We start from the raw sequence: 71882 nt of genomic DNA, 5'->3' as shown, positions 1-71882 counted from the left end.
ACACACACTCCACTGCCTGGTTATTAGATAACCCTGTCTTGTACATTATTTTGCTGGTATACGATCAGCCACCTTTACCCAAACCATCATACTAAGGAACATTATAGATCCACCAGATCTATCTATTATTTGGATGTAAGGGTGTCATCACCACACATGGTAACATGACATCATGTCTGGGTCTGTGCCGTGAACGTTCCATCACCCAAAAAATATATTGTTGACGTAATAACTATAAAGTGAACACAAGGTCTGTACACCTTATTAAAAGGTGTTAAATCATTTCTAAAATAAAAGACTGGACTTTCGAAACAAACACAAACAGAAATCCACTCACCTTCACCGACACCATCTTCACTTTCCTACAAGGGGTTGGAAACCACAGTTAGACACAGGTCCAACTCTGACAAACCACCAGCAAACATTCAACACAATCGATTGCAAGCTTTCAAGAACCTTAAAAAAAAATCAGTCTTGTATAATCACCCTCGCTACATCGTGTTTTTAAACCTTTCTCTAATCAATGAACAAAATAATACAAGTAATAATAAAGAAGGAACAAATCAACCATAGAGTGAGATACTGATATCAGGGCCACGGCAGACAGAAATGATGAACAAGGATCAGAACAACTACCTTCAAAACAGACTCACAATAGGGTGTATTGTATACATTTTACACTGTGAACGTGTGTGATGTGAAGTGTGTGCATTCTAGTCAACAGATTAAGAAGACAGACGAATTAAAAAGCAGACATTTTTAACAGTTTAACTCTGTTAAGGATTAATAATTCATTCATTGATGTCCGAAGTATCGAAGGCCTAACTATAAGGACTTCAAGTGAGGTCAATTCATATCCGAAGCAAATGAAGAGAACACTTTAGTGTACACCTATACTGTAAACAAGAGAAAATGTGAGTCGTCTACCTTCAAAATACGACTCCATAACTCTTCAAGTTCTCTGTGGGATTTTTACAAAACTGAAAGGTTTGACCCTGTATCTCGTGTTGGAAAATAGATGTTAAACTCCATCTAACGCTCATTTCCATCGCCTTGCTAAAGCTTTAGCACAGAACAAACGGCTAGAATGATGAGGACTTTACTGATGACTGAGGTGGTGGCGGATAAAGTGTCTTAATGAGACCAGAAGGAAATGATTCCAGAAAATTCCTACAATGTTTCCAACAAGCCAAAATTGCTCTATACGTTGGTTAACGTTTTAAAATCCCGAAGAATGCGTACAAGGAAGCTGATAGGATTATTTTCCGTCTGTATAGAAGTAGTCTTACTTGCTAGCAGTTTCGTGGCTAAAGTGGTAGCAAGCTGAGACACTCACACACTCAGATTCGACGTCGTTTTTCGTGACAACGCGTCCGACTGGAGATTCCCCCGGCTCGGGGATTCTAGGGCGAGTCTTCCCGCTAGGGGAAGCTGATCTTCCTCTCTCCGACCCGGACGCAGATTCGTCCTCATCTTCGCTGTCCTGAGACGCGCGCCTCCTTCGTCGTCGCCGGTCCGCCATCTTAGCACACAAGGAAGGGAAACCGGAAGTACGTGAGGAAGTGTGGGCGGCAATAAAGTCGTAATTTCCTCCCACCGCCACGTCATTTGAGGGGATATTCACGCAGTCTACATAGCTGTTATAAAGCCATAATAACGTCTGTAAATTCAACACGAGGATTTTATGAGAAACTTCATTCAGAACAAAAGTTATTGTATTGTAATTAACATATTTGCTCCGAGACCTTTGAGGTTTTTTTTAATATATAAAATCCTCGAAAATCAAAGTCAAAGATTAAAAAATAGCGTCAAAATAATATCGTCTTTATATCTCTGCGTTGTAGAAATGAAGTTTCAGCGTTTACACCGCGGTTTGGTGATGAGTGAAAGCAGGTGGGCGCCAATTCGAGGTCCCTCAAAAACCCACCGCTACTCAGGACCAAGTGGTTTTTACCCCCATGAGCAGATCTGGTGTGTAATATTCGCGCTCTAAAGGGCTTTTGTGTGTGAATAAATTATTGACCCCCACCCCGATAATGGACCATTATAATCATGACACCCTAAAGGAGTTCAGTTCCAGGCTGCAAGGCACTATAAATTAAACCATATGATAAAATGATCAAACTAATGTGTTAAAAGATATCATTTAACAGCATATTTTATAAACACTACATATAAACCAGCTATATGTACTTTAAATGATTAAGATCTGAAACACAAATATAACTTGAAGGTACTTTTTTAGGTGCATTAGGTTTTTTTTTTCATTTTATCCATCAACACTATGTTACAAGATGTTACACTATATTGTTAACTATTCACAATGAACAGAAAGGCAAAAACACAGATTAAATAACATTCTCTGTTAAACTGCATTCGATTATGATTTGAGGTTTGGTCCATACCGCAACTGTAAATTTTAACTTGCGTGGGAAAATACCAAAGCAACCAGAATACAGCAACGTCACATTTTGCAGTGCAACAATGAGTATGAACTTTTGACATCTCGGCTTTCATTCATCTTGCAGCTTGTGCGCTATTCAGGGTGCCAAATGGGCTTATGTGAGGAGCAGTCTTTTGAAGATTGATGGTGACTTCAGGGCAATCAACTATGTATTATGTTGAAAAGATGATTCTGTAGCACAGAATACATCACAGGACAGTCAAACTGATTCAGCCCCTTAACACGGGTGAAATCACTCGAGGAGGACTGCTTCACTTCCGGCAGGTCCGATGGGGCGTCTTCTTCTTAGACACTTCTTGTCGGCTTCGGCTACGCTCATCTAACCACGGTATTTCAAAATTTCTGTAAATGGCACGCATACATTTAGGGGATGTGGTTTAAACTGACTATAATAACAGCAAACATGGTAATTTTTATGGCTTTACAAAACTTACTGTTGTGTGAGGTTAGGTAGAGGCCTGCCAAATGCAACCACTGGCAGGAAAGGTGTGATCATTACAGAATCCACTACAAGAACAAAATAAACAAACATGTTAAGTTGTCAGTTAATGGTCACCAACCATTTTTTTACCATTATAAATGAGCTGTAGCAATGCAAGTGACATACCATCCTCAGCTTCAGGATAAAAGGACAGCAGCTCTGGTTCACTCTCCTGAATCACCTTCTGCTTGTTCATCCTCTGCTGGAGGCGCTGGAACATCCGCTGCTCCCGAATACGCTGAATATCCCACCTGAAAGACAAAAGGCATTTAAAAAAAATTTAAGGAAATCATGCAAGTTTAAAAAGTGCCTCAAAGAAGTTATCAACTACCTTTTTCGTCTCTTCTCATCAAGCTCTAGTTTCGAATGTCGCTTCAGAAAAACGTTGTCATCCAAACTCTAATTGGAAAAATTGTAATTAGTATTATATTTTTTGGGTTCAAGATTACACTAATATTTAATTGTTTCAGTTGGATTCAAGACACAAATAAAAAATGTAAAATTCAGCTCTCCTGCTGCATCACAAATTAAATTTGTAAGCAACAACTAACACCAAAGAACAATAATTGGAGATCCAGCAATTAGTTGTGAATTTGTTACAATTTGTGTGGCAAATACTTTTTTTAATCTGTCTTTTACCTCCATTTCATTTGCCTTTTCATCATCCAGTGGTTCCACAATACTCTCTCGCCAGGAAGGGACTAAAATTGGGATAAAAGGAACACATGCGTTACAAAATATTTTTTTCTGTTATACTTTTACTTGAGTGCAGTTTGCTGGATTTTGGGCATCATTGCAATTACATGTTAGGCAGGACATGGATGGACTATGGATGATAACGGACTAAGGATTACATAAATAATAATCTGGAAAAAAATAATCAAACAAGTTGCGATAACTTGTCATTTGTGTTAACTAAGTTTAAAGTGTGCTCACCAGCAACTGTGTCCTCCTTAACAGGAGAATGATCTCGCCATGGTGAAGGTGGAGTCTGGTGCCAGCAGCAGAGGTACATCTCAGTGGTCGCCATGTAAGGCAGCTCTTCTGATTCGTCCAGGGATGAACCTGGTGACCTTACCTCAGGCTCCAACTCTTCCTGGGACTCCTCCTCCAAAGCTTGGCTTTCTTTTGGAGGGGGGGGTTTTGGATGCCCACGTCTAGACCTTGACATCCTGGATTCTTGAAAAAGGAATCTCCTAAAGAGATTAAAGCATAAACCAAATATTTTAGACAATTATATAGAACCGTATATTTTTAGTTAATACTTTTTTATACAAAAGTGGAAAGTATTAACAAGATGTAAAATCAATACCGTTTCAGGTTCCTGCCACTTTTTTCAAAATTCGTTTGTCGCGGGGTATGACATTGACCCTCAGACTGCCCAGTGCTTTCTGATGGGACAGCATCTAGAAACTCCCTGCGACGAGGAGTGGGACGACCATCAACGCTATCTTTCTTCACCATCTGTAACCGCCGCTCCATACGCTCAATCCGTGCCGCCAACTAAACAAAAATAATTGCATTATGGGCAAAATGCCATTAGTACTTCCATAGTCATAAGATCATAAATTATAAAGTTTCTTGCTTAATTAACTAACTATGGTTGTGTGTTTAAGCAAAAATAGGAAACTTCTATAGGAAACAAATATAATCCTAACATATTTAAATTAGCCTGGCCTTAAACCAGGGCATCTGTTTTTAAAAATCCAAATATTTTGGTTTTTTTCCGTAAGAGACAAATTACATTTTGGGGAAAAAAGTCTAATTGTGTAAGAATAAGGTCAATAAAATTATGCATCTTAATACCATCTCCTTTTCAGCTTTGAGATCATCTATCTCCTTGTTCTTGTTCTGCAGTTGCTGTTGTTGCTGTTCTATCAGTTCTAGCTGCAGTAGCAGGATCTGACGAATGCAGCCAGTCTGGTTGGTGGTGTGGCTTGTGCCCTTCATCACATTCCGCCGTTTTCCATCAGAACCATGTTCTGGTGAGGGGACCCCTGCCACTGCCACGCCTCCTCCTGCCTTCCTAGGCTGCTTGCTGCCATTGGATGCCACTGGATCCATCTTGCCCATGTGGTTATGACTGGTGTGTCCAAATAGCGACTTACTTTTGCCAGGGGTACCCTCAGCCCCCATCTGCTTGGTCAGCGGAAGAGTCAAAGCCCCCAGGTTCACCCAGTTCTCTTCCTGTCCCCTCCTTGCTACCGATGACAGAACAGGTCTGCCTGCACTGCTCTGGCTGGTAGAAAGGGTTTTGCTGTGAAAATGCTGCTCAGTGCTATTGTAAATGTTGCTCAGGATTCCAGGAACTCGCGCAAAACCCTCAGCAGCCTCCTTCTTTATGCTGGTCTGAAATTCTTGTTTTTTAGCTTGGTCACCGTTGTCCGTGTCCAGCTTGGTTCCTCCACTCTTGAACACAGCGGTTCGCATAGTCATGGCAAGTCAAAGGCACTCGCCAAAACCCACTACTCTGATTAAAGGGGGAGTAGTGACTGTTTACCATGTGCCCAGCCCACGTCCATCCTGATGCCTACAGCAAAAGTAAAAGTAGATATATGAGCATGATGTATTTACATTGTAAAAGACCAGTGTGTATGTAACTAAAACAAACTCAAGGTATACAGGTGGCTGGAACTTGTGTCCTTCAGTTTTACTTAAACATTTAACAGCTATCAGAACATGCTCTGTAAGAAATTCTCCAGAAATACATTCTGTTTATTTATCTATTAATGTTTACATGAGTTAGCACGCTTTCTAGCACGTTAGCTTTAACTTACAAAACAATGCAGGTGTTTAACGTTAGCTAGCTGCTAACAGGTTCATAGAAAAATGTGGATAACTTTCATACAAACTAAAGGGTTTTACACGTCCGTAGGTCTTATGTCTCTAATGCTCTCAAACAGCAAGACAATAATTACTTGGAACATCAACACAGCGACATGTTAGCTTGCTTGCAGCTACTATGCAGCACTGTCCACCATTTTAGTCTCAGCAAAAACAATGACAGTCACTTAAAGCAGCGTTCTGACTGCATGGATACGCAATGACGCCATTTTAAACCCAATAACACACGACATGAGTTTTCAGCATATATACTGACTTACTACTTGTCACTCATTTCCATTAAGAGTGAATTTTAAAGCACTCATCCACGCCCAAACGTAGCTTCCCACCAACTACTCACCCGAGCTTCTCAAGTGCTTATAAAATACAAAAAGCGCGCATGCGTTGAAGTCATCGAGTGCGAAATGTGATTGGACGCCGATCCTGAACCTATATTTGGGTCGCGACATCACGTAGCACCGCCTAGCGGCTAACAGGAAATACGATTTGAAATGAGATTGAAATCTTAAAAACAAATTGTCAATGCGATTTCATTATTATTTTAATCTGTGCAGTGATATTTTGCTTATTTATTGTTTCTATGTAGCTGCATATATATATATATATATATGCATATATATATGCATATATATATGCATATATATATATATATGCATATATATATATATATAAATATGGAACATATATATATATATATGTGTGTGTTCCTTTGATGAAACAACTTTTTATCTATTATTATTAGTTAGAATGTTATAAATTATTATTATTATTATTATTATTATTATTATTATTATTATTATTATTATTATTATTATTATTATTATTATTGCATTTTACCTTTGACTCAAGAAACACAAATAGGTGGATAAGGTACACGTTGTGTCATTCACTAAAATGTCCACTAGAGGGAACTATTGGCTTTGAATTGAATTGGCAGAGATTTTAGTTCACAATTTAGTATAGCCACACACACTAGGAAATCAAGGCAGCTAAGGCATTGAAATGTTTTTATTCTAATATGAAATGGCAGAATAAAATTAGAAAAGCACAGTATAAATGATGTTTTTACTGGGATATACATAGCCTTCAGTCAAAGCAAACAATGATCTTAGCTCGTAATTTACCTTAACACTTGTTCTATTATTATTATTATTATTATTATTATTATTATTATTATTATTATTATTATTATTATTATTACTTTATTGCTTTTGTTGTATTTTTAAACTCTTAAGGCAAATCAGAAGAGGGCTTACAAATATTCACAACAGACCTACATAAGCAACTCTGGCATTTCATTCACTCATTCCTTCTGCTTTTCCTGTTGTTGTGGTGGCAGCAGGTAAAGAAGTGCACTCAGATTTTTATATCCACAACTACAGATTCCAGCTGCCTCTTTTGAACCCCAGACAGTTATGAGATCAAATCTCTCCAGTTTTTTCCCTTCTGCTGTTCCTCTTTCTCCTATTTACCTTCCATGATGAAGGAAGCATTCAGGTCGGTCTGATCAATATCAACTGCACAAATACAGACAGAGCCAGTCCAACTGGTATAAACACCCTCTTTACCAAATTGGTTTATTAAATACTGCTATTAATGTTGCTATGAGGAAATGTGTTGTTTAGTTGTCTCCTTAGAGTATCTGCTATACCTTATATACTATACTAAAATTATTATACGAGCTTTAGTGGATTGGGGAGTGATTTCACTCATGATTTCTTCCTCATACTTTATTTGAGAGTTGGTATTTTTTGCCCAAAAAAAGTCCCATAATATCAGTTGAGGCTGTCACTTAAATGGAGTTTAAAAGAAATATTTGTTTATAGTGTTTACATGCATGACTGCAAGCACTGGCTTGTGCTTTTGGCCAAAACATCACCGCCGTCCTCAGTGAGTGTGCAGTAGTTCAGTCACGTGGCAGAGCCTAGTGAGTGCGCGCGCAGACGCAGATCAGCGTGACGCTACTTTTCAGGCTCGGACACGCGCACAGCTGTTTTCGTAGCTCACATGGCGCACGAGGAGCTGCGACAAAAGCAAAGAGGACAAACAAAAAACGGGCGACAGTTAATGTTTTATCTCCTAATTGCTGGAGGCATCTGCATAGTAGCATAACAGTTATATTTACGGTGATTTATTTCGTCTTCGTTGAAGACATTTTGTCGCATTGTTCGAGAAAGTGATACCGTATAACGTGTTTTAACCATTTTTTTTATGCATCTGGGGAAAAGAAATGGAAACGCAAGCACGCAAAAGAGATGCGTTTAAGTTACATTAGAAACAACCTAATGACAACCTGGTGTATGGTGCAAAACTCGAGATTAGACGGTGTTTTAATGGAGCCTCATTGCACAGTAGGTTGTGATGTTATGGCTGATTACAGAGACAAATTGCTGTCTGTATTTTTGTATTGTAAAGTACCAATTTTGCTGTGTTTTTGATATTCATAATGGAGAACCGTTAAAACGTTAAATAAAACGTTGCATAGTTCCATTTATCCCACTACACTTTGGAACACAGGAGCACAATAGAGAACATTAGACCTAATGATCACTCCAGGCTCGTGGAGTTTCCTTCCCTCCTCACGAGGACTGGCACGTGCGTGTGTCATCTAATGGAATAGGTCATAGCTGAGTTTGCATAATTTCCTATGAAACATCACAGACCTGGTGTGTGGGTGTGTAGGGGCATATATTTATATCTTGGCTGAATATATAAACAAGTCAAGTCAAGAAGTTTTTATTGTCATATCAACCATATATAGCTATTGCAGTACACAGTGAAACGAGACAACGTTTCTCCAGGATCATGATGCTACAAAGTTACCTGTAATTAAAAAAGAGGGTTGTGGATATAGCATTAGCTGCATTAATAATCATGTTAGTGGAAGGTCACATGGATAGTGGGAGAAATGTGTGTATAGATACAGAGTACACCACACATGATGATGATGATGATGAAGATTTTCATTGTTCATTTCTGTTTCCTTCTGTACAAAGTGGGAAATGCTACAAGTGTAGTCTATTTATTAAAGTGATTCAGATGCTATGCTGTATTAAAGTAGGGATTTCCCAGAAAAGCAGGCTAAATCCTGTATTATGTGTCTATTTTCTATTTTGTCTATTTTTTTTTTGCACGTCTTGCTGGATGTAATCATATAATGTGTCTGAAACTGTGAGGAGACATATAGCACTTACTCTTAATGTACCCCCTCCACACACACACACACACACACACACACACACACACACACACACACAGAGAGAGAAAAAACAGCTTGTGTGTTGTCACAGAATGATTTAAATTAGACTTTTTCATTAAACCTCTGATAGTGATTTCAAATATACATTGCAGTGAAAGTTATATGTTGTATCTGACCGTATATGTGAAATACAAACAGGAATCTTGAATATGCTCACATCAATACGTATGCCTGTGCTTTTGAAGAATCTCTTTCTAGGGAAAAAACATAAACACATGCAGTGTGACTGCAGTGGATTTAATATTAACTGCTGATGAGTTAATATTAACCAAGCTAATGACATGGTTCAACAAACATTTGTGTTCAGAAAATGCAGAACATTCCCAGGAATGATTAAACTGATTGTGTACTTGTGTAACCTGTAAGCCAACCTGTGTTAAGGTTTTCTGCAAATGTCAATAACAAGCACATAAAATACTTCTTGATAATGAAGTTCATGTGTTTGATGATCTAATTAAATTTAGTTCAGTTTTATTTGTGCTTTTACCAACATAAATTATTACAAAACCTTAGGTACAAATCTACAGTACAGTATCTAGATAAAATTATCCACGGAAGAAAAGGACAAACTTGTAAGAAGAACTTATAAGTCACATGTGATGCACAGTTGACTGGTTCAATGCAAGAAAACACTGCTGATCTCCTAAGATTTGCAGATACAATAGTCTCTAGAGTTTTCATAGAATGATGCAAATATCAAAAACATTGATGTGTTTTTTAAACACAAATAAAAATGAATGTTATTTTCTGGTATTAAATAGACATTTTTGAAAGCTTACATTTCTGACAATTTAGTACTTATTTTTTCTGTTTTGTTTGTGGTCTCAGGCAATTAACATTTACAGACATTTTGCTGCAAGGCCAGCTTTTTTTTTTGAAGAAGGACAGTTCCTGGACATATGCTAATGCCAAAAAGAGGACAACAGCAGTGAACACAGTGAGGCAGTCTTAGTAGACACTGCTATTTAGGGCATATGCTCAGTGGGACGTTATTTTAGGAAGAAAGCCTACATCATATTAAGCTAAGCTGAATGTAACTGATTGTACCCTGTACTGGTTGTACCTCTCAAGCAACAATGAGAGTATATTTACAACCTAAACTTTACAGACAGCATTCATAACTGCAAAAAGATATTTAAATTGAATAAAATTACATAGACTAAAAGTAAAAAGCTTGAATTGGACAATACTTGTGGACAATATATTTGGAAATTTTTATAGGCTATGTTTCAATCTACTTCTGTATTTACATGATTTTATCTTAGGAAAAGCCCGAAAGAAACCTGAATGAAAGAGCATCTAGCCTCCATTGCCACTAGCCTGAATTATACGACCTGAAAAATTTGCACAGATTTAGCTATACCTTACTGGAAACATGGCTATATGAGGAAATTATGTGTTGATCCTCTGCTTCTACTAGTTATTTGTCAGTAATAAAATTCATATGAATAATATAATATAGTAGTAGTGCATTCAGTCCAGCTATCAACATTACTGTTGACATAAACTGTCCAGTAATAAAGAGAAAAGGACTATTAACACAAACTAGGCATGCAAAAAATAGCTCCAGTCTTCAAAATGGCCAGCAAAATTGCAACACATAATAGGTTAGAGAAGAGTTAATGTACTTCTATAATACGTTTACATGCCAATTTTAATGTGTACCAGTGCCACACTCACTGCCATAATTGTGTCACTGCTGTACTAAATCATACATTTGCACATAATTTACATTGTCCATAACCTGAACACAGTCATACCTAACAATTTTTCTCTCTCTCTGTCGAGATATATACGGCACTCTGGAGCTCCCAGTGTTCCGAGTTCCTAGACTGATCGTTTCTTCTTACTGAGCGACTTCGTCAATCCAGATGTTCTACTGCTGGCTAGAGTCTGGTCGTCCGATTGTCACCCTGCCAGAGATTGATCTGCATGGTCAGCCAGTGTCTCATGGGATTGTTGTGAATGAAGCCAACCCAGAGACTGCATGCCCTCTTTTGAACCAATGTGGTGTCAGTCAGCTGTTTGGTCTGGTCTTTATCAGCAAGCAGGTCTGTGCTGAATTCAGAATTTATAGGATCGGGATAGATATATAGTATTTTCAATTTTAAGTTCATCTTTTTTATTTTAATTAAATTTAAACTTTAATTGTATATATGCACTTATCTTGTTGTTGTTGTTGTTGTTATTATTATTATTATTATTATTATTATTATTATTATTATTATTATTATTATTATTATTATTATTATTATTATTCTCTTTCTTCTGTTTCCATACTTCTGTAAAGCTGATTTGAGACAATGGGAAATTGTTAAAAAGCACTATACAAATAAATTGAATTGAATTCAATTAAATATGGTCCAAGTATCTGGACATAGGTGATACTTTTGTCCTCAAAATCGATTGATGTATGGGGTCCATCAATTGTATACATTTTGCTTAGGAATAATCTGCTGTTCAAAGCTGTCTTCATGGTTTCAAAGTGGTACAATCCACAGTATGTGTAATCATTAAATATAGAATTAAATGATCAGTGAGTCAGTGCATTCTGCTTAGGTATTTGGATATACCCAAAAAGTAGAAATCCCTCAGCTAAAGACTCAAGGACTTTTGTTAAGTGCTTTGAAAGTGTGTCACTGGGGCACGAGGCTCTTCATCTGGTCACATGGACACATTTCGCGCCTCGTGCGGCGTAGGTGCACCAGCATCAGCAAAACCGGGCGTCCTCACGGAGCGCTTCATAGCGACACACCGCGAGAGAGTGTCAGCACAGGCACACTTCAGCCTCTCAAGCTGACAACAAACCGGTCTCAACATCTAAAACAGAATCTAAATGGACATTTCTGTCGGCTAAAACAACCGACAGTGTGCGTTTTTCCCGTTTTCCTGAAGAATACAGTTTGTTTAGATTTCACTGTTCATTTCCACACCTGTATGACTGAAGCACAGAGTGACTACAATGGACTCGAACAACAACAACAACACCGGTAAGAAATACTGTAAGCTTTATCGTACTGTTAATGAATGTGTGTTTAGACGCATTTCTATTCGTGTTTACTAGACGTTATAATGGAAATAATTATTTTATGACCAGAGTTGAGCCATTGATCACAACCGGACATCCGGATTTGTTGATGATATATTATTAATATACTAGACAGTGAGATGAGATGAAAGTCTTCTCTTAATGTTTGGTTTAATACATAAAGAGCTTAAATCTCCGACTCCTGAACCCCAATCGATTCAGTGCGGAATGATAAGTGGGGAAACTGTCTAGAGATTATTCATTTTGTGGATTAATGCTTATTGGCAGTAAAAAAAAAAAAAAAAAAAAAAAAACAACGTCAACAGCGGTAAGGCAATGTTCTCATCACGCGGTAAGACAGTGTGGGGAAATAGGTCAGGACAGAGAAGTCAGGTGTACAGACGTCGTTGCGGTGCAGGCAGCATCGCGTGTCAGGGCGTGTTCACATGGAGCGCCATGTGCGCTTTGTTTTCAGTCCAGCCTTCCTGCTTCAACCATTGGCGCGCTCTCGCTCATTACATAATGTTTCCGACGAGCCTACTGTGAAGTGGCCACGTGAGCCACGCGCGCGCTGTAATTGGGCATTTCCAGACATAATTAACACAGCGATGCGGATTTGCACCTCAAAACTCACGTTAGTTTTAAAAGTAGGACGTGGTAACGATCCCATCTTTTTTTCTCCAAACCTTGATTTGACATGGATTCATATATAACAAACACTGGTCGATGGGTATTTTAGTTATAACATTTTGAAAATCACGACATGCCACTCTTTATATAGATCTTGATGGGGTTTTTTTGTAACATACACAGAATTTTATAAAACAGAATTTATTCCTTTTGTTATTTCTAAAAAATTATATTTCATGTTGCGCCTTTTCTTTTTCTTTTTTTTATAACACACTTATTAAGCCAAATAATATCTACTGCATCTGAGATTTTGAGAAGGTAGTGATTAGTAATTTAATGAATAGAGCTAGAATGACAGCACTCAGGGTATCATATGGAAGGCGGATCCACACAAGATGATTCAGTCTCGTGGAGCCGTGTGTTGGAGAGGCGCACGTGGCGCGCCAGCGTGCTCGGATGATGCGCTCGGCACATTACACGCATGCGCGTTGCAGTTATGAGTTTTACCTGAAGTGGCGCTCCGTCAAGGTTTTGTAATTTCACGATGTTTTTATTTAGTTATTTCTCGTGTTTGACGCCATAAATAGCGATGCTGTACAAGTTAAGAGAGTAAACAGATTGGAGGATTTGGTCTGGCACATGTGACTGCACGTGTTGCTGATGTTTTCCACCTGACATCGTGACCCTTTGACCTTTTGTTCTGGTGCACAATGGTTATGTAATTTTTAGTTATTTGGCGTTTCGAAGAGAATACTGTATCCGTGTCATACCCAGGTTAAACAGGGTTAAATATTCTTTGTAAGTTTTCATTGCATAGAAAAAGAAACATTATATAAATCCCAAATGAATAATTAAGACTGATTAAGAAGAGGAGTGGAGAGTTGGAGGAAGAACAAGTCAATCACACACTTTTAAATGTGTTCACATGAAATAGAAAACTGCCATTAGAGGATCCTTCTGTGTAAAGCTGGTCACTGGAATTTACCCGGCCTCACAAATAAAAGACAAAATGATGCTAGAGGAAATGTATTTGTTAATATGTTTAATGGGATTTACTTACTTGCACCATGTTAAGAGTATACTAACTTCTGCTGTCATCATAATGCAGAAATGTAATTACAGACAGATCTGCAATTGAATAACAGCTTGGAATAAATCAGCAGTGCAGTCGAGCTGCAGTCACATACATAACCCTTATACAACATATTACTGCACATAATTATTGTATGTTCTTAGCCTTCTTTGTTAGCATAGCTCTTAAATGTATTTTCAATTTTCCATTGACTAGGAGGGGTAATCTCTTACATCGGTTCATGTGGAGGCTCTCCTAACCGCATCAGCCCAGTATCCATGTACTGCGAGAATTCCAACAGCAGTCTGCAGTCACTGACACAGCCGTGCTTGGGATCCTCTTTCCCACCTTCACCTAATGGTTCCCATGATTCTTCACGTATGTACACCAGCAGCAGTAGCTCCAGCAGTTCAGCATTTGGTGATGATGGGAGCTCATCAAGCTCAGGAGGTTCCCCAAGGAGGCGTGATGAAAGCAGCATCACATACAACTCACCCAACAAATCAGTTGCTACTCTTACAAGTGAGTAACATAGCCTCGTGTTTATCAGCACACTTGGTGATTCATTCATAATTGAGACTGATATCATTCTGATTTTAATCAACCTATCATTTTTTTAAGAGCTAAATGGAATGGTGCTACTCTGCAAAGTCTGTGGAGATGTGGCATCAGGCTTTCATTATGGTGTCCATGCCTGTGAAGGCTGCAAGGTGAGAATGTTGTTATTGTGACTTTCCACTTGGAAGATTACATTCAGATTTAAATTTCAAAAACAGAAACATTATTCTTTTCACATTTGGCAGGGGTTCTTCCGTCGGAGCATCCAGCAGAATATCCAGTACAAAAAGTGCCTGAAGAATGAAACATGTACTATTATGAGGATTAACCGAAATCGTTGTCAGCAGTGCCGTTTCAAGAAGTGTTTGTCTGTTGGCATGTCTCGTGATGGTGAGTTTCACTGAAAATAAAAAAAATAAAAAGTAAAAAAATAAAATATAAAAAATACAAGCCTATATAAACTTTCTGTTTTCTTACAATCATAGCTGTCCGTTTTGGTCGCATCCCGAAACGTGAAAAACAGCGCATGCTAGCTGAGATGCAGAGCGCTATGAACAACATGGTGAACAACCAGCTGCAGAATGAATTCCAACTGGCTTCTCTTAAAACCAGCACTTCATTCACTTCATCATCCTCGTCATCTTCATCTCCCTGCCCAGGTCTGACAGTGGCTTCTCAGTCCCAGCCTTCTGCTGTACCTGTAGCTCCTTCCCCCTCTCTCCCAGCCCCAGGATCGCCTTCTCCTCAAAATGCTCAGAGCCATCCTCAGATTGCCACCTCTCCACCACTGTGCCCTAGTCCTGGCCTGGACAGCACCATCACTGCAATTACCAAAGCTCATCGTGAGACCTTTGTCTATGCTCATGATAAGATAAGCGCAGCACTGCAGCCCCAAAATGGGGTTGATCTGAATGGCCACAGCAGTAATTGCTTTGCGTCTGGCTATAATATGAATAGCCACAATTCAGTACATCAATCTAATTCAAGCTTACAGTGCAATGGTTTCCAAACAGATAATAAACAACACCTTCAATCCTCACCTTTATCCAACCAGCAGCATCAGAGGCTGCCACAACAAAACAATATGCAACACGTCCCCAATATCAATTGGTATGGGGCTCAGCAAGATAATAGCAACAACATCCTGGTGCAAAACTGCCCATGGAAGAACCGCAAGGATATATTGCTGGTGAGTCCGCAGTTATTTGTTCTGATTAAAAGCAGACTTCTGAAACACATCATAGACCAGTAGAACTTTGAATAGATGATTACCAAACTGTTTAATGATTCTAACTAATGGGATCCTAACCAACTGTAAACAGGACTGACTTTCTCACTGGTACAAAAAATTAACCCCTTTTTAACAAATTTTCCAAATGCTTTTTTCTTTACCATTTCTAGGCTTGTCCAATGAATATGCACCCTCAGACAGATAGTAACAAGACACCACAGGAGATTTGGGAAGATTTCTCCCTAAGCTTCACACCAGCTGTACGTGAGGTGGTGGAATTTGCCAAGCATATCCCAGGTTTCAGCTCTCTGTCCCAAAATGACCAGATCACCTTGCTGAAAGCAGGAACTTTTGAGGTGGGTTCTTGACTGTGTGTTGATTTAAATAATTAAACAAAATATACTTAATGTTAAAATACAATAGATAATCTTCTGTTTCATCAAAATGCAGATATGATCTGCCTGTTTTTAACGAAAGAGACCATTAGATTGACAATGCAAATTTCTTACCACAGGCCTTTTTTATTGCTAATCATTAAACACAAAATTATCTTGTTTACTCTGTACTCAACATGAAGGTCATGGCCATAAATGTGTACAAATTTATCAGGTGTTCTTTTTCCTGAAGGCATAATGTTTGAGACTGAGACTAGTTTTTTCCTAACTGTAATTTTACATGTTGTGTGCTTTGTAGAATGGAATGGATCTGGTTTGCCTGGTTTTCCCAAGGCAGCAGTGTTTTCTCTAGTTCTAGGATTGTTCTAAACGCATGTGTCCCTTCTGTCATACTTGGCGAATCTAAGTAACACTTTAGCCTAGTGTTCTAGTGGGGTTATTAGAGTCACTAGGTTGGAAAGCTGAAAGCATCCAGGAGCTTCTAACCTAGATGTATTGCCATTAAAATAGTTTTCCATTTGACTCCAACTCTTTCTGGGAGATTTGTTGCACTGTCATATAGAATTAGATACAGACTATTTCAGTGACAATGTTTGATGCGTCCAGGCAGTTTTCCAGTCTCATTTTGTTTTATGTTCCAAAGCCACACAATCCAGTTTTAGTCCAAATTTATCTTTGCTGATCAGTGTGGTTGATTAGTTTTGCTGTCAACATCACACTTATAATGTAAAGCCATCACAATCATGCGTAAATAGTATCAAAGGCCTCCCAATGTCGGGAAACCCAAAGCTCAGTTACATCAGTAAATCCTTGTTTGACCTAGAGCTCAGTTTAATTTATAATGGAAGTCATTATAAGCATTAGAAACATAAATTTGTTCCTTGCAAATTTGTTTGATGAAATTCAAGACATGACTCAGTGATTATATGCATATACACATGATCTACAATTCTCCATCCTTAGAATTGACATCCTGTTTTCCCTCTTGATTCTTTTCTTAGGTGCTGATGGTACGTTTTGCATCCTTGTTCAATGTCAAGGAGAAGACTGTCACATTTATTTCTGGCACCACCTACAGCCTAGAAGCTTTGAAGAACATGGGAATGGGAGCCCTGTTGGGAACCATGTTCGACTTCAGTGAGAAACTCAGTGAACTAGAGCTCTCTGCAGAGGAACTAGGTCTTTTTACTGCTGTGGTGCTGGTTTCTACAGGTAGCATGGATTTTATGTTATATACTTATATACTCTGTTGTTACATCTTTTTTATGGATAACTGTAAAGCTTAGCTTGCCTTGGTCATTTCTATTGGACAAGCCAAAAAGTCAAATGGCTTAGAAGTGATAGAAAAATAAACACTGAAATTACACTCACCATCCAATTTATGGGATGTGGTATCTCAGTTGTATAAATTGAAATAAAATGTAAGTCACTCTGTATAAGGGTGTCTGTAAAATGCTAGAAGTGTATGTTTGTCAACATTTTGTCAATGAAAAATCATCATGTAAAAAGTGTTTTTATATCAGCAGTTTTATAGATGAGTAGTTTATATGTCAGAGAAGTAGTAATGATGAATGATATCTGTGACTATTATTGTTTTTACTATTATTTATAATTATACTTATTTATTCTTTCCCATTGTTCAGATCGCTCTGGTATAAAAAATGTGAAGTCAGTGGAGATGCTCCAGGACAGCCTGATTAAAGCCCTTCGCACATTGGTCAGCAAGAACGCCCCTGGTGACGTCTCTCGATTCACTAAGCTACTGCTCAAACTGCCAGATCTGCGCACACTTAACAGCATGCACTCCGAAAAGCTTCTCTCTTTTCGCATCGATGCATGAGAATCCTTTGGTAGCTAATACTACAAACCAGCTGAGTCTATGGGAGTGGTCTCTACTGGAGGGTTTAATTGAAGGCTTCATATTTACCAGTGCTGCTCCACCAGCATATGCCCTGCTCTGATGGTGCTCAAAGACTTGAACAATGACAACAGGCTCATAGGGACGCACAAGCAGTAAATGACATGGCCATTTTTTATGTCACATCACAGCACTAATGGTTCACTGGTTTGATTCAGAACTCAGTTTACTGTCTGTGTGGAGTTTTGCATGTTCTCCCAGTGTCTGTGGGTTTCCTCCTACCTCCCCAAAACATGCTGATAGAATCATTCAATCTTCTAAATTTCCCATAGGTGTGAATGTGTGTGTAAATGGTGCCCATCCCATCCAAGGTGTGTTCCTGCCTCATGTTTAGCATTCCGAGGATGGGCTCCAGATCCACTGCAACCCTGACCAGGATAAAGCAGTTACTGAAGATGAAGGAATTAACATACAATCTGTATTTGATTTCATTCTTGCTTTTATCTCTATACATGACGGGGTTAGGTGATTATATTGTACAGTCTTTACTTACAGACAGGCTCTTTGCTGTTTTTTTAAATGCTATTTTTTAAATTTAGATGCATCACGGTACTTTTCTTCCTTATACCAGCTTGATGTCTGAGAATTGTTTTTATACTTACCTTATATCTGATAACAGAGAGAGCCAAAACTCTCACATTGAGCATGCAAGGGATAAATGGAGCCAAAACCTCAAACAATCTGGCATTACCAAGTGCTGGAGTCAATCATAACCAGAGAGCTGGGACAAAGGATAGAGGCAGACAGAACAGAACAACACTTTCTAAGTGCAATGCAAATTGAGTTCCACAAAGAGGCTACGAGACATAAAACATCCAACAATTAAACAATGGACCAGATCAAGAGAAAAACAACTCATGCGAGGGACCTCATCCCACCTCGGCTTAAGTCCATGTAACTTTGTAAAAATATGTAAATGTGAATCTATACTATATCCAAAATGTATATATTGTATACATAAATATATTTTTTGTAAAGTGTAACTGCTCAATACAAAGTTATATATGATATAAATGTATAAGTGTAGTCAGATCTCATTTACAGCATAAAGACTCTGAAACATTTTATGTTTGTGTATGTTTTGTCTTCTTTGTTTACACTACATAACAGTAGTAAGTAGTAACTAATTCCTGTAGTAAGTGTTATTTTCTATTTTCTTATACTTCAAAATGATAAAAAAAAGGCTATAAATACACTTAAACTTTTGGGTCATTCTACGAAACGGGTGCCATTTTCACTTTGCAATTGTCCACATTTTCATTAAGAACAAACTTTTTTTTTTTTTACTTACAACTTTAAATATTATGTTAATCCTCCAAAAAACATATTTTCCCACCTCAGGCACAAAATCCTTAATATTATTATCAATTTTATTCTGGCAAGGGAGTCTTTTTTTTTACCACCCCGTCACGGACAATATGTATGGGATAAGATTAGTAAAACAAGAAATATATTTTTAAAATCTAATGTTTTCCTAATAGTAAAATGTCCCTTTATTGGAAACCATCAATAGAAAGTCTGTAATTTAATTTAAATAATTATTCTTAGTTTTTTAATCTTGAAATATGAATTTGACTTTTCAATGGCCTCATTGTTTGTACTTAAAAAACGAATACACTTAAAAAATTCAAATAAAGTTACATTTATTTGATTAGTCCACACAACAAGAACATCCTTCAACATTAATTTATGTAAAATTTATTTTCTTTTAAATACATTTTTAACAAAATGGCCCTGTGACGGGGTGGTAACTGATGCCACGGAGTGGTTCACTGTGACAGGGTCGTATGGACAAAGTGTGTATCTCTATGGTATGCTTATTATAAACTTTATAAAACGGGGGAGGGGAAACATTAACATTGGAAATTTAACGGAAAACTTTGGTCATGCTCTGAAAAACTAAAAAAAGAGCATCATTACAGTGACTGGGAGAGTCGCATCCACATCCCTTTTCCATTTCCATGTGGTGGGATGTCACAGGCCATGGTGCTTGAGTGATTTCGAGCACATCATCGAAGAGATACCACATCAAGTCATCTTTTGGAGCCCAGAAGAACCTGTTGACACCTACACGGTGCATACACTTTACCAGGGCATGCGTTTCATCTGTCTCCATGATGATCCCAGGAGAAAGGTCATTGTCATATTTAAGCATGCACCACTTCCCAATGAGATCTCCACTTTCCCAAGCAATTGCTTCTGTTGGCACCTTTTGGGCTGTCATGTTAAAAGTAAAATGATTTGTTGTGAAGCATTGACATCTCAGCTGCTTTTGCGTGGAGCACATGCAACTTATTTCCCGTTAAAGGATTTCTCCTGGAGTGGATGTGACCACTTGGTAGGTTTTCATTGTGGATGGCACTGGTGGATTCTTGCCTTTCATCTTTTCCAATGCCTGCTCAACAGCTTCAGATGATACATAAAATCAACATGACTTAACAGTTCTAGATATTTCAGTTAGGGCCTTATATAGGTCATGGGCATCGGGTATGTCGCGGCCATTGGTCTGTTGGTCTTGGTCTTGTCTGCTGTTCTTTTCAAGGTTCCCCCAACACTGTCAGGGGACCCCTTGCCATGGCTTGCCTCAAAAAAGTTCCTCGTTCCACCCTTTAGACCTTGTCTTGCTTTCTCTTATCTTCTTGTTCTGCTTCCTCCACTTTTTATGCAGCTGACGCTTGCCTCTCTCACTTAGATCACTAATCTTCTTCTTTTTTCCTTGCTCTACGTCCCGTCTCCATCTCTGACGCTCACTCTTTAGATATTTTTGCTTCCTCTCAGGATCAGCATCCCGATGTGCACGGCATCGCCGTTGTCTCTCAGCAGCACTTAATGGAGCCATTATGGAGACAGATCTATCTGCAAATGTTATTAAATGTAACATTCTTCATTAAACACAGATAGTGAGTGGGTGAGTGGGTGAGTGGTTGAGTGAGTGAGTGAGTGGGTGACATAGTGAGTGGGTGACATAGTGAGTGAGTGACATAGTGAGTGGGTGACATAGTGAGTGAAAGAGAGAGTGAGTGAAAAAGAGAGTGATTGAGTGACATAGTGATTGAGTGATTGTGTGACATACTGTAGTGAGTGAATGAATAAACAAAACAGGGTTAACAGATACAAAATATTAACCTATATCAGAATCCTTGATTTCACACCTCTTCACATTCAAATGGGAAGCAGAACCACCCCGTCACATTCCTTACCACCCCGTCACAATAAAACATGTGACGGGGTGGTATGTGACGGGGTGGTAAATATCATACCAAAATGGCCGCATGTCTCCCATGTGGTCAAGTTCCTCACCATGCATACATGCATTCTATCTTAAATATAATTTTATTTGCATTAATAATGTTAAAAAATATATAAAAATTAGTTTTCCCTCCCTATCTTGCGTGACGGGGTGGTTGGTTTGAGCTTGACGGAAGCTGCCTAACATGAAAAATCAACAAATAAAGAATGTAGAGGAATGTCAGTACTTGACTGTTTTTGTACTTGGTGGCAACAAGGCTCCAGTGATGTCAGTTCTGCTTTGTGATGTCATTTATTGCAACAGTACATTATTTATTGATAAAACAAGTTAGTGTGACGGGGTGGTAAATCAAATTGAAGGACGCACACAAATCATAAAATATTTACAAAAAAATAAGGTTTATTTTGAATAAAATATATCTTATGTGAAAAGGGACACAAATATAATTCTGAAAATAATATCTTTTTTAAAAAAATACATAACTAATTTGGTGATATTTTAGATGCAAATGTCATGTTGGTCAACATGGACATGTGAAAATGGCTATGTACTAATGCAAAATTATTAAAAATAGTATGTTATTCTTTAAGAATAGTGTTTTTATTATATATCATGTTAACAAGAACACTTCAATGAATAACTTTAAGCTTTGTAAGCACATTTTGGGACATTTTTGTGCCTTATGCATCTCATCAAATGTTGCGGACCCAAATGGCACCCGTTTCGTAGAATGACTCTTTTACTTTTCTGGACTTTGGAGATTTTGACATTTATCAGGCACATTCGTGTCTTTTCCTTCACATAAAGTCAGAGGGAGAAAAAATATATATAATTTGAAATTAAACAAACATTTAACTTTCAATATACAAGTACCCTGGTCACAAACAAAATGTGATGTGAGAAAAATAGCCATTTTCTATAGTTTTGCAGTAAATATTTATGACCAAGTAACAAAAAATATTCTTACAAGTTATTACAAGTTCATGTTTTTAGTATAAGAACAATTGGATGTATGTGTTGCTTCCTCCATTAATACATGAACACTACATTAATGTGCTCATCAGATGGCCACTTCATAAGTCAGTCTTTATGTACTAATCGCTATTCAGGGATTCAGGATCTGTTTATAAAATGCACTAATAAAATGAAACAACCCTGAACTATACCGTAATAAAAGGATAAAAATCTCTAGCTTGCAACTACAACATGATAAAGGGGTGTACTTTTAGGTCAGGAACTCATTCCAATAGCACATAAAAGCAGAATACCTATCGACACTGCAATATTTGAAATAATATTGAATATTAAAGGATGGCACAACTGTAAAAAACAATATTGTATTTGAATGTTTTGCATTGTTCTGTGTAAACTCTAGAAACAGTTGTATATGAAATTCCAAGGAGATCATCAGTTTCTTAAATTCTCTCCCCAAGCCAATCTGACCAACACCACCTATGGCACATACAAAGATCAAACTTTCTCTTCATTCTGACGTTTGATGTATACAATAACCGAATGCATAATATTTTGACATTGTACTGCTCCCGAGAGTTGTTGAACTGATGAATGAATAAAATGTTCAGGTTTACAGATGTTCCTAATAAAGTGGATGGTGAGTGTAATTAGTGTTTATTTTTCTATCACTGATAAGCCATTTGAATTAATTTGGCTTGTCCAATAGTAATGACCAAGACAAGCTCAACTTTACAGTAATCCATAAAAAGTTATAACAACAGAGTATATGAAGTGTTGAAATAAGTCTGACACACTGAGTTTGCTTTGAGTAAAACTTCCATTAAGACCACAAGGCTAATAGTATTTCCACTTTACAATCAAAGTATATTTCTGCATTTTTATTTAGATTAACAGCTGAGACCAATCACACACTTTGACTGTTTTATTTATGTAAAACCTTATGTAAGGATTATCAAATCAGTCCTTCAGGAACTACACAGAAACAGAGCAAATATGACAAAGTGATGAGGCTTTCCTTCCTCACATGTGAAAAACAGAAGTGGGTCAATATGCCCTCATAACCAACCTTTAACAACCTCTTCCTATTGGTCAGTGCTGGTGTTTGCTTCACATCTCTTTTAGCCAATAACTGATGAGCAAAGACCTTGTGAGTGTAACAAAGCTGTTCATTAGCTCAACAGCAGGTATGACTAGGAAAGAGGAAACACTTTCTAGGAAATAGATTTTGCTGTCATATGAACAAGATAACAATGATTGAATGAACGTGAAGTTAACTAGACATGTGACATTCTTTTCCCATGATTTGTGGAATAAAATGATTCTAAGAGGTTGAAAATTAGACCAGCAGAAATTCTGCACTCTTGAAATAAAGCTTAAAACTAGAAACTGAAAGCTTTGTTTGGCTTGTCTCTTGATAGAAACCTCGATGACACCATGTGCAAACCTACAACATTGGGTAAAAGCACATGGTGTCAGAGAATTACAAATAAATCCACTTTAGGAGGAATCTTCATCTGTTCAAATAACATTTCATAAGCCCTTATTCTCTATGAGAAGATAATTATAAACACAAATTGGTGTGTGCTGCCTCCTAGTGATGAAGTGTGTTCATACACATACAATTAAGACAATTTTTTACTAATGCTTATTTGCAGATGTCCAGAACCTCACTAAGGTAGCCTTCTTTAACTTTCAGAAATATTGGTAAAATAAGAAATGTCATCACTACATGATGCAGAAACACATATTGATGCTTTTGTTACCTCTAGGTTGGATAATTTTAATGATTTAATATCTGGATGTTCCAGTAAGAACATTCAGTTAGTTCAGAATAAGTCCTAACTAGAACCAGAAGATGTGAACACATCACTCCTCTCTTATCCACTCTGCTTTGGCTCCGTCAAATTTTGCATTGTTTATAAAATACCATTACTGAACGGTCATGTGCCACAGTACCTGAGCAACCTTTTGGCTTTTTAAGATCCACCACACTTTCTTCATTCAAACAGTGCAGGCTCTTTGTAGTACATCAAGTAGTAAAGGCTACAGCAGGGGGCACAGCTTTTTATTACAAAGCCAAGCAGTTATGGAGCATCCTTCCAATTAGTGTTCAGGACACAGACACAGCCTCATTGTTTAAACCCAGGCTAAAAACACATTTGTTTCATCTAACTTTTTCGTGAACAGGTAATGAAGCAGATCTTGAGGTTTCTTGGGCTTGGATTTCTGGAGTGTTTGTTGAACTGGTACGTTTGGATGCTTTCGCCTTACCACTCTCACAACTCGCTCAGGTTTACTTTTGTCCCAAGAAGCCCTCGTGTCTGTCACCATCTGGCGCTTGCTTTTAGTTATACTGTCATAGCTAGTCTTGGCAGAATACTTGCCTGTATTTTGCACATAAAATACATCGTCTTTGACCATCAGGTTATTATAAACATACCTAATAATTCTCTCTCTCTCTCTATCTATACGCGTCACTGCTTCTTCTTTCCGGACCGACCGGATACATCCATACCCCTGGTTGGAGTTGCATGATCGTGCACTCTGATGGAGATAGATCTGAACGGACAGCCCGTTACTTGATCTAACCAGTTTTATTTTGTAAGCTTAAACCAGTCAGTTACATTAAGGCTGCTAAGTCAGTTTCCCTTTCCTGGTTGCTGTCTTTTAGCCAGTCTGGTTCTATTCCTCTTTAAGTGGCCACTCTTATATATAATGAGATATACCATTGCATCAATTCTACACCATATATTTACTATCATAAGCTTTTAAAAATAAGTTTAAACTAAACTACTGTGAGATATTCGATTTATTATAGAAAAAAAAACACACAATGTAAGTAAATCCTACAAGAGTTTTGTATATGAAGAAAGGAAAATAAAATACACAGAACAAAACAAACATAGAAAAGACATTTTATGTACATGTTGATGCTCAAAATTAAGTGTGTTAGGTGTATTAAGTGTGTATACATTTCCACTTGAAACCAGACTACTTTGACATATGAATACAGTTGAGATGAAGCAATAGTAAAGGTTTTTGTACTGAGCAAATTCCACCTGACTTGGCATGATGCTGCAGGCAGTGTTTAGAAATGTGGACATGAGGAAAGAAACTCAAGCCAATCTGTCAGAGTAGGATTCATCGCACGGGGCTGAAAAGCAGAGCAATAAAATCAGTGAAAGTAACGTATGCGTATACAAATGTGCAGCACTTGCATACAAATGTGTCATTCTGTACAGTTCTTTTATTACATGCATCTTTTTTAGAAGGTTTCAGATTTGGGTGACTCAATCAAAACCCCACAGAATATTTTCCAAAATGAAACATGCTTGATGTAGAAACTCTGTACCACTTAAAAAAAAAATGGGTTTCCACAAAAACAGTTGAACAGAGCAAACTCACATCTGAGACCATTCTGGACCCTTCGTGTCCCTTTTAATGAATGCACAAAATAGATTGGCCATACCTAATGTTTTTGCTATCTTTATAATTGTTTTGTTTTGAGGCAAACATCATACTTCACATTTACTTTAGCTCTTTATCTGCATATTTGTCAGTGAAATTTGTTGGGAATAACACACCTGGCCATGGAAAAGCTAATTTTCCAATTACATTTGATCCCTTAAAAGGGGGTGACATAAAAAGTGCAGCAATTCCTACACTTCATCCAAATTTGGTGCAGCAGAGATACTCTGTTTAGTTTGACTTAAAATTAATTTAAATCACTTAAAAATTAATTAAACCTGAAAGCTTGCTCATGGCCATTATTTAATTTAAACTCCTAGTGTATACAGTGATAGACAGCATGAAATAACAATAACTTTGGTAATGTCCAAATATATGTGCACCTATGGAAAACTAGCACAATTTACTACAGAGTTCTATTAAGGCAAGTTAAGGCATTTTTAGTCTTTAAGGTGAAGAAGACATCCTGCACTGAATACCTTCACAATATTGCGGGGCAGATCTTTCCTGACATTTTTACCTGCAGAGTAGATAGGTCGAGAAGGTTGCCATCTTTGCGCACAGCAAGCAGTTTGGCATGGCCACTTAATGGGTAGCCCTCGTCCAGCTCCAGCTGGCACACTGTGGTGGCAGACTTGAGAAAGGTCAGCAGGCGCTTTGCTGGACACCAGTCGATTGCAAACCTGAGATACATTTCTGGTGTGTTAAACAACTCACATAGTAACTGATGACTATCTAAACTATGTAAGGCAGTTGATTTATATTAAGTAAGTATTAACTAATATATAGACTATGGTCTCTGTACCTGGAATGCAGAGCCTGGATTTCAGCAAGCATCTTTCCTTGACTAATGTAGCACTCCATCACTTCCAACGGTGCAGCACTCAGCTCTCTTACAGTCCCTTTCACTGACTCCTCTATAAGGCCTGCAGTGCCCTGAAACACCTGGATCGGACAACACAAACAACACATTTCTCTTGTATTCGGAGTCACAAAACCAGCACAAATAAAAAACTTGAACCAAAAAAAAAAATAAACACCCCACAAAACAAACAAACAACCAACAATAAATAAATAAAAATTCACCTGCAGGCGGAAGTGGTTTTCTGTTGTCATGGTAACAGACAGATGCAGAGGCTGCAGGGACTGTTGGGTGATGCGGGGCAGAAGCTCTAGACGCAGCTCAGAGGGGTTTGCAGACAACAACCTATACTGCATATTAGCCTGAGTGACTTTCAGGGCAGCCTGCAACCTGAAAGAGGACACAGTTCCAGTCAAGCTGATATGCGATCCTCAATGTACTGAAAGAATCCAGCCAGATTGTCAGCTATTTCTAATTTAAAATCTAATTTCTGTTGCTAGTAAGCCCTTACTGTATTCTCTGTATCAGTAAGCACTGTTTTCTGTGCCTAGTGTGAGCACATCTGATGATTGCGGTCACCCAAACCATGTCTCAATTCACCATGTGTGTCTGATTTGTGAGGATAAGCAGTTTGCTATTCTAGAGACTGCAATCAAATAAATATACTGTATTTTTCCCCTCACATTCAAAAATTTTCTAAGATGCTGCTCACCTGTCTCTAAATGCTGTCATTGCGTTACTAGCCACGTTTGCTAACTGTTTGTTTACTTGATTTTTGCTTTCACAAAGCCGCCTGTCACAAACACGCAAGGCATCCTGAGCTTTCTGCAGGGAATCGTCTAGTTGCAGATGCATCTGTTTCTGTGGGTCAGAAAATAAATGTGTGATAATAAGCAAATCATAACAGAGCAAAATAAAATTTGCACAAGAAGGAAAAATGTCAAGATTATTGCACAGTGGATTTTGAAATGACACACTCCAGTAGAAAATTTGCTACTAGCAAAATTATTATTTGTAGCAGGAGTTGTGTTGCATGCACACATTCTGATAGAATTCAAGACTGCCCGGTGCACACAGGGTTAAAGCAGAGGCCTTGAATCACTCACTCCTTCCATTAGTCACTATTTGTCCATAACACAAGGTTATTTAACTTTATGACAGGATAACTATATCAATCATTCAGCAGCTTAAAAATGTTACATTTTAAATTGTTAAGAATAATATTAGACTCATTCCCTCCTTGACTCCTCTACATTTACTGTCACATGCTCTCAGTTTCTCTCTCCTGATTGGTTTCAGATACACCCAGTCAAAGGGTAGTCTGACTTTTTCCAACGCTTGATACTGGGGTGTGATTTTGTTCTAACCGGACAACCATGACACACGCTCTGATTGGGAATTGCTATTTAAGTTGTCAAAGTGACCCACAGCAGATTTTTTGTCCCCTGACCCAGTAATCATGGATGACGGTAGTCATGGATTTTCGTTCACCTTTTGAAACCAGTAACCTTTTCCTTGTTGCCATTGTGTGTTGCATTATGATTAACTACTAAATAAAAACTTACTTCAGCTCTTTTCTTTGACTGTAGTGCAACTCTCTCCTGTTCCTCCCACTCCTCTTTCTGAAAGAGATCATATATAAAGTGGGTCTAAAAAAAGGGTTTTGCCAAAAGAAAAATCTGTTATTGATGTTATTTCTTTTCTACAATTTACTTCAACAAAATTTAAAGTTCATTTTAGTTAAAAAGTAAAAGAGAGAGAGAGACATAAAAAGTACTGGGGAACAAATGCTAGATCAAAGTACTTTTTTTTCCAGGGATACCAGAAGAGCCTCAAGCCGTTGCCGTTTTTTAAGTAGCTCTTCCATGTGCTCCACCAGCGTGCTTATCAACCCATCCACTTCCTGGACTTGCTCAAGCCACTCTGCCTTTAAAGCCTTCCAATGAGTGCTGGCCTCAGTGTCTGCATACACGAGTACACAGTCAATTATCATTCACAAATGTTCAACTAGTGCATGTAACATTATTCAACTAAACAGTGAGAAAAAAGCCTCACCCCAGGACCCCTAAACGCAAAAAAATCCCTCTCACCAGGTTTAGGTGGACAGGGTTCATTCAGGAACTGCTCTGCGGACTCCAGAAAGGCAAGAAGCTTCAACATATCATCCATCACACCATACTGCTGGCACATGATCTTCTGTTTCCGCCTGCAGTCCTATACAACAGAAACAAGTCACAGATACCCAAATAAAAAAAGATTATAAGACAACGTAAAGAATTAAATAAACAAGCAAATTGGTTTTACATCATTGGTCTTAAGTATGTTTCTATCTATTTATATTCACCGAGACCACAGATACATCATCCTGAACATTTTAGTATTTTCCCTAACAATTAATTGAAGATTTAGGAGGCCTTCTGAGTCTGATGCAGGAAAACAATAACATTTTAAGAACAGAGCCAGGGCACTTTAGGCACCTACACCAACGCTTACCATTAAATAAGCTGTCATAACCTTTCCCTCGCCAGCGTCTTGAACCTCGGTGGAATCGCATGTTTTCAGCAGAACAGGGTCTGTTCGTTCAAGTAACCTGAATTCAGGTAAAACAATTACCAATACATATATATATATATATATATATATATATATATATATATATATATATATATATATATATAAAAAGAAAAAGTACAATATATATAATCCCCAATGAACAAGCCTGAGGTGACTGAGGTGAGGACAAACTCCCTTAGATGGAAGAGGAAGAAACCTTGAGAGGAACCAGACTCAAAAGGGAACCTCATCCTCATATGGGTGACACTGGAGGGTGTGATTTTATATATATATATACAGTCTGACAAATGTGTATTGATGCAAAAGATCACATGGAGTTCACTTCTCCTCTTTAGTATCGCAGAGTCTAACGTTTTACAGCTCTACAAGATGCACATTTGCCAGACAATAACACTAGCGAGCTAACAAGAAGTTAGCATTACTTACATAGAAAGTATAAACTTTATGAATAAAATAACTAGATTTGAATTGTATATATTAAATGTATACATATACTGTTTGCTTTTATCATAGTAGTGTATTCCCAAAAACATACGTACGCAACTCCTCTTTCTGTCGCCATTTTGGTTTTGAATCTAACCCGCGCGAATCTCATTGGTCAGGATTCATCTCCGCCTCTAAGTTTTGGCTTTCTTCTTGTTGAAATTTTTTACGACGGCTTGCAAAATCAGCTACTCGGATCATTGTCGCCACCATGTGGACTGAAGCGTATCGCATCGCGGATGTGGCTTCTGTAAGGTTTTTTGTTTTTGTTTTTTTTTAATAAATATTTGTAGTTCGCGTGCATGGAAGTAAAATGAATGCATGAATGAATGCATAAATTAATGAATTAGTCAGTCAATTTTCTGCTTTTCATTGATGTGTGATGTTCCTTCTCTTTTATTCTAGGCATAGATAAATAGATAAGATTTGCTTCTTAAAAGAACCATTGTGACAGATTTTATACCTTTTAACACACAACAATATTAGATTTCAGCTACAGTAATTACAAGAACAACTTTCAGACTTTCAGCGATTATTAAATAGAGAAATTTACCTTAAATTTCCCACCACTACATTAAAAAGTAGTAACAAAACTGCAGAACTTCTGTCAACACCATGATGAAAACATATGAATACTTCGTGTGCTCTTGGTCTTCTTGGTCTTCTAGATAAATGCTGCAGGTCTTTAGCTATCCACCGAAACTATCCATCCATTTCCAGTCGGTCCCAAACATGTAGTCTAAATGTCCATGAGCATTTTTGAATCCCATGTAAAAGATATTTCATTATTCATTTTTTCAACCCTTATAACTCGCATGCAGAGATGTTTCCATCATAGGAACAATATTTCTGAGGACCCGTTTAGTAAATACATGAGTAAAAACATGGCTGTCTACTTGTCTACTGTTGTATGAATGCTTAGTAAGATCCATATTTTTATTTGGATTTGGTTTTGCTACTTTGATTTCTGTTGAGCTGCTGGTAATGCGCTATATCTGGGGAAATATATAAATAAAACGCATTTAAATGATGAATAAAATATATAAATAAACCTTCTGCATCCTTAGAAACTTACAACTGAATCATTTACATTATGCATTTAAATAGTATAAATGGTTTAAGATTTTGTGTTGGCTTTAAATAAAACGCAATGCAATGCAATCAACTTGTCCGATGCAAATGTAATGAAATACATTAGAAAAATCACGAAAAATTCTATTTAAAATTCTATCTATTAAAATTCTTTTATTAATTTTGTCCAAATTAATAAAATGCGACACTTTTTTTAACAAAAAAAAAAGTCTTATTATATAATTCATACTCTTAAAAAATCATGTCTATTTATTTATAAATTTATATACTTACCTGCTGGGATAAATACATTAAGACCAAATTTTTAATTTCTCAAATTTTATCGATCTCTAATTTAATTACAAAGGAAAAATAAATAATTTGAATAGATTTCTGTTGATAAAAGAACAATATCTAATCAGTTTACAAACAAATCCTAACGAAGGTTATTGAAAATGTTTGATTTATTTGTTATACCGAATTCCCCCCTCATTCTATTTCAGGAACAATAAACATTTATTTATACATCCATGTAGTTTACACACCGCTTTCTAGAAAAATGCTAAACACTTTTAAACTGTGTTTCTTAAGCATCATCCATGCATGTGCTAGTTTGGTTAGTTTAGTTCGTTTATATATTTGAAAAGCTTTACTTTCTCAAGCATTTCCCTACAAAAAAAAAAAAAATGAATAAATCAACCATAATAATAATCCCAGTGATTCCAACATCATTTTGACTCCAAACAAATGATTGAAAACAACGTTGCCGCTTATTGTATATATAATTTAAGTCTTAGAGAACAGCTCCTCCTCTAAAAGTTGTTTTACTTACATTTCCATAATATTATGGTTAAAAATAGTTAGGTTAGATTTTTGTGTCGCTACCTGTGTAGAATTAATGCTCCAAAATCCCAGTAATAAGAAACTCTGCTATTAAAATTCTGATTATAATAATTATTATTATCTAAATGCCATGTTATGTTCATTTAAGGTAACTTTGAGGTCATTTTCACGCTGTACCGAGGAATTAAAAGGTTTTCAGTGTGTGATCCAGATGATGCTCGCCATCTGCTGAATATGCCGAAAAGAATCCCACTGTCCTAAAAAGAAAAATGTGGGCTACATCAAACCCATTGCTATAAACTCAATACTACTTTTGATGCTGTTGTTCTGCTAAATTCATGAAAATGTGATATCTTTTAAACTGTAGCTAATCACATTAAAACTCATCACTTTTTAATTTTATACCATGTCTATAATTTGCTTTTACAAATGATTATATACTTTTTATAACTGAAATGATTAGAACAGTCCTGCTGTGACACTATGTAATGAAGTGTAAAAGGATTGTTTGCAATAGTTAGATATGACAGATATAAGATACATATAGAAATAGCTTATGGTCATTGTTGTAGCTCACTAATAAGTGTGGGTTCTTAATTATTTTTAACTTCATTTGAGTCTAATGACTAATTTTTTTTAAATTAAAAATACACTAGCTAGGCTGTGATCCTGCTTGAACTATTATGCCAAATGTTTCATTAAAATAATGTCAAAGATTTTACACTGAGCATTTCATCATGTCACTGGAAACAGACTAATCAACGTCCTGATGTGAAGTGAGACAGGGTCCTTACCAGTGCCCGAACTCATGAATACAATATAGTGATTCAGGTCCAAGGAAGTTGGAGAGCTCACCGAGATGCATGCACTGAGTTGTGCATCAGTATGGCTTTTATGGTACCTTCATTCTATACCACACGATAAGAACGGAGTGCAGTGGGTTAGTAAACCCCACTCTCACTGAAATACAGCTGGGACACATTTACCGGTTTTCTCATCTTTTAATAACACATTCATATCTATGCTCGGTATTGTTTTACACAAAGTTCAGAACAAATGTGAATGAGAAATGAAAGAAAATTGGCAGGCAGAAAGGGGAAAGTCCAGATAGTGTCCATGGCACCTGCTATAAGAGGGGGCTGTGGGTTAGGGTTAAACGTGATACATCACTCTTCTTCCTCTCCTCCTCCTAAACTGTGCCCTAGTCAGCTAAATAGGCCCTTATTTGCCTGTTGCATCAATAAAGATAAAAAAAAGAGAGAGATAAAGAAATGATTTCAGTTTCATGCTGCTCTGCAATGTCTCAACGAGTACTATGTTGCAGTTCACAGAGAGAGCGAGAGAGAGAGAATTCTAATGCATCCAAAACAAGATACAATCCTATGTCATTCCAAAAAAAAGCAATCAGAAAAATGAATCAAAATAAAGGATGAAGAATTGCAAACTTAATAACGTAATTTAATCTAATGAGGAATGGAAAAAAAAAAAAAGAAACTGAATAATGAAATTGATAATTTTCCTTTTTACTTTCCCTCCCCGTTCTTTTTATTTTTATTTAACAATCAATCTTGAATAATGGTCTAAACAATGGAGAGAAAAAAATCATCTTTGGAAGAAAAAGTATTCTTTTATTTTAATACACTATCCACTACAGTATATGGAGATGCTTCTACCCAGTTGTTTACATAATTAATAATTTTCTTAGTTATTTTTCATTTTAATTTTTTTTTTTTACTTTTCTTGTGTCCTTTTTCCCCCCATTTTACATTTGTCCTATTTATTCATTTGTTCTAAGAGGTAGATCAACAACAAAAAAAAAGTTACTTGAATATAGGTATCGTGCTCCTTGATTGAAGAAGATAAAATGAAAAAGGAAGGACTGTGGGGTGGAAAGCTGATGATGAGAGGGACTCCCGTTTCCCTCGACGCTGATCTGAGACTCGACCACATCCAACGTCAGTCACAAAAGAAACACCAGTACAGACATCCAGGTAACTAACAATGCAAGAAAGTGAATTCTGTGGCTGTCTGTATGGAGCACTAGGTTTGATGGGAGGTTAATAATAAGCAGAATCAGGAGGTAGAATAATGTGTTCGAGGGTTATTGAGCACTTCTCCTTTAGTGAGTATTTACAGATCATGAGTGAGGGCAGTACATCACACTTTCACGTGCTCTCTACAAACAACCGAGTAGTGACAATATGTGTAGTTTAAACTAGAGGATTCTCCATGTACCTGCTCCTTCACTGCTTGTCTACAAATCAAGTCCTCCCAACACCAAACACCCAGATCATCTCTGCTCACCAAATCCTCACCTCCCTTCCCTCTATCATGGCCTCAGCTGTAAAATAATGAGTGAGGGAAAACAAAAAACAAAAGAGAGAGAAGCAAAAGGAAAAAAAAATAATAAATTAAAGAAATTAAAGTGAAAAAAGTAACATGCACTTTCGCTCTTGTCAGGTTGATAAAACAATCTTATGGCTAAGTCTTGAGGTAGCGTTTCCTAGTTATGTGAGGTTTAATTCGTCATTAGCACCCAAATGGTTTCTTTGAGCGAAGGCCAGAAACTAGCAGGATGAAATTCCTGTGGTGTGCAAGTGTGTCTGCTACACCTGACTAGTATGAGGTTAGATCTGTTGCCTATGTGTAAATCTGTGCACTGAAATGGATAGACTTTTTAATCTTTTAATAATTCTATGATTTCCAGAGTATTAACAGTCCTTGTGAAGGAATTGCATAAGAATCACAAAAAACATGCAGTTGTGTTCCTGAAACTTGTAGTATACAGGTTTAGGTGGCATGTTGTATTAATTTTTTTTTAAATTTCTTTCTTAAACAGAGCGAGTGCTGAAGTGGAAGTTATTAGTCTTCACACTACGCATAAAACAGCTTGCACCTAGAGTGGGTCTTAACAGTAAATTAAAAAAAATGTGTTTGGCACAGGTGTTAACTGCATTACAAATAACTGGTTAGTATTTTAAATGATCTAATAGCAGTACAAGAGATCTCTGTGCTTTTCTAAAGAAACCTGATCGAGAGAGAGAGAGAGAGAGAGAGAGAGAGAGAGAGAGAGAGGGAGAGAGAGAGAGAGAGAGAGAGAGAATAAATCATCCAATTGAAGGCAATACAAAATTTTTTGGGTGGGGAGAAATTAAAACTGAAATCAAGAGTCGAACGACTGAACAGAACTGAGAAAAGACACAAACAAGGCCAGCGTGAGAGAGCGTGAAGGTCTATACCAAACCCAAACAACAAAAATATCATTCGTATCTAGCAAATAAAGTGAGTAAAGGAAAAACAAAATTGCGACTTGTGTTCAGAGATGAAAGGAGAAACAGATGGAGGACAAAACAAGTGAAAAGGAGAGAAGGGAGATGAGTGTAGTATTCATCATACATTCGGCAGCACTGCATGACTACTCGTTTTAGTAACCTAGAATTAATATCCAGCAAACCTGTGAGAACATAAAAGCCTAAACTCTGTTTAAGTTAGCTTTCATAAATGTCTACCTTTATTTAAAAAAAAAATTAAATAAAACGAATTGGCCCATCTTCCTCTCAACTCTTACACCTTACATTCCAATATAAAATTGAACTGCTTGACTCCATATTTCGCCAGTTTACAAAGATCCTAGAGATTTTTCAGTTATGTTACTTTTTTTTTTTGTTTTGTCTAAAACTGATGAAACAGTACACAACCAGATGTCATGCCCAAATAAAGCTTGCTGTTAAACAAAAGGCTGCAGTCTGAACAAATCTAAAGTGGTGTGTGTGTCTTAGGGTCTGACAGAAATCCGAAAGCTACAGACTAGATAGACAAGACTTCCTTCCCACCTGAGGAGGAGTAAATTATCCATGTCGATGCAAACGGAACACGGCTGTCTACTGAGAAAAAGGGAAGCGTAAAAAAAAAGCAACGATTTCAACCTGTGAGTGAAAACGAGCACACAAAAATATGCATCTAACCATGTGCAGGTGGAATGTGTACTCATCAAAAAAGGATTTTGGCAGTATATCTATTAGTCTTTTGCATTTAAATCGCTACATATTGCCCAGCTTTTTCCATGTCTCCTTTTTTTTTTATTCTAAAAATACAAAAGGTTTCAGTTTCTTATTATTATTTTTTTTTTTTTAGCAATTTATATACAGGTTAAATCTGTCTCGCTTGTGAATTGACTGCTTTCTTCATTTTCCGCTCCCATTTTCCAAAGTATTCTCGATCAGTTAAAAAAATGCTTAACTGAGACTATAGGATGTCTATTTTTCTGTCTTTTGTAACACCCAAACCACTTTTCCTCAACAACAAAAAAAACTATACACTTAAACTCTTTTCCTTTCCTTTCTATTTTTTTTTTTAGAAAAAGAAAAGAAAAAAACACAAAGAAAAAAAACACGCATCCCATCACACGTACATATAGGATGATGAGTATGTACTATGTTGAACCTAAACTTGATGTATAATTCGATTACTGAGATGCCACTGGGCTGCTTCTCAATATACAGTCATGGCACAAACCTGACAACCAAGGCAACCAAGACTCCAGGTCTTCAGTGCATAACATTCATGGCAACACTGCTGGAGAAACCAACGAAATAGAGCCAGATAGATATGCAATTCATCCTTCACTCAGATATTAATAAAAAAAAAGTTAGCATGTCAAGCACTTGTAAGCCATTCATGCACATTTAAGTCAGGAGATAAAATGCCATGACTGTGGCACACCACTACACAAAAAAGCCAGAGACTTCTTATTCAGTTGGATATAGAGCCAAAGACAATTTTGATTCAGCCAGGAGAAATTCATCCAATAACAAGAAACTCTGCCATCTTGCCTGTATGGATCCTTTTGAATTAAACGTGGAAAGGTGTGGGGTACCATCCATACATACTCACTTACACGCAAAAACTAGGGGAAAAAAAATCCAACAATAACTAAAAATATTTTTTCCTTAAAAAAATAAAATATTCAGGACTATCAGCTTTTATATAAAACACCAGCAAGCCAAAAAAAAGGAAAAGAAAAAAGCCATTAGGAATACTGAGGTAACAATACCCTGAGGTAGGTTTCTATTTTTTTTCTATCTAATCTGTTCGAAGATGAGTGAAGAAAGCCATATTTCTGGCCTCCTCATCAGCATACATCGAATGGAGTAGGGGAGAGAGCGAGAGTGCAGAAGCCATTTAAACATCACCTGCTGTTGACCTCTGACCTAAAGGCAGGGTGGAGTGCTGGGCCACAGGAGCGTTGCAACTTTCATAGGATCTTAAATCAAAGGTCAAATTCATCAAAATAAAAAACTGATCAAAGATCAGCTTCTGCTGTTAAGGTCAATGAAATTTGTATTCAGATGATCCTCTAATCCCATTTCATCATCCGAATTTTTTTTTTAATCAGAACTCAGCAGTTCAGTGTTCTCTCAGAGGTTTTTAAGTTAGATCTTGGTTCAAAACATAAACCAGCAAAAGCCAGATACTAAGCTCTAATTTTAAATCTCTTAAAATATCTGTGAATGATGGTCTAATCCCAGTGCCGCAATTCCTTTCCGCTGCCGTTTTCTCTGCTCTCTGAGGGGCCAGGTTAACTCACATATCATATATATATAATATATATAAAATATGCCATTTGGGTGTGGGCCACGCACCGGCTAGCATGGCGGGCGTAGTTCAGGGCTGGAGGTGAAGTTTACGTCTCGGAACTGAGCCTCTGCAATAGAACTGCAGGGTCAGCCTCGGCCCGCCCACTTACTGTACCCTCACTGTGCTTCAACAGTGCTTCAATACAAATTCATGAAGATTATATTTACAACCTCATTTTTCTTCTTCTTTATTTGTCCTTACCCCCAACAGTTTACTGCCAGGGACTTAAAGAGCAGTGTTAACAGCTTTGACCCCTCTCGTAGTTTGCTGTAGGCAAAGAATGAGCCACCTTATTGACTCAATGTGATGGGTTCTCCACTCCCCTCTCCCCACCTCTGCCTCACTGCATTTCATTATAATACCTCTGAATAAACATTTCTATACATATAGCTCTTCTTAAAAAAACACCCTTAAAATACTTGAGTGACTGGTGATGGCAGGGCTGCCTTAAGCATGTCGCTCTCAAGGCCATGTAGCCATGATTATTTCATAAGCTGCCACAAGGAATCCCTGCCATCCCCAGTCAGTCGACCTGGCATCTGGTCTCTGTTTCCTAGTTCTCTCGCTCTTTTCTATTTTTTCCCTATTTTTAAATCACTCAAAGTTCTAGTTTCTTTTCTCTAAACTTTTGTACTCTCTCATGCATTTTTATTTCCTTTTTATTCCCATCTTGTTAAATGCTTATTTTTCCCTGTCTAGCACTGGGTCTGTGTGTCGCTCTCTCTCAGTCAGTCCGCTGTTTCTCTTCTGTCTGTCCATCCGTCTGTCCGTCCAGATTTGGGCTGGAGCCGGTCACTTCCTTCTAGGCTCTTGGGTCATTCCTGGTTGGGGCCTAATCTCTGACAGGTTCTGTGGGTTAGATGCCTGAGAGCCTCCCATGCCACTTTTCTGCTGCTGCTTAACTTGTGTCAAAATGTCTCTGATCTTCCTCTGGGCAAGCTAAAAAAATAAATAAAATGAGAAGACAACTCCATTTAAAGTCAGTACAAATCAAATACAGCTTTAAGTATCGAGAGAATGTTAAAAGAATTAAGAAATATACACTCATTTACTTTATTAAGAACATCTTGTCTGTACTCTTTTCACTCGTAACTTTATACTATGTGCACTTTTGTAGGGGTTTTATTACAGTATTTGTGGACCAATAATCCTTCACAATGTTGCCATTTTGACTGCCACATAACATCAACTTTCTTGCTGTTATGTAAGAAGTGTAACCAAATCCATACTTTAGTAACACAGCAAGAAAGTTTTGGAAGAATGCTCTTTCATTTTTCAAATATATATAATATGTGTTTTAGAGCTATTCTTGTGTCCCACCATCACCCATCTGTCTATTTTAGGACGTTGTCTAGCAGTAAGAAAATATCTAGTAGCTCAAGGCACCTGGATTTTAATGTGTTTGTCGTGCTAACAGGGTCAAAGAGTTAAGTGAAACGTGTTCCTGTGTGAAACTTACCTGACTTGCATAAAAGTGGCCAATGATTTTGACAATAACCTGGTCCTGCTCGTCAGGAGTCTGTTCTCTAGGAACCACCACCTCAGCTGCAGTTAGGTTCTGTAGCTCGTTCACCTACAGAGTACAGTTTAAATAATTAACATCCTGTAACCTTAACAAGCAGATAGAACTAAGGTTTTCCCTTTAGAGCATACAGGTGTCTCTGTGATGCAATCTTTTAAAACATGCCTCACCGTCTTTCCACCCTTTCCAATAACTCTGCCAGCAGCCGCTGCAGCTACTTTGATGTGTGTCTCTAGCTTCACCTCTTCCTTTGGCCCAAAGAAGTTCTCCTCCTTCAGCTTGCCGTATATTCTTCCCTGAGCCTAAAGCAGAACAGACAGATACTTTATGTATTGATAAACGGATAGTTGCCTGTACTTGGGTACATAAACCTAAAAACTCATCATATAAAGAAACTCAATATAAAAGATGCTGAAAGACAAGATTTATTTCATATTTGCATCATAATGTTAGAACATGATGTTCAAAAATATTAAAAGGTATTTGTGATTATTCTTAACATCATTCGTGTCTGTGTTATGTTGGGGGAACAGAGTGATGAATACTTGGCTATTGTTTAGATATTAGTACCTTAAACTGGGCCTCAGGTGGACCAGTAACAATGACCATGCGCATCTTCGAATCAGGTGTCTCTGCTGGTGCAATCTGAGAGGAACAAATTAAAAGATAATCAGTGAATTAGAATCAACATCCTAATGGCCTTGTGTGTTTTAACATGTTAGCAGCTCCACACCTTAATGGAGGCTCCAGCAAAGCGGCTCAGCTGCTTAATGTGCTGGCCCTTCTTGCCAATGATGGCTCCCACTGCTTGTGCTGGGATGTACACATGGACCGTCTCCTGCTCAGGAGCCTATGTGCATAATGTATAGAATCAGGCAAGGCAATAAGTGAGCAGTAAAACAATTTAATGCGTGTCCATTACAGGAAGATATTCAACTGAATTAGTAATGGGATTCAGCATGACGGGGGAAAAAGTTTTTTTTTTATTTTGGAAACACAGCAATACTAAATAATGCATTTTTTATTTGTATTATTTAAAGAAATTGTAAAATGTTGTAATTCTAATATTGTGAAACGTCCATGACTGTTATCACTTACGGTATAGCAGCTACATAACAGTCATTCCCTCACTAGCCTCTTTTTCTATATCTTGAAGATAACACAACAAAAATGCAGCTTGTAATGTTTCAGAGAAAATGACCTTCCGAAAGGTGTCAGAAAGCACTGACTTTTACTGAGATTCTTTCCAGAAATAATCTTCCCTTAAAAAGCATCATGTTATCAATTATGAGCAGCACATGTTAATTGATATGTTATTAAGCTTTGGTAATCTGCAGCATCCACATTTGAGAATGAACGTATTGATATAAACCGGTGATTTGCTTTGCAGACTGAGTTACTGTAAATGTAATCAATTGGACGTTTACATTTATGCAAGCTGTCTTACCCCAAAGGAACCATATGGGGGACAAACCCCAGGGTTTCCAGGGGGAGGAGGAGGCATAGAGGAGGAAGGAGGGAAAAGGCCAAGTGCTCCAAGGTTCAGTCCAGGGATGAGGTGTGTCTGTTGCTGGCAGTAGACAGAAATAAAACATGAGCATTGGAGTCAGTCTAATACTACAAAAAAATGTAAAGTTTCATCACAAGCTTACATTCATGGCAGCAATGTCATTATCATAGGCCTCTCGCACTTTCTTCATGATTTCCTGCTCAGCCAGGCAGCAGGCCTCAATGGCACCTTTCACGGTGATGGTCCTCTCAGGATTATACAGGGTCAGATCCTGCAGCCTACACAGAAAGAACGCCACTCAAAATCTCTGAAACAGTTAAGGACAGTCATGTGGCAAGTATTGAAACGAAAAATGTTTGTTCGTTGACTTACGGTGAGATGGTGATCTTAGTGTCAGTGTCTTGTTCCACTTTCTTCAAATTACGCCCCTCTTTTCCAATCAAACGACCTACAAAGTTGTTGTGGGCAAGTATCTTTAGAGGCACCTCATCAGCACTGGGGGAAAAAAAAGGAAATTTTTTTTTTAACTCATCTAAGACAAACATTACAATTTTACCAAAGCTTTAATTAAGATAATGACAGGTTAAAATGCTCAGATCATCTATCTCTCTCTCTCTCTCTCTCTCTCTCTCTCTCTCTCTCTCACACACACACCCACATGTCTTGTACATATACATACATTTTTTTATATATATATATATATATATATATATATATATATATATATATATATATATATATATATATATATATATATATATATATATATACACACATACATACACACACACTATAATATTATATATATATATATATAAGGATGAGACCAGAAAAAAGAAAGAACCTTTCACTATTCAAGTGAAATGCCTGCAGAGGTCATTATGGCGTTAAGGGAAATGGGATGATGGAATAACACCTCTGTTAAGATTTTATGAATTTTAAAGCTCCTTTACGTTTTGGTGTCTTTGGCTTCCTGGTGCATGATGTCAAGGATCATACGGCAGGCCGCCGAGCAGCCCTCAGGAGTCGAGTGGATACTGATAGGCTTTTCTGCTGCTCCGGCATTCTCTTTACGGTGGACATCAATCCTAAAAAAAAGGATTAAAAGGGTAAAATAAAACTGTAGTTCGAAAATTGTGATCTAATAATAACAGTCTTGCTGTGTTATGCAATTGCATGAGACTGGACATTGGACATAAAACTTGTATTCTAATTGTTGTAAATGCGTACCATAATGTACAGGTATGAACGCTTATATTGTTTGTTAGGTTGCACTGTGGTTCTGAGTGTGTATGGATGAATAAACATGTATTCAAAAATATTATGATGATGACCACAGCATGCAGCAGGCACTTACTTGCTCTGAGTCTGCTTGGTGATGTTGCGGATGGTGGCACCCTCTTTGCCGATGATTGCGCCCACATACTGGGTTGGTACAAGCAAACGGAGAGGTATATCGGTGTGCTGATGCTTGGAGGGCATCCCTGTGCCAGGAGCACCCTGCCTGGAGTTTACACGGCCACCATATCCAGAGCGGCGTCCGTTGTCAGGGCTGCGCTGGGAGTCAACATCCAAACTCTCATCAGGTATGTAGGACACACGCAAAGTGTTGTTCTCAAACTGATAACCATTCAGCTTTTGGATTGCTCTGGAACATCAAAATAAAAATATTTTTGATTATTAGAAAAACTAGACTGGATGTTTGATTCAATGCTGATAGTTTAGAGATGGCCTTGCAGCACAGCTGAAGCACCACAAGGTGTCAGAGCTGTGCAGCCCCGAAATCCGCAAGCCATTGAAAAAGCGCAGCCCAGATAGCTTAATTTCTGCTATAAAACTAAAGTGGGGTTTAATTCCTGACTTTGATGACATCCATTGACATGAATGTAACCTTGCAAGTTGTGAAAAGAAAACTCACACGGTATGAAGTTGACAGTTTATGGCACACAGACATGCAGAGAATTACTGTATCTTCTTATACGTTTGTAATGAATTAAGTTTTCTTTTTTAATTATCTTAAGGCCATAAATACGTCTACAAATGTTAAAATATCAAACCACTGAGCCAATGCAAGGTCAAAAGGATAAAGTTCGAAGAAAAAATAAATAATACACAAAAAAGTGCACTCACTGTCTGGCATGTTCCCGAGTCCCATAAGTGACGTTCACCACAGCTGTCTCACTTTCTGTGTTAACTACAGCGAGAGAGAGAGAGAGAGAGAGAGAGAGAGAGAGAGAGAGAGAGAGAGAGAGAGAGAGAGAGAGAGAGATATTAATTAATTAATTAATTAATTAATTAATTAATTAATAAAGAAATTCATAGGATGTTTGATGAACATGGGTTTAAAATAGATCAGGGATAAGTGAATAGTTTGTTCACCTTGTTCACAGTTTTCAACGGTTCCATACTGTGCAAGTAGACCATCAAGCACCTGAGAAAGTAAAAGAAAGGACCGAGTTAGAAAAAACATTTCAACTTTTGAATGGCTCAAACTAAAACGAGACACCAACAGAGATACAATATACTCTAGGCTTAACACAATCTGTGCGACTCTCTACTAAACTCACAGCTCAAGGTGGGATATAGAGCTCATCGAGCTCATCTGGATATCAGTGACAACAGAATATAAGCAGGTTTTGCAAACAAATTATTTTTGTACACCATGAGCCTCAATCAGTCTCAATAAAAAGTAAATTTGAATCTGTCCAGATTCCAAGCTATGATATGTGCATATTAATGTGTGTGATGTGTACAGGTTCCTAAACTGAACACGGGTCAGAAATCGAATACATCGCCCCCTTGTGGCTCACATGGGAAGTGGAGAGAGCGAAATACGTGGACCAATGGGGGCTGGCCGTGAAAGACCCGGCCCACCTGGTGCTGCAGCGTGCTCGTGCTCAGTGCCACGCCCCGCAACTTACATCTCATACACACATGTGGCACAATGGTGCATGAAAGCCACAAACAGTGCCATATTTAGGTTTTAGGTTTTATTTTTTTTGTTTTTTTCCTCCAACATCAGATAAAAAAAAATCGGATATAAAATATCACATACGTTGATGCTTAAATTAGTTTAATTATTTTATTTATCTTAATAAATGCAAGGCAATGCAATCTATAGGTAGACTAAAATTCAGTTTCAGAAAATCCAAATGTGGTCAATAATTTTAGTTATAAAATACATGAGAACTTTTTTTAAATAAATTTTTATTATTTAAAAAATAACTAATAGATAAACATAACAAAATATGCAAAATATTCAGATATATTTAAGAATGGAATTTTGAACAATACAATTCTCTTTGGTCTGCTACGAAACCCACTCAAGTTCTTATGTTGCTTTAATCTCTGTCCAAACGTTCATCACACCAAGAGATTTCAGTTTGTGACAACCCTAAATCATTTTCTTCAAAAGGGGCATCTCTTTGTTGTGTGTGTTTACCAGTTTATAAAAGCCCTGTTTTTTTCTCTGAGCACTTGGAGTTGTAGCATCTATAAGCAACAAAATCATTTCCAATTCCATGAAACGAAAGTGGTCTGTGTCTGGCCTATCTATACAGCACAGGGCAGATTCATTTACTAGATACAGTAAGCACACTCACCTCCCATCGTAAATCCGGTGGAATGTTTCTAATCTGAAGTTTTCTGGTCCTGTAAGAGGAGAGAGAAAGAGCAATTGTGAGATTATTAGCTCTCTTAATGCAGATTTTAACAATTATATTTACGAATTAAGAAAAAAAAAATATTTTTAAAAGATGTAACTAACAAACGAATGTTGGAACCCGATGAAAAATACAAATACTTCCACCAAATCAAGTTACATTACATTCATTACATTGTGGAGTGGCAAGACTATTCTTTTCCAATTTTAGCAGGAATTAATGCTGGAAAAAATTACTAATGAAAATCAACATATTGAATTGATTATTTGTACGACCAGCTTGGGAACCACACACTTAAATTGTGAAAAGTAATGACAATTATTATTATTATTATCACTATCATAATAATCAGTAGTAGTATAGTAGTAGTATTTATTCCCTGTATAGCATGCCAATTAGTATGTTCAATTGAACAAAATGCTGCTAATATATGTTATAATTCCTATTTGATATGATATGACACACGGATTCACTGCTACTACACACAAATACAACAAAGAGTTCTTCTGTCTGCTCATGTCTTCTGATTTGTGGATCTTGAGTCCTGCCTCTCATTCTCAAATAAAACAAATGGCACCAAAAGCCACAAGAACGCGTTTCCTTTAATACCTCCCACGCATTTTCTTAGGCAAAATATGGCATCAAGACAACTCAGTCAGCAACAAGGTGAAAAAAAAACCCCCACCAGAATGACCAATACCATTCAAGTAACACTCACCTTGTACCATTATACGCTATTTTTGGTAAGATCATATGTATTTTATCCACTTTTTTTACATTTGATATTTCACAAGGATGACAAAATTGAACCTTGAAACATCACAGTAGAGCTAAGGCTGAACAAAAACAGCAAACAAATAAGGGAAAGGGATATGTAAGACACATATAACCAAGTACAAAGTGGCTAATAAAGTGAAATGTGGTGAAGAAAGAGAGAAGCAGCAGTAGGGGTGAAGGACAGGGTGCCAGCATGAGCAGAGTGAGAGAAAACGGCAAGTGGAGATTGAATGGGGATATTGAAACTGGACACTGATGACTGTAGTACGCTGCCAGCTGTCCTGGAACCATCCCAGTGCACGGGCAAGAGGAGGGTGAGAGAATGGAGAGAATCAGAGGAAAGCGTGAGAGAGGAAGCAATAAAAGAGGAGCAACAGAAAAACCATGAGACACTAGCATAATTTAAAAATGAAAGCAAATAACAGAGCAAGGGAAAGTGCATAAGCTGATAAGGGCAAAAACAACATAATATATTGTACTACCACTCCAACATAATCCTGGTGTGAAGCAGCAGGACACTCAGTATAATGGGGACATGCTACAAATGCTAGTCAGGTTGTAATGTCATGTGACTTTAACCTTGCACTAAAAGTCAAAGGCTTCTAAACCCTTGCTGTTGTACACTAGAGCCTCTAGATGGAGATGGCGTGCAGAGGAACAAGGAGGAAAAGTTCACATCAGGGGTCAAAAGGGAGGAGCTCACCTCTGTGCTCTGCCCAAGTCCTCACTAGAGTTTGAGAAAGGGTTAAAACCAGAATCCCTGGTGACCTCTGAACCTTGGAGTTCAGACCCACCCACTGGTTGGAAAAACAGAATGATTTACTCTCTCCACCCTTCGTTGCTTGCTTTAGGCTCATTGCAAATGCCGGATAAAAGCATGTTAAAGTCCAAAAAGTTCAAAAATGACCTCTGTTTTAAAATCTATACAGCATGCGTGCATCTCAGTTGTTTTTCAGAAAAAAATATCTCGGCCACTGATCTGATCTTGGATCCGCCCCTTAAAATAGACTCGAACAACATGTCGGCGCTCACAATGACGGCCATTTTGTTGGCTTCCTTGTAAATAAGCCATCAGATGTGCAAAGTAATAACAAATAAACCTATTCTGCATTCACACATGGTTTTTGTGATACATATTTTATATGTAACTTTAAGATAGTGTCTAATGATTCAATTTAAGACCATAAGCTGGATGTGCCAAAAAAAATCACCAGTATGCTCTGGTGCTGATCAATGGCTCTCTGCTATCTGCACACATCCCCCACCCTGATGCTTGAACAATCCACAGGCGTGCACGTATACACCTCCATCCCCCTCTCGGCCACACACGATCCCTGGTGAACCTTTGCATCATTGGCTGTTAGACCAAAAACATCTCTTTTGCTTTACACAAACAAGATGGATGGAAGTTAAGGGGTGGAGAAGGACTGTCTTTTTGTGTTTTCCTCTATTGTTTGGGGAATGGGGGTGGAGGAGCCGCTCTTAATTAAAATTTCAAAGTTAACATTTGCATATTGCTTCGGCTAATGAAACGAGCACGACCCTACCAACTTAAAGCCATTATAGCCATCATGAAACCTGGCATAAGACAAATGACTGACTGCTGGCACAAAATATGACGTTAGTGTACAAAAATTGCTAAACAAAATTTTCAGTTACAAATAAAGTTCTTATTTCACTCAATGCAGAGGCAAGAGCGCATTCATGAGAAATTAAGAAAAAACAAAACATACTGTTAAAATGTTTAGGGAGCCGAGAACATTTAATAACCGACTCTAGAGAAAGGCCTTGAGTTATAGTGAACAAGAACAACAGAAGAACGAAGAAGAAGAGAATGCACCTCTTGAGAAGGGCAAAGGTGAAGGCTCTTTAGAACACCCAGAAGTAAGAGGAGGGGCATATTCAGTTTGCTACAGAGGAGTCATTCTGTGCTATTGTCCTATTGCTGGGGGCAGGGTCAAGCAGAGTATTTCAAAAGATCAGGGCTTTGGTCAAAAGGCTCGTCAATCAATCTTAAAGATTTTAAGCAGAAACCCAAAAGCCGACATGCACAAAGGTATAAAACTGCACCCACAGAGAAGCTCAAGTTGGAAGATACTCTTGCATGTGCAAGGCTTTCCTCTCATATCCATCTCCATTCACGATTCTTAAAACCCTCTCTTTCAAGCTACAGTAAAAGCCATCACACTTCTCGTCACTGCTGGTGCAGACATGCAGGCACACACACATACATGGCGCAGGCATGCAGACGTACACAGCCTACGCCCTTTCATGTTACGAGAACATCCCGTTCCTCTGTGTGCACATGTGCACTCCTACTCACACGCACGCACCATGCAGCTCCCACATACACTTTCAGTAAAATACACAATGAAGCCATGCACGCACACATAAGCAGGTGCATCTTCAAGAAGCCGTTACAGAGGCTCACTGCCCTTGAGGCCCCTTTGGTAATGAACATGTGAGGGAGCCCACATGCATGCAGGCTGGTGCATGATGGGCCAGCCTCAGCTGTTCTGGAGGACTCAGCAGGTCTCACCATCCATCAGCAACATGCACACACACAGACAGCATTCCATCGCTCCGAATTATAAACACGCTTTCAGACAGGGCCACCGCATGAAGTGCAAACATACACTTCTCTGTACACACCCACTGAGCCAACATTTTCTTCTTTATTTATTTAATGAGCAAATACTTAACATCTATACAAAATGGTATACACTATAAATATGCCGAATATCCATGGCGATATATATATTTTTTAATACAACTCACACACATTAGGCAGTCAGCACTCCAACCCTGACATATAAAATGAATGCACATTTAACACTACACACCCACATGGGCACTACACTACTCGCACTACTATTCAGTTAAAGCTGCAGGAACTGGTCTGGATTTCAAAATGTCTGCTTTTTGAGAAAAAATACATAATCCATAGTGAGGATTCCTAACTGCAATGCCAAAAAAGCACCCTCACAGATAGTAGAGATAGGAGTAGGTGCAATGTAGGAATACAGTTTACCCAATTTAAGGTGTAACCGTACACCAAATCAGCCTCATTTTAATATGGAAGTTTTTTTTCCTTTTTCTTTTTGACAAGCTTTTTCACGCGTGTGAAACACAAGGATGGTGCTTGTGAGATTTTTCACACCACACTCATTCAACTTCACACGTCCCTCTGAGATTAAAAGACTTTTTTTTTTCCTTCCAGACAAAATGACAAATTTACAGTTAAATCCTTTGTCTCCAATATGCCTCAATGTACAGGCATGAGAGGGAGACTTATACTTACAATCACATCATTCACAAAGTGCCAGTGGTGTTTAGCTGCCTACTCAAAGGGGTCTAGCTAGGTGTTTGCCATGAACCTCAAGTGTCTACATTCTTCCCAAAACATCATATTGTCGAGGGAAAAAAGATGACATAGTATAACTATAATGTTTAACTATAATTTTAATGCCAATACGCTGTTAATACAATGAACGACTCAATGTTTTTGCCAATTTCACAGAAATTATTATTACATAACTTAACAGCACAGACACAATGTTGTTTTAAGACCTTCTGAGATATATATGGTTTTTCACCTCTCAGCTTTATTGGAAAAAAACAACCAATTAAACACATTAACAGTATAGAAAGGTGAAAGGTTAGACAGGAAACTAAATGCACAGGAAGTATCCTAGTCAAGAGGTGCTGTTAGCATAAATCACCCATTGCCTTGCCACTTCCTGTAAGCCGTTTCTCATTCAGCCAATCAGCAGTAGTAGTTTAAAAGAGAGAAAGGAGGTACTGACAAAAAGGCGGGGAGAAAAGGGGGGAGGGAGGGAGAAACAATGAGCTTCCAAGACAGAAATAACCATTCCTACCCCTTCCAAGTCACCCAACACACAAACACACTAAATATTACATTCTCCGGGTAAAAACACACACACACAAAATCATTTTATATATTTGTATAGTATTCAATTCATTGTAATTATTGCACTTTAATGAGCTGAGGTCAAACTGGCTCCAGTCAGCCTACAAAATGACTGCAATAACGAAACATGGAATTCATCAGTCAATATGGCGGCAAGAACTAGGTACTCCTGACAGACGTTTACACTGATCTCTCCTCTCCCCCACACCTTCCTTTTTAAATATCGTGAACCAGGATAGTTATGAAAAACTACAAGAAAACGTACTTCAAATTTCTGTGTGTGTATGTGTGTGTGTGTGTGTGTTCTATTTTGTTGTAGCACTCCTAGTGTGACTGATTAATTGCTTCATAAATGTTAAACATTATAAATTTATAAAATAAGTATATTGGCATGTGTATGCACATTTGAAATATTTTCACATTTTTTCCCTACTACTGTTTGATATTAGCTATAAAAGATAGAAAATGCAGTCAATTTTAGCATAGTTTTTAATTGCATAAACTATATGCTTGAAGGAACAAAAATAGCATTGCAAAACTGTGAACAGCTAGAAAGCAAGGACAAAAATCTTTACAAAAAAACAACAAAAAAAACTACATTATAATAATATTAATTAAAAAAATGAATATGGAGAATGATGCTGATCCTAGGGTAAAATAAATAATTACAATTCCACAATTTTAATTTCACAATTTATATATCTAAATTAAGGAGGCAATACAAATTATTTTGTTAAAAATGAAAATATTGTGGTTAAATATCCAACTATATAATATTATCCAACCATCAAGATAGTTTATAGTAGAATTTGATGTGGGAATGCAGTCCTTTAAGACACAAAAGCAAATTCACCAGGGACTGAAGAAAATCATGCATTTAGGATATTAAGTAAATATGTAGTTCAGTATACAAGCCTAGCAAGTTTTCCCAGTCCATACTGGAAAATTCTGTGTGTGGTATAGGCGGGGGGAGGTGATCTTCATAGCCTTATACCCTCCCTTCCCCTCTAGCTTCATAACAGGAGTCTATGGACGAAAACTCTAAGCTGATTGTCTAGGTGAAGAAGGCAAGCTTAACCAGAGGTTTCTCAAATCAATGAAAATGTACCCCCGAAGCCTAGTTAGGCAATTGGATCACAGTCCATTATAGGGGTGGATGAAGGGGTGACGCACATGCACACAAATAGTGGTCAGAACTTCAGCAGGAATCGTAATCCAGGATAAAAAAAACTTTAGGTTATCCTCTCTTGCTAATGGTGAACCATGTAAATTGGTGAAGAAGGAACTTTTGGCCTCAGCAGCATTCCCTCCCCCTTTGCCTTATATTTTTTTTGCATTGGTTCTACCTGATAGGCCACCATCCCCCACCCAGCTATGCTTTCTTTTTTTCACCCCATCCAATGAAGAGGTCAAAGGTTATTCCACAAGCTTGGCAATCAGGGCATGCTGATACAGCATTAACCCTTTAGAAGCTTAGAAGGTGGAGCCTAACTACAATGGCCAGCTTTCTACAAGACAGGGAAGGCTAAGGAAGTCTGTCCGTTTGTGCATATAAAATCCACATGTGCAAATGCTTAATATGGACGAGAATGATTCAAGTTCATCTTCCATCTGCTGGAGTTTTAAGGTTTGGTAGCACGTAAAAACTTTATCCTTATCTGGATTTATACTATAAATAAAAAAAAACAAGCAAACAAAACCTTAGTCGAGAATATATATTGATCGCTATAGCTATTCTTAATTGATAAAAACAAAAACTATTATACATTTTTCCATAATAATCAGAAGAAATCAAATCAAATTTTATTTGTCACACACATACATACAGGGTACGATATGCAGTGAAATGCTTTTTTATTAATAATTTAATTTAATAAGAATATTAATACATTAATATTAATGACAACCTGGAAAGACAGTACTTTGTCCCAAAATTACAAAGCTTTTGGGAAATCAGAGCTTGCTCTAAAATCATGACTGCAGCCAAAACTAATTAAAAAGCATGAAGCTAAATCAGAGATGCTAGCTACAACAGCCGTGCAGATACAAGTGTAAACATGCAAAAAGGGAAAGGAGGGGACACTTAGCCTCTTTTCTCCAAGAAAAGAAAAGATGATAGATAAAGAAAAGATGATAGAAAATTCCATATTGTCCAAATAAGGTAGTCCAAACCGTTTGATTATTGTGAGAGTGGGAAATTGCAGTCACAAGAAAATGATACATGGAAAAAAAAAGAAGAAGAATTAAGATTTGGGTATGTACACAACATGCAACTTCTACAAAAACTGAGGCAGTCGATTTTAAATATGTTTATAAACTCCAATAGGATAAAAGCATAATATTTCAAAGTACTTACTTATTAGCCTTGTTCTTCAATATTGCAAACAATTGCTCTTGGTATGGCACTATAGTTTTAGCATTTTCTGTTAGATTTAGATTTTAAAGTGCCATCTACTAAAATCAAATTAGAGATTTTAAATAAGAAGCATCCCTTCTTCTACACAGATTTGTAAGTACATCTTGATATATTAAACTCGAGCACTAACCTGATAAATGCAAATGATTACCTCCTCTTAGTATTTACATTCCACACAATTAGATCAGTCTTCTTATCAAAGGAAAACACTTTCAAAGGTTAAGTAACTTCAGTATACCTTCCACATATTTCCCCAAAAATACAGACTTAAAAAAAATCCCAGATGCACAAAATTTTATTTTCAGAACACACATAGGTGCCTGTAATGGCCACACACACACACACACGCACGCACACGCACACGCACACGCACACGCACACGCACACGCACACGCACACACACACACACACACACACACACACACACACACACACACACACACACACACACACACACACACCCTTTGTTATGGATGATACCTGTTGGAAGTACAACACTGCTATTATTATTGCAGTGTCCCTTTTAGACAGCCTTTGCCTTCAAACTGCCCATTCACACTGGTAGTTGTGTGAAACATTAAAACATCCACAAGACAATTATTTTCAGGGTGATATCACCAGCATACTAAATAGTGTGGTAAAATATATAGCCTATGCCTAATCCACAGCAATGTACAATGTGAGTACAGTGTATGAGAAACATCTGTGTGTGTGGGGGGTGGTGGTGGTGGAGTCTGTAAAATTATATAAAAAAATAAAAAAAATTGACAAATATCACAACTTTGCAGGCATGATATGAGCTCTCCCAATGAGTTGAACATGTCAACCCCTATGGTCACAAATGCTTATGACAACCATCACATTACAATGAGCATGGTGCAACTTGCTCAACTGTGGAATGCCACTGCACTGGTAACTAAGGGGGGTGGAAAAGGAGACCAAGGCCCTTCTGCCGTATTATCGTGTGGAAAAACTCCTCCTTCTCCCCCTCTTTCCCTTTTGTCTTGGGAACTGTGGAATTTGGTATAGTATGGAAGGGGTCCCCAGTTCGTTTACTCTTAGCGTTGCATCTCGACCTTTGAACCCCGTTGGGGGAAACTCAAAGGTTGAAAGGGCAACAGGCCAGGGCAGGATAAGGTAGGGGGTTGTGGTTAAAACCAAGTGATGTTTTACAACTTCTAGGAAATATATGTTTAAGTTAGCAAGGGTATAATAATAGCTTTTATTTTTTTATTTCGCTGCCCAATCAGGTGTGCAGTATGACTCCATATATTAAACAAACATGACTTATTTCAAGGACTTTACTGTTACATGGTATGATCACACGCACTGTGTGTGCAGAAGTGACCAATAATATTAAATAGGGGTTTAAAACGATGAAAAGCAAAATTGTGATGTCAGGAAAAAATGGGACTTTATCGTAAGGCGTGAACAGATCCATGTACCGTGTGTGTACATGTATGTATGTATGCGTGCGCGCGCGCACGTTACATAGAGGAGGGGGTGGGGGATAGTTGGAAAGCTGCTCATGCGCATGCGTGTCCTCGGCTTTCCGTTTGCTTAGGCGGTGGGTCGGTTGTGGTGGGCGCTGGGTAAAGCACAGGCCGTTAGAAAATAACTCTCCGAATTCCTTTCTAGGTTTAAAAGGCGATGTAACCTTGCTTCGGGTCAAAGTTCACGTTCTGCTGCACATAGCAATGTATGAAGAGATTGTGTGATAGTCTGTTTTCTAAGGCGAGTTACAAAAACCCCAGGACACACTGCTTTACAAGTCCTTATCGAAAATATATCTTTCTAATTAACTAATCATGAATATATTTTTTTAAATAAGACAAATCAGGAGTCGTCTCTAGATTCATACGGTTATGATGGTTGCAATAGGCGCCGGTGTGTAGAATATACCGAGGTACATGCAACATTAGATAGAAATGTTGTTCATTTTAGGCCTATAATGATGTTATGAATGATATTAAAACAAAACGCAGTCTTGTCTTAGGCCCGCTGTCTCACGTGCGCCATTTCGTGAGTGTGGCGCGAGAACTAAAATGGCATCAACTCGCTTATTCAACCAGATCTGCATTCTTTCGGGGCAAAATCATGCAAGTCGCCACGTAAACCAAAAAATACTAACAAAAGTACGTTTGCTATTAACATTCTTTTGTAATTCTCTATTGCAAAGTAAAAACTACACTCGACGGCACCTTGTAAAGCACAAATAAATAAATAAAAACAATCTTAATCGTGGATCTTGAACATACCATGTTCCGATGCATTTTCTTTGCAGAAGGTTAAAAGGGATATAATCAGGTGATCCAACATGTTGAATAAAACAAAACTAGTTCTCGTCGTTTGTTCGTTACTAATCCTGATTACAGGCAAAAGCACATGTACACCACACCCAACCAGACGACGAAAAAAAAACTTTCATACCAAAATCTTATCAATTCCCCAGGTTAGTGTAACCTACCACACTAACTCAGTGCAACATCAGCTATTTGTTTAAAATTTTTTATTGGTCTAACTTGAAGTCTTTTTGAGAGGAATGGGATTAATGAATGAAAACGTCCTGTGTGTGTTTGTTAAACAGGAAACAGTGCACCACAGATTTAGGTCTATATTCTGTATCACACTGTATTTTGAGATCACATACTTTTACTCCATTTCACACGTCAGGCTGTAGAAGTTTGCAATAACATACAACACAGTAACTGGTGGATATTAAAATACGTTTAGGCTTCACGACCTCGGCACGTGTAAAGCCAGATTTTCTGGTTTATTACAACTTAAGATGAGCAACGTGCACGTCTGAGAGTCTGCACTCTTACGTAAAATTCCGTAGGTCATTTAATTTTACTTGATTTACATAATGCACATAGGCTCCACCTTTCTTCTAGATAAACCACGCCCATTCATTTATATAGTGCCAAATATCCATCAAACTCATGAAATTACATAATATAATGTAATAGGTAGTGCATGTAATTCCCAGCACCCATAATGAACCATGCAGGTGGAAGGTAACAAGGCGCTTCGACATCTTAACGACGTGTTTTTCCCCTGAATCGTCTCGCCCACAGGTGCAGCAGAACATAGTCTTAACCACATACAAGATTCATCTTTTAAATTTGTAACGTTTATAAGTATTGGCTTGCGTCAACTTGCATAAGCAATATAGTAGCAAAAATAAGACATCATAGCAGTAACAACTTTACTAACTACTAGTCACTAGCAATAACGCATGTGCCGCTCATATATGACGATAAATTATATACATACCAATATATATGTACCAATAATGTCGCCGATCATCAACAGCACGGTTTCGTTCTGCCCTGGAGCAACAAGCTAACGAGTAATGTCGCCTTTCCTGGGTTAAGTAGCCGCAAATGAACATGATTTAATCTGCCATATATTAATTGGCGTCACCAACTTGTGTTACATTAAATAACAGGAAAAAAATAACTAAATAGTTAGTTGCCCTTCCCCATGTTAATCGAAGAAAACGAACAAGCAAGCAAGTAAGCAAAGAATGAATGAATAAGTAAAAATAGCCACCATCTTCGGGTAACTTTATATGAGCTTGTTGTTAAAATGTATTTTTTAATTAAATATTAATTCAAAAGGTTTTAAAATAAATTTACGGTTTACTGAAACAAGAAGCCTTTTTCCTTAAAAGCAAGACACTACATATGAATAGTGTATTCACACACACACACACACACACACACACACACACACACACACACACACACACACAGATATTTGAATCAAATAATTTTCAGTGAAAACAAACGATAAAGACCTTTAGACTTACTATGAAGGTTATTGGAATTTCTTTAACCAGTACAATGCTATAGGCTGTTAAATTAAAATAAAGATAACAATATTTCTGCAGTTTCACTGTAAGATCTAACGTAATTTCAATGGATCAAACGTGTACAAATATTTTTCAATGCAAAACAAATCCAAGGGAAAAAATGATTTGAGGAAACAGTTTTAAACCACAACGTGACTTCATGTGTTTTCACTCTATTGTGTTTTATGTCACATACACGAGCATGCTAGAAAACCGAATGTTTTCTGTTTATAAACCACATCAGGGATACATGTCCTCAGGTTTGAGGAATATTGGGCGGGGCTTTGTTTAATTTAATAGGGCAAATTTAAATACGATGGTGTGGCCGCGAGTGGACAAAATGAGTTAAAGAACGCTGTCCGAGACGTTTTATATTTAATATTACAGTAAGAAGATATCTTATAGATGTACAATTTATCAAATAAATAAAAAAAATACAGAAAAATAAATAAACCTCATTGGCGAGACCAAAATTGTTGCTTCTACCTGTAGGGTCTTGACTTAAAGGTGTTGATCAGAAAGTATAATGTAAAAGACAGCAATTTATTTAGTAATAGACCAAAGAAGATAGTCTTTATAAGTAGAGTAGGTGTATTTGGCTAAATAAGAGTTTTTTTATAAGACAACAGGCCTACTGTAAATCAATAAGGAAAAAAATACTATAAATTCAAATTCAAATACGTATAAATTCAAATTAAACCAGCATTCGGGCAAATAAACCAAATTTTGGGGTTAAATGGTCAACCTCGCCAACACCAAGGTAAATCCACTATCTGTTCTGTTCAGTAGTCTTGCAAGCAGAGAGGATAACAGCAAGCGACTATCCACTCAGCCATTTTAGAGTGTAAGCAGCCATATTCTCATGACAACGCCCAATTACCCACAATGAATCGCGCTTACATGCGCGCGCGCGTAAGCTACTATTCTAGGCACATACACCATGAAGACTTTGTTTAGCAACCATGTCAGTAGTGCTTTAATTACATTCAACATATAAATGTGTGCATTACGTCCTTTGTGGGGTTTTTTGTTTGTGTGAAATATTAAAGCTGCTGCATTGCATTGTGATTGAATGTAGGTATTTTTAAAGAATCAATAGTAAAAACATGGTATCCAGACACACACCATAAAAAACACTACTACTAGTCTGATAGACTAAGATTTTTTTAGTACATTTGTCGTTAAATTTTTCGAGATTATTGAAGGATTATATCAGTAATCAGTGATCCAGTTATGCTAAATCAAGATGATTTTCAAACTGTTGAAGAAATCCCACAAGGCAGCAGTGAGTGCTAGGGGGAAAGCATAAGAAGAAAATGTGTTGTTTAATCTCGTGTCTCTGCAATGCTCCACCGTTTACGCAGCGCTGTGCATGCACAGAGGAGAAGGGGAGACCTGCCTTCATTCATAAAGTCACAGAGCTACTCGAGAATACTACAGCAGCGTGAAAAAGGCGGCGCGCGCAATCACGGACCCGCCCATTCCCCCACACAGGAGGGGTGTGTGTGTAAAAGTAGAGCGCTATAGAAACGTGTGCATCCACGCTCCATGTACTACCGAATAAAAATACGCTGCCTTTTTTTCCACTCTCACAAATCAAGGAGCTTCTAAAAACTGCAATGTAGTTTTAATGATCATGTAGCAATATGTAAATGCCAACACCCCTACAGATTCTAGGTTATATCTAAACCCGAGTGATTCCTAACATAAGAGCAAATGAGCAATTTTATTTATTTATTTATTTAAACAAGCACTTAAGGATTCAAGCGAATTGGATGCAAAAGTTAAAGTAAATCGGTGGTTACGGCTGGTTTGCTTTCTAGAAAAAAAGACATTGGTCATCTCTTTATTAAATGGTATAATCACCACTAACCATTTGAATAAGGTTCCCCCAAACAAGATGGTAACCCAGTGTTACAGACTTAATAATAATAATAATAACAATAATAATAAAACATTTAAATATTGGGCGAGATCTGATTAAATCTCCTCCAAAAATACTTTTACTTCAAATAGATCACCCCACTTTTTAAGAGTCTTAACAAATCAGAGAGTAGCCAGACTATAATATATATTTATAATAATATTGTATATAATATTCCTGAACTTGGAGTAAGAGCATGAAAAAGATAAAATGTTTTTTCACAGTGAAACCCTTAACCCTTTGGCAAAAGTAAGTGTCCTGAATGAAGACATGGGTGGAAAGTTCTTGATACCAAGTGATTAAATCACACACCAACAACAATACAAAATGTATGGGAAAAAATGGATTTATTCAGTTTAAATATTATATTATTCAGACTCTTTCACACAATACATATCCTCTGTATTCCTCTGGTGAATAAAGTTTAAGAATATGAAACTCCAATAATTATATTATAAAACAAGCCCCACACACACACACACACACCTTTAAAAAACAAATCACAAAAATATAAAACATTACTTCCACCTGAGAATAATCAGATCACTATTTTCTGTTTAAAATAGACATAACAGGGAAAAGAAGACTTCAAGACTTGTTACAGGTATATGCTGGAAAAACAGATCCATAATATATGTAATTTCACATATTAGCCAAACAAATTAGATTAATTTTTTTAGCACAAATAACCTCTAAACGTTTAGGATTAAGGAAATAGAAAAATGCATGTGCATAAATAGTACCCATATTTCCCATGTTCACTTGAAATGTACACAGCTCCCTAAAGTTATACATACATTTGTATGTTAAATCTCAATGTGTATTTCACGAGAGGTAAAACAATCTTCTTAACAGCATGGAGTAAACCCTCATTCTTGTAAATTAGCAAATGCTTAGAACAGCAGGGTCTTCAAATGTTATATGTAGCCAAGTGCTTGGGAACACCAACCTATCTGCCTCTATAGCACTCAGACATCGCTCATTTTTAAATGCTCATATTACAGCTCATTCCTGCATGTTAAAGATCACTGTCTAGCACTGTCTGGCAATGTATCTACTTACACTACACTGGTTATACAGGTATTCTGTTTAACTGGTTGTGGTGTGTTCAGCTTTAAATAGGGTTAGAATGAATGAATGAAAGATGTGTATAACTTGTAAAAATGCTGAAAAGGAAACTGAACATTGGACTGTTTATTAAAATAAATAAGTAAATAAATAAATAAATAAATAAAAATAAGGGGCTTGAGATCACAGTTATATTACTTAATCGTCCTTTGGTCAACATGAGAATCTGAGAATGTATAAAGCAGATGGCAAAATTCCATACATTAATTTTTTTTTTTTAAATTTATTTAAAATGACACAGTTTCAAATCACATACTATTGTTTCCAAATTTGAGGCATAAGTTGTACACGCACAATACATTTTTAGTAGTCTGCATTTTAGTTAGTCCTTAAATTTCCTTATTGTACGTACCAAATTACTTCTCAATCCTATTCTCCAAGCACCATTATTTTACATTATAGGTATCAAATTCCTGCACACATGCAAAAGGGTCCTATAACTTAGCAGGCGCCATGTTTTAAGCTCATGCAGTGATCATGTGAGGGGAACTCATGATGTTATATAGGTTTGGGTTGGAAGGAGGGAGATTTGCAGCATGGGTGGAGGTTTGCTGGCCCTTCCCCCTCTCTCTGTGGGTTTAGCATGATGGAGTGTGTGTGCAGAAAGAGGACATAGCATGATCAGACCAGCACATGCCTGTTTGGAAGCCATGTAACACAACGGCTCCATTTTAACTGATTGAGGCCGAGTGGGAGGGTGCTGCAAAGATATAAGGGTAAAAAGAAGAATTGTAGAAGGAAGGAAAATAACCGCTTTCCATTGGTGATATATGGTCCTATAGGGTCTTATGGCTTGTGTAAATAGGAACATTTTAAAGAATAAGTGAACAAAAGAATACATCTCACTAAAGCATTTTTAAACCACCATACACATTAAAAAAAATTAAAATCAAATAAAAGACTGAACATTGAGTTTCATGTTTTCAAATCTACAGCAGGGGCTGAAGTAACTTGTATTTGTTCTCAGGTTTTGTTAAGAACACTAAAATCATTACACATATCACTGATGACTGAACACACCTTGGAGAAATAAAAAAAATATTATTATAATTTAACGATCTGGTGATTTCTTTGAACAAAAAGCAGGTATAGATAGATCCATAGATCTACACGGGTACAAAGCAAGGAAATGCTAGTTGATATCTACAAAAAATGCAAATAGTATAATTGACAAACCATGCAGAAGATGTTGAGCAAATGCAGTACAAAATCTGTGTGTATGTATAAACATTACACATAAAAATGAAAATTAAGAATATTTGCACCACACACACACACACACCTTACAGTCTGATCTTTGAACATTTATCCCAAACATTTAAAATCCACACACTATTCAAATACTGCTAAACAATCTCTGTCCTGTCTCTGGCCAATACAATAAAAATTAATTATATACCAGCATTGCAATAAATAAATAAATAAAAAAAACATTAATAGAAAAATCACATCAATTCAATGCAACACTATGCTAATTCATAGCTTCACATTTTTACAAAATACCCTGTCAATTTGCTATTATACCAAAATACCAGATCAATTTGTTCTGGTATCAATGAAAAAAAAAAAATAGATGTATTTCGAATTTTGGGGTTCTCCTTCAATTTCACTCCCATCCTCAAATAGTTTTACATATGGCATGGTCAAAAAAAAGTCAAATTCATATATGGATAAGTTTTAATAGCAATTGTTCCTTTATATCCAATTAAAATTATACATCAGCTTGGCTTTACAACAGCAATTGGATGATAGAAAGAAAAAACTATTAGAATACACTGTCTTGTGTATTATACATTTAGCATGCGTTTCAGACTTTCATGTAGTTGTATTAGTTTTGTCTGAGCTACTGTATTTCCATGTATTACACCAGGTTCTTGATGAAATTATATTTTATTCTATGTTTATGAGTTAAGTAAGGAATGACAAAAATCCACTTGACTTAAAATCAACAAATTGTATCACAATTCAAACATCTAACTCTCCACACATTTATAGCCAAGTTAAATGATCTGTTCCCAAAGGATACAATGTACATAAAAAGGTCTAAGGTCTTTTAAAGTGTATTTAAAAGATGAACAATATGTCCAAAAGCACCTTAAAGTTCTTAACAAATACCCTTAAGAGGAACTCAAATTAACATCTGAAAATGATTATGTGAATTATTTGTTTTTCCCTGAATGTGTAGCCCACATGTCAAAGTAAGAGAAAGTGAAAGTCCCAGTCAAGATTAAATAATTAATTACCTTTTACCTTTCTATTGTCCATCATGAATTCTCAAGCTATGTCTAGAAAACCATCTTTTCCTGGAAACAATTCAGATTCATCAAGAGTCAACAGCATGCATGAAACTGCAAAAGCAAAATCTGCATAAAGCTATACTTGTAGTTCTTAGACATTAATGCAAAGTGTGTCTCCATCCTTGATTCAGTTCATATATGGTGATCCTTCCACCATATGCCGGTTTGACAACACATGCTGAACAAATCCATGTACTACTATTACATACAATCATAAGAAATCAATCATAAGGAAATCCAAAATAGATTATAATTATTACAAAAATAAATAGATAATAAGTAAACCCTATACATGCCACACTTAACAGTACAACATTTATTTGAAGTTACATGTATTGTGTATTCAAATTGCACTGTTGAAATTAGAAATTATATGTGCAGAATAGTACGTAATTTCAATAAACAGAAGTATAATAATGAAAAAAGAAAATCACAGTGGAACAATACAAAAATTCACAACTAAAAAGGATGTCTGACTACATTATATAACAATATTAAACAATATTTAATTTTTTTAATTTATTTTAACAAGACAGCTGACTTTGTTCACATCATGCGCATCTAGATCGCTATTATTAGTCACAGAATAACAAAGATTTGCTTAGTAATATGGCTTGATTTATAAACTGTCCTTGACACAAAGAATTATGCATTAAAATATAGTGCATTATGTATTAGGCAAATAAAATATACTAAGTACATTTTTGTGGCGTGGTACAAAGACAAATTTTAACTAGAATATCTGAAATCATGCTGCCTCAATTTAAACACAAATGCAGAAATTTGGGCTGCAGAAAATAAGTGAAGCAGAGATTTAGGAATATAATAGAACAGTTAGGAAAAAAAGCAAAGTAAAATTTCATTTGAATATCTTGACATCAGGAATAATATACCAGAAAGACACCTAAGGCGTGTTCAAACCAGACTGTTTGCAAACTTATCCTAACTGTGTGTCTGTAAACAAAAGCTCCAGGTCTAATTAAAGAATACCGTCTGACATTCTTATCTCATGTCAGCAACACAAATAATTTTAATCACTTGTTAATGGCCATAAGTGTTGCATTTTGAAACAAACAGTTTGCTATTAACAAAATTGGACTACAAACTTATGCAAGGTACTCTAACTGGTACAACTACTATTTCACACGTCCCAAAACATTAGACATATTTTTTTTTAATAATCAATGCAGTGCGATTACACCAAACTTTGTCCATGATTAAAACAAACAACCAGCTCAAACATCAAGAATTCAGTAATCTTTGTCTATTTGATAAATGCAAATCCCACAAGATCACACACTTCCTATAGAACTGAGATTGCAATTGTTTAAATCTATTGGATTAATCAGTAAATGTACTACATTGAGGTACAAATTCCAAAAAGCAGAAAAGATAAACCTGCAGCAGCAGAGATTGCAAACAGTGCTCTCTCTACATCACGAACCTGACTAAATGTTCACTCCAGGTTATATTAAACATAATAACCAAGAAATCATGTTAGGTTTATACCATTTTAAAATTTCATGGTTAAGATTCTACAATCATATTGTTGTTCTCTGCTTTAGGTCATCATTTCCTTTTAGTTTCAGTATCTGCGTTAGTAGATGCTTTGATTTGCCAGAATGCCAAGTCTGCATTCTCAGATAGGAGGAAGGCAAGTACCACATAGTAGCTAGTAACAAACAGTAACATATACTAGGACCATGACATCTGAATACTAGAATAGGTAGAACATTTAAAACAAGCATTGCCTGGTAACACTATAAAATGTGACCCTTCCATCCTGTTTCTGTACCCTTCAGAGACTTCCTGCCACTGGCATCTTTTCTCTCACCTATAGGTACATGGTAAAACTCAGCTTTAAAAAGTTACAGAATTTTAAAGTTCAGTGTTTGCCCTCCCCCTCCTTGGCAAGTATTTACAGTGTATGCTTTCAGAGAACCCAGTTCAGCAGCAACACAATGAGAGCTGGAGTGTGTGTGTGTGTGTGTGTGTGTTTGTAGGGGGGTGTCCTAGCAAGATGCTAAAGTCCTTAAATCAGAGGGAAAAAATACATATAGATATTATTTTAATCATTTGAGATCATCTCCTTTAACCATTTCTTTCCATATGCAAAATCATTTATGAAACATAACAGCTAAATAACTAACTAAAAGCACTTATTTAAATTTCTATATATTTATGTCAGAACAGCCAACAGTGTTTTCATGATCTCCAAAATGTATTTCATCAATTTTCTACCTGCAGCAACACAAAGCAAATAAAACTGATTTGATCCAAAACAGTTTTTTAAAAGATATAAACAATTAATTAACAACATTCACAGGTATAAAAACCATAAACACAAACATTTTTCAACAAGCCTTTTCTAAATCTTTTTCACAAGGCTTACCCACAGTTTACAAATACTGTACAACATTTACCCTCATATTTGTGGCAATATTCCCCCCCCCCAGGGACACCTGTTTGACATGTTCTCCGAAAAAAATTATCTGGTCATTCTGCACCAACCTGAAATTTCTCTTAGTATGTAGAGAAGCTGTAAATTTTATTTCATAACAGCTTTTGACCTCATTATAGTGTGTATATTTGACTACATATTGAGCTCTAGTATTATTATTACTATTACAGATAGTGTGCAGACTATTATTCAATTATTTTAGTGCTTGCATATGTGGAATGCACATTTAAGTAGGCACTTGCATACAATCCAAAGATTTAGAGAAGTGAAAAGTTCTCCATTACTGTTTCTCACTGCTTCCTTGAAGTTTAGACACGAACAAATGCCTAAAAATCACCACACTAAGTTTTTTCTGTCTTTACTATTGATGCTTCTACACACACTCTCTATATATACACCCATTTACCTTGTTTCATGTTTTTTTGTTCCTCCCAAAAAGCCTGCTTGTTTGTAGGCTACATGCTGGTGCCATGTTCACCCCACATACAAAATAGGACAGATGGGGGGAAAAAAAATAGGGAAGGGGTTAACAGGGAGGACAGTCAGAAGCATATATTTTAGCCCTTCTGCACTAACAGCATCTAAATACAAGTATGGAACAGATACGTCTTTCATGTCTACAATCTTTAATTGCTTTCATATCCGCACCCAAAGCTCCAGTCCTCATTTTGAGACAATCCACAATGGCAAAATAAGGGAAGCCCTGGAGGAAGTGTCATTGTACAACGCCCCTACAATCCCTATACCCCTCCCCCTCTCCTCTTCCCTTGCTCTTGCAGTTCTACTCCTCTCCAGAACAAGCAAGCCCACAGAGTCACACTGGTCAAATGACCCAGCTGAAAACACACCTACATGTACAATCTACTAGCCTGGTATACATTTTGCTACCACATGGAACTAAATGATATAATTGCTAAACTAAACTGCTAGAAAAATAAATGCATTTATTTTGTGTGGGTTTGTGCCTGATGTTCTAGCTTCATTATGTGAAGCTAGAGCAAAAGAACCAGAGAAGGAAAGAAAGAGTGCAAATATGTATGTATGTATGTATGTGTGTGTGTGTGTGTGTGTGTGTGTGTGTGTGTGTGTGTGTGTGTGTGTGTGTGTGTGTGTGTGTGAGAGAGAGAGAGAGAGAGAGAGAGAGAGAGAGCGAGAGCAAGAGGGGGTGGCCTCTCATGCAACACAGTACACTGCTTCTCAGAATGTGCACACAGGTGTTCGTGGTTCCTGATTGGTCGCTCCCCCTCTTGCTTTAGCTCCTCCCCCTGCCTTCTGTAGTACTATGATCACGAATGGAGATGGAGAGGAAGAAGGGTGATAGAGAAAAAGAGGAGGGGGAGCAGGCAGGCAAATGCTATGGTTTAAGACTGCCATTACCCATGTTCACTGCACATCTTTCAGATAACAAATCTGAAATATTATGCAGTGGATAGGAAAATACAATATGGGTATAATATGCCCATAATATAATATAATATTTCAAGCAGAATCTTGATTGGAACGGTGTACACGGTCAATATAGCCAAAAATACCATAGTTACACTGTGATACAAGCTTTTATTTTATTGCATATCAAAACTGTCACTTAAACATTAAATTCCTCTTTAAAGAAAACAGACCAAATCACAATCTTGAAAAAATAGTTTCTGCCCCAAAAACACCACCTTTCCTGCTACTCTCCATTATAAAGGGCAGTCTAGAACTACAAAGACTAAAAGACAGATAACACTTTATGGAGACCTAGAAATGAAATGCACTTATATAATTAATGACACACACCCACAAAGAAACTTATATGGACTAGCATACCAAATCACACATTCCTGCACTGACAAGCATCGTTGATTACCTTTTTCTTCTACAAGCACTGCAGCAGTGCTTTTTCAGACTTTTTCTACACTTATCCAAAAAGTATCAATTCAACACTTATCCAAGAATAAAGTCAGGTAGCAATATGCAATGTTTCTTCCAAAAACAAAACTGGTTTAGTACAAACAAAGTATAAAATGTCCTAAATGCACATCATACTTGTAAAGCAGATTTCTTACTATGTATGAACGCAAACATTTTAGTAGAGGTTCAATTACTAATGGTCAATTCACTACCCAAAGTCAACATACTTCTATACTTATTACAGGCCAATTATTTTGTCAAATCATTAGACTTACAAATCAGTAGACTAGAAGAATGCACTAATAGTGATTTTTAAAACATTTGTCTAAAAATTATATGGTATAACTATATGGGCTGATCTCAATACACTTCTAAGTAACTGGCTGTCAACAGGAGATGTGAGACAACCCCTAAACTTATTTCATTTAAAAGCCTTAAATGTAAAACGGTTCATGTAGATAAAACAAAGCATAGGAAGGCACCACGTAAGAGCATGTGACCACTGCCTTACACTCCTGTACATAGTGTGCATATCCACATTAATTCCTCAAAATATTTTGTTCTAGTCTACTTTTGGCTGTAAGACACAATGATTAGTAGGCTCAACTTTTTAGTCCAACTGAACGCATGTTTGCAATCATTTGAATGTTAAAGGCTTTATTTACCAATGCCCATTTCTCTTCCCACTTCAGAATACTCATAGAAGACCCATGTTTGCATACAGAAGAGAGACACAATAGGAATAATCTCTACTGCTTCAATGGCCTTCACTGTCTCTCTCTCTCTGACATATACACACATGCATTTATATTTATTACACACACACCCCATAGTCTGTTTTCTATATTATACACACAGGTAAATTTGCTAACGGTTGAGTCCAATTTTCCCTTTTGTTGTTTTAAGGATAAAGTTTTCTTTAAACTGATATTATATTTAGACCACACACGTATGTGTGAGATATATATATATATATATTTTACACACACACACACACACACACACACACACACACACACACAGGGTACATACTAGATAGTATTCAGCACAAATACATCTTAATGCTAATCTTAATGCTAATTTGATATAAATTTTCGTTTCTGGCTCAAACCTAAGCCAAAATGGCGGCGAAAGAGCGACGATACCTTTGACCTAATTATCATTCCTCGTCTCCCTCATACGAGTTTCTTGTGTCTTTTTTTTTTGGACTACGTTTATATCAAAAAATAGGGATGAAGCGTATTTCGTATGAATGTTCACACTATGTGCTTTAATATCCATAAAAACCGAAAACATGAAATCTTTTTCCCACTTCAGTTATAATACATAGGGTCTATCAGATAGCGAGCACAGCAAAATGTCTTTACTACTACTACTATTAAAGATAGTAAGATGAAGAAAAGAACATTCATTCGACCTGATTTTTTTATTTCCCCTGATCATCGTACGTGCATCAATATAAATGGATTTCTAGACATTCCCACATAGTCCTAGGCAGGCATGAGCCATTCATGTGGGTTTCGCCACACAGGGCTGCATTGGCCGCCATTTTCTTATTTGCTGACGTTAGATTGCTTACTCGCAATGATGGCGACCACGTGTCATTTCAATCTGGCTTTAAATTAAATTAAATTAAAAATTGAAGCCAAGACAGAGCACGACGACAAACGGTACTTTTTCAACGGTATAAATATACTTTATACAGCACCACATGTAACTATTAGCATCAACGTTTAGATGCCCAGGTAACTTGAGTATTAAACAAGAACATATTCAGTAAAAAATTTATTCAATTCGCCGACTCGTGTTGAAAATTGTGGGCGCCTGCTTATAGCAGACCTTCAACAGCATGCAAATAAATAAATTCATTAATTAATTCAGTGCCCACTATCAAGCTTATAGGTCTACCTGTTCATTGGCACCCACTAGATGTGATTGAATAAGGCAAATAAATAAATAAAAAAATAATAATAACCTGCTGTGACTCACATTGTATAGACGGTCTGCTTAAAGGCACAATCGCCTATTGGTCACATAACTGCGTGTTCCACACTTGCTTAATTTATTAAGTGAATCAATTTTTAATGGCTATTCCAGTTTTTTAACGGGTTGCGAGTGGGGTGAGAAAAAGTGGGTATGGCGGATTTTTTCTTTTTAGTAAACACAGTCCGATAGGCTGTTGGAAAGTCCTTTCGCTATTACTATTAAACCCATGGTAGACCCAGTTCTAGCTTCTAAAAGATCCCAACAATGTATCTTCACAAACCCACCACCATATTAACAGCCACACATTAAGCTCATTCTACGAGCTCTGAACACAACACGTATACATTCAATTAATTTATTGAACACTTTTAGATTCTCATAGTAAACAAACTGCTAAACATATGCTATCACAAATATAAGGAGCAATACGAAGAAATGTGAAATTGACTAACACAATGCACCCAATTCAATATTTGAGCCGTATCAACTTGATGATTGCTTTTTAAAGCAAAACGTTAGGCTATTATTCCATCGATACTTAATGCACAACAGATCAGAGTTTATGACTCAACAAAAGATCCTTCGAAGCCTAGGCCTTACTTCAGACCAAGGCCTTTCTGAATGTATGAAACAGGAGTAATGAAAGCACTGCAGTAAACGGCAGCAACAACATCGAGATTATTTTATGTAACAAATACAAAACCAGAAATAGCACCCAAACTTAAAAGAAAATATTCCTGTACAATCACGTGATGCGCCTTTCAGAGCCTACCGTCTTTTGTGCTTCAACTATCAAACGCTGCAATGTCACAAAGCAGACGAATCGTTTCTTGTCGATATGGAGAAAATCAGTAAGGTGCAATGAAACAAAAGTTAAAGGCAGTAAGCTATATTTCTATTTTTTTTAAAAATCCAACAAAATCAACAAATTTGACAGCCATGAAGAATAAAGCAAATGAACGAAACATATCTCTCGTATGTAACCCATATACAGTACAATGCATACATTCATGTTTGCAGGAACAGAGCAAAGATTTAAAGTAAAACCAAATACCTTTGTTTCTTAGGGACAGAATGTTCTACTTCAATTCGTTTGCCGTGAAGTTCCACTTTTCCTAAAAAAAAAATAAAAATAATAATTAAAAAAAAAAAAAATCACAAACTGAGGCCACCGAATCCATTCATTTGGTCTTCACTGCATATGTTAGCTATATTTAACATTTTTAATGCTAGTAATTGGACGTATTACAACCTAGTTTACTTTCAGTGTCAATTAATTATTTAAAGAAAAAAAAGAACTACTCTACACAGCTATTGAAGGGCTATAGGTTCACATGATTTTCTTTGAACTGGGACAAAAAGTTAGTAATAAACACTTTTGACAGAGTTACTCTGGTTAAAGCACATTGTAACATGCAACATTTGTTATACGTCCACATTTCACTGGACACATGGGCTCTATAGGCTGTTCTCGCCATTTGTGTCATGGACGTCAGAGATTTTAGACTCGATGTTTAATGAACCTGTATGCAAAAACTTTACAGACACTGGAGATTATAGTTAAACATATGCTAGTTAAATACGCCTTCTCAGTCTACAGATTGTAAGACTGCGAAAGCACAGCGTAGAGAACCCACATATCAATCACATGCAACATATGTGTATAAGCAGAGAGATATTTTATACATGGACAAGAAGTATACATGTAGAAATCAGCGTTGCATTTAGCTTTGTTATCTTCGAAGGTGGACTCCATAGCCATTTCTTTTACGTGGTTCTACAACAGGCCTATAGGCTACATGAAACGTGGTTCATCTTACTATAGCGGCCTATTAGCCAAAAGGGGGAGGGGTGAGATTTCACTCTGTAGCTGGACTTGGTGAATTCTACTGAATATGAAGACAGGTTTCAGAGCTTCTCGCAAGTACATTTACATTCATATTACTGCTGTTATTAGCGTAAGCCTCCTACTCAGACAACACTATACGGGTAGTACGACCAAGAAAAGTAGGTTGATATAGCTCATATTAAAAGGTCTTGGCTTGCCTAGGAGTATAAAAGTTCTTTTGCACTCCTTGACTCAAAGAAATGCCCACTTCATTCCTTTACACCGCAAAGAGCAGAAATGTATAGGTTAACGAGTCACAGCCCGCACCGTTTCACTTGACTCCTGTGAATAGCACTTTTGGAAAGATTTAGAAATAGTTGATGCATAGAGCAACACGAGGAAAGAAAAAAATGGAACAGTAATTCTTTTAGACTAAATTACTTACCAGAAAATGTTTCAATTGCTTTCATAGCCCATTGGTCGTCCGGGCAATCAACAAACGCGTATCCCGTTTTCACAAGAAACTGCCCAGAGTAAGGAATCTTGTAGTCTTCAAATGTTTTAACCAAGTCCTCTGCGGTCACATTTTCATTCAGATTTCCAATATATAGCTTGTTCATTGTGGAAAAACAATTCAATGCTTCCTCCCGTAAAAAAAAAAAAAATCAGAACTCAAAAAAAAAAAAACTTTTCTACAAACCGCGGGCTATTTGTCAAAAATATATATATATACACACCGAGAATGCTAATAAAAAAAATGAAAATCACGTGTAAATTTGATCGAGTTGCAACTGAAAATGAAAGAATTTCGAAAAAAAAGCTTAAAAGAATACGGGGAAAGTTCGCCCAACTGTAACGTTGCAGCCCGATGAAGTCCGGTAGCGAGTGGAGGCTCCTTGATTGTAGCAATCCTGGCGAATTTCCTGCTCCGTGTAGCAAACGGTATTGCTCCGTATTAATGTGATGGTGGTTATGGTTGAATAGTGGTAGAGAAGTATGGCGGGATCGCGAGAATTTCTTTTCTCTCTATCTGCCCCTCAGCGTAGAGCTGTACCCTTGCACTGTCATACAGATCCTACTGCCTGGCGACGGCACCGCCTCTAAAGCGACTCGAATTTACTAATTTTTTGTTTGCAAAGAGGAAACCACGTGGTCTTTCGGAGTAGCTGGCGAAGGGGCCGGCCCTCATCGACGTGTGTGTGAGTGTATATGTGTGTATAGAGCACAGCAGCAGATGGGCGTGTGTTGGGCCAGCTAGTCCTTCTGTGCAATGGGCTTTCTTCACTAGCGTGCAGTAGTAAGCTTGTGCCCTATCACGAAGTCAACATATCTATGGGTATTGCATTTGCATGTAGGGTAATGGTTGAAAGTCAGATTTCTTTTGTATAGCCCAGTCGCTGTTTACTTTTTTTTTTTTGGATTACAGTGAAATGCAAGCTGCTGTACAGGAATATGAGGCCATAACGTGTTAAAATACTATCAATGTATTTATATAATAAAAAAAATTCTCCCCATTCATATGTCGTATAGCTTATATAGCTGTACACGCGTGGGTCTCTCCAGATTGATCTTGGGCGCGCTCCCTGAGCCGTCTGTGGTATCTTATAGACTAAATGTTTAATAAATGAAATATTTCCTGTATTTTTATTTTCTTTTTGAATTGGTAAAAGTCCATTTAAGTAGTAAAAGTTTATATGTTTGTGAAAATCTGTAACATTTTTGAACTTCCATTGAAACACTGAACGGAAGCAATGTATCTCGAACTACAGTTAATGATACATAAGTAACCATCCGCTGTTTGATCTGTGCTGCACAATTCAACGTGCTTTCTGCATGTAATGGAGAGTTTAAGCGGCTCTGCTGGAGATTTCCAGCAACATACCATAGCCCATAGGCTTTGACAATCGAGTCAAAATGGAGGGCTGTGAAAGTGCACGGCCTGCTGCTGCTGCATCCCGCCTACCATCAGGAAGTGAGCGAATCAACTGTTGCACAAGACCTTCAACATACGGACTGTGTGTTCTGTAGTTTCTCTATGCTACTTTCCGTGATATGACACAAAAAGTGATCATTAACTCACGTGGCAAAGCTATGAGTCAGTAAACAACACTGGGAAGCTTTAGTATAATTCTTGGAGGACTTGTACACGTGGCGGCAGCACCCCAGCCTCGTTTGAAAGAAAATGGCCTCTCGTGCTCCATGAAGCACGCTGCTTCACCGCTTGTACATACTATGAAAACATGAGCTTCATACATTTTCATAGTCCGCTGTAGTTGCCACTCCCACCACCCCGTCCTGTGTAATGATGCAGCCGAGATATCTTATTTACTGAAAGCAAAATTCTTGTTAAATTGGTATTCAAATTACACTGTTAACGAGGTGAATTTGTTTAGCCACAGCGCGTATTTTACCTACAGTTTTGACTTCTACACCTACTGTTAGGTGTTGATAAACAGAATAGAATTATCATGATACATAGAGGCCTACATGATATACATGATATGATACGAGTGAACACTCTCCCCCAAACACACACGCACGCACGCGGGGGTGTGCGTGGGTACATCTCTACAACTTTACACAACTTTAATGTAAACAAGAATGCAGAGATCTTGCTTATGAAACATGGTTTCATATGCCAATCAAAAATGCCCAGATCGATTACTTTCGTTCCTGCCCCACCCCTTCAGCAGATGGTTACCTATGGACAGGTGGATGAAACAAATAGATAAATATTAGGCTAGTCAAGAGGGTTAAATATACAGCTGTTTACAATAAAGTTTTTGAGTGCATGGATACTTGGAAATGAGTTAATCACATAGTGTACTTCCCTTCCTGGATTTTTTGGTTATTAATGTCTCATATCAAATACAGACCCTTTGTTCTAAGCAGAAATGACAAATGACTGTCTTGCCCTAAACCGAGAAAACCACCAGAAGATTGCTACTAATTGTATTTGCAGTGTAGTAGTGATAGCTTTGTTGCTTGATGTTATTTGGAAAATTTAGGACTATGGTGCCTTTTGATGCCTCTTCCCCTTCCACTACATGGCAGACTGTGAATGCTACTGCATTTCACATTGTTGAATTTCCATGCTAGTAAGCAATACTTCTACCAACAGAGTAACATGTGATTTAACATCAACACATACAGTGATTACCAGCAATGTGACAAAATTGACTGTGTTACAGATTGACTTTCCAAACCTAATATTGCACACATACTGCAGCTAATAATTGTACTTTATTAGTTTGATCAGCTCTGATGGATTAGGGATGCTGGTGAATTCTGTAACAAAGCAACTTTGGCTATTAAACGGTTGGTGATAACTTCACTACCAGATAACCCATACTTTTTTTTGCTTTAAAACAGGATTGAAAAATTATGGCCATGTACATCTATTCTTTCTGCTCTGACACACCATATTGAGCAAATCATGATAAATGAGGTGGAATACTAAACTTCACTAGAAGGGCCTCTAGGAATGAATTCTGTCACCTGTGCCTCAGTATTAGTCTCAGAGTTCTCAACTGAAAATTAAAAGGTGAAAACAGCAGTGAAGGAACACCCCACTTTTGTGAACATTAAGTACAGTAAGAAACTATGTTTAAGCAAGAAAGCTAAATATTAAAACCTTAAACTTTGGCC

At 37.2% G+C, this 71882-nt stretch overlaps 5 protein-coding genes across 13 annotated transcripts in view; 1 reads left to right on the top strand and 4 right to left on the bottom strand.

Moving 5' to 3' along the window:
• Positions 1-1566, bottom strand: part of casc3 (casc3 exon junction complex subunit) — a 9264-nt gene extending 7698 nt beyond the window's left edge. The window contains exons 1-2 of the mRNA XM_027139073.2: positions 1337-1566; positions 338-362 (exon numbers count right to left, since the gene is read on the bottom strand). Coding sequence (XP_026994874.2) covers positions 338-362; positions 1337-1522 — 211 coding nt within the window. The 5' untranslated portion in view covers positions 1523-1566. The remainder of the gene's footprint in view (positions 1-337; positions 363-1336) is intronic.
• Positions 1567-2223: 657 nt separating this feature from the next.
• Positions 2224-6256, bottom strand: msl1a (MSL complex subunit 1a). Of its 3 annotated transcripts, none has more exons than XM_027139076.2 (9): positions 6130-6256; positions 4752-5475; positions 4258-4448; positions 3882-4141; positions 3585-3646; positions 3277-3344; positions 3072-3196; positions 2899-2971; positions 2224-2806 (listed from the first exon to the last, which is right to left on the bottom strand). In XM_027139076.2, exons 2-9 carry the CDS (start codon positions 5379-5381, stop codon positions 2716-2718), a joined length of 1500 nt encoding a protein of 499 aa, XP_026994877.1. In that variant the 5' UTR covers positions 5382-5475; positions 6130-6256; the 3' UTR covers positions 2224-2715. The 3 variants fall into 3 exon arrangements, with proteins under 3 accessions (XP_026994877.1, XP_026994875.1, XP_026994880.1); XM_027139074.2 differs by having other exon boundaries at positions 6050-6200; XM_027139079.2 differs by lacking the exon at positions 6130-6256 and adding an exon at positions 5864-5886.
• Positions 6257-11550: 5294 nt separating this feature from the next.
• nr1d1 (nuclear receptor subfamily 1, group d, member 1) lies at positions 11551-18947 on the top strand. 5 transcript variants are annotated; one of them, XM_027139173.2, is made up of 8 exons: positions 11551-12038; positions 13995-14300; positions 14400-14488; positions 14582-14726; positions 14822-15525; positions 15738-15923; positions 16964-17174; positions 17606-18947. In XM_027139173.2, exons 1-8 carry the CDS (start codon positions 12011-12013, stop codon positions 17800-17802), a joined length of 1866 nt encoding a protein of 621 aa, XP_026994974.1. In that variant the 5' UTR covers positions 11551-12010; the 3' UTR covers positions 17803-18947. The 5 variants fall into 5 exon arrangements, with proteins under 5 accessions (XP_026994974.1, XP_026994973.1, XP_026994975.1 ...); XM_027139172.2 differs by lacking the exon at positions 11551-12038 and adding an exon at positions 12508-12733; XM_027139174.2 differs by lacking the exon at positions 11551-12038 and adding an exon at positions 12711-12806.
• Positions 18948-24896: 5949 nt separating this feature from the next.
• Positions 24897-29688, bottom strand: si:dkey-225f5.4. The gene is made up of 10 exons (XM_027139011.2): positions 29549-29688; positions 28929-29025; positions 28526-28649; positions 28240-28397; positions 28001-28057; positions 27148-27296; positions 26660-26825; positions 26379-26518; positions 26094-26256; positions 24897-25259 (listed from the first exon to the last, which is right to left on the bottom strand). The coding sequence occupies exons 1-10, from the start codon at positions 29602-29604 to the stop codon at positions 25194-25196; spliced, it is 1176 nt and encodes a 391-aa protein (XP_026994812.2). The 5' UTR covers positions 29605-29688; the 3' UTR covers positions 24897-25193.
• Positions 29689-32387: 2699 nt separating this feature from the next.
• igf2bp1 (insulin-like growth factor 2 mRNA binding protein 1) lies at positions 32388-69705 on the bottom strand. Of its 3 annotated transcripts, none has more exons than XM_027139093.2 (15): positions 68680-69705; positions 67461-67521; positions 43678-43726; positions 42455-42506; positions 42206-42269; positions 41433-41723; positions 41029-41163; positions 40448-40570; positions 40218-40353; positions 40013-40129; positions 39299-39415; positions 39136-39210; positions 38736-38867; positions 38503-38616; positions 32388-37982 (listed from the first exon to the last, which is right to left on the bottom strand). In XM_027139093.2, the coding sequence occupies exons 1-15, from the start codon at positions 68852-68854 to the stop codon at positions 37836-37838; spliced, it is 1788 nt and encodes a 595-aa protein (XP_026994894.1). In that variant the 5' UTR covers positions 68855-69705; the 3' UTR covers positions 32388-37835. The 3 variants fall into 3 exon arrangements, with proteins under 3 accessions (XP_026994894.1, XP_026994893.1, XP_047656754.1); XM_027139092.2 differs by having other exon boundaries at positions 40013-40135; positions 68680-69698; XM_047800798.1 differs by lacking the exons at positions 67461-67521; positions 68680-69705 and adding an exon at positions 66410-67413 and having other exon boundaries at positions 40013-40135.
• Positions 69706-71882: the final 2177 nt, after the last annotated feature.

The sequence above is a fragment of the Tachysurus fulvidraco genome, chromosome 15, assembly GCF_022655615.1.
Source record: "Tachysurus fulvidraco isolate hzauxx_2018 chromosome 15, HZAU_PFXX_2.0, whole genome shotgun sequence".
Classification (NCBI taxonomy): Eukaryota; Metazoa; Chordata; class Actinopteri; order Siluriformes; family Bagridae; genus Tachysurus; species Tachysurus fulvidraco.
This window is presented reverse-complemented; position numbering and strand designations above follow the sequence as displayed.

Coding starts and splice junctions, on each gene's coding strand:
- nr1d1 (XM_027139172.2), top strand. CDS start 12,523: ATGGAGCGCCATGTGCGCTTTGTTTTCAGTCCAGCCTTCCTGCTTCAA. Junction 15,924..16,963: donor TGAAAGCAGGAACTTTTGAG/GTGGGTTCTTGA, acceptor TTCTTTTCTTAG/GTGCTGATGGTACGTTTTGC. Junction 17,175..17,605: donor TGTGGTGCTGGTTTCTACAG/GTAGCATGGATT, acceptor CCCATTGTTCAG/ATCGCTCTGGTATAAAAAAT.
- msl1a (XM_027139076.2), bottom strand. CDS start 5,381: ATGACTATGCGAACCGCTGTGTTCAAGAGTGGAGGAACCAAGCTGGAC. Junction 4,142..4,257: donor AGTGGCAGGAACCTGAAACG/GTATTGATTTTA, acceptor TAATCTCTTTAG/GAGATTCCTTTTTCAAGAAT. Junction 2,972..3,071: donor TTATCCTGAAGCTGAGGATG/GTATGTCACTTG, acceptor TTGTTCTTGTAG/TGGATTCTGTAATGATCACA.
- si:dkey-225f5.4 (XM_027139011.2), bottom strand. CDS start 29,604: ATGAGATTCGCGCGGGTTAGATTCAAAACCAAAATGGCGACAGAAAGA. Junction 28,058..28,239: donor TGGTATCCCTGGAAAAAAAA/GTACTTTGATCT, acceptor GATCTCTTTCAG/AAAGAGGAGTGGGAGGAACA. Junction 26,826..27,147: donor ATGACAGCATTTAGAGACAG/GTGAGCAGCATC, acceptor GTCCTCTTTCAG/GTTGCAGGCTGCCCTGAAAG.
- igf2bp1 (XM_027139092.2), bottom strand. CDS start 68,854: ATGAACAAGCTATATATTGGAAATCTGAATGAAAATGTGACCGCAGAG. Junction 41,724..42,205: donor ACTCGGGAACATGCCAGACA/GTGAGTGCACTT, acceptor TTGATGTTCCAG/AGCAATCCAAAAGCTGAATG. Junction 39,211..39,298: donor TTGCTGGAGCCTCCATTAAG/GTGTGGAGCTGC, acceptor TGTTCCTCTCAG/ATTGCACCAGCAGAGACACC.